Here is a 72,089-nt window from a genome sequence, read left to right as displayed (position 1 = left end):
AGAAGAACTGATAATTGAACTTGCGGATGTTGAAATGAACGGATCCACCTGAAGAGAAACACGCCGGTTGAAAAGGATTGACATGACAATCTCGATTATCAAGAAGGATTATTATTCGCATAGGAGCATCATAACACCGCTTAGGAAAGGTATGGAATCAACACTTGACATTGAAGCAACTCGAATACCACAATCCAGAACAAAACAAAGGATTGGCTTGTAGAATAAGCCGGAACAAATATATGATAGAGATTTCGTCCGAAGTTTTCGTGGTGGGGCCTACACGGGCTCGATCGTACAACACCATCATGTACAAGGCAGTGCACATGACATACGAAGCGTCCCCGAGTCAGCATAGCCAAGGACTCTTTAAGACACAACGAGACCACTGTAAAACCAACCGTGGATAGGCGGACCACTAGACGTCGAACCCCAATTTCATATCATACATATGTCGGAAAGATATCCTAAGAGCTACTTGAATTCCCACTTATAAACTCCCGAAATTCTCCCGGTTATGCAATCAGGTGTTGGGGATACAGGGGAAGCATAATATCTCACCCAAAACTAGCAAATCCTACATCCAGCTGTATCCATCCTTCAACACATAACCAAGAAACCTTCGGAAATCATTTACCTCAACCTTCGAAAAGCATCCGTTATACAAGTTATGGCAATACTCCTGAACTCCCGCCCCAGTACTGGGTGGCGTCGAGGTTATCTCACCAACAACTGCATAAAAGAGATTTTCGATGTCGGTGAAACTCAGGTATTCCAGAATTGCAACGATAAAATTGTGACAACAACACCTCGGAGCTCAACTCCCCGGGACACTGCCACAACCCCTAAATGTCAGGAGGCACCTAGAACAATGTTCTCATCACAAAACCATCGAAATGATTCCCAGATACCCGCGTGATCCTAAATTTTTTTAGTGAAATTTGAGAAGAGAAGAGTCAAAACTCTACGTCGGGATGCCTCACCAGAGCGATGAAGGGATTGAGGAGTAAAAAGAATCCTACTCTCCGATATATATAATTCCTAAATGACTCAAAACATTTTTCTAGACTCAACAACGCCAGCGATTCGATCAAGCAGGGTGCTCCTAAAGTCGGGGAAGGCTCTGGTTGGACCAGATGGAAGATATTGGGCCCTGGTTGCACCCGGGGTGGTCCCAAGGAGGGAACAACCCACCAGGGCACGCCAGGAGGCCCAGGAGCGCCCTGGTGGGTTGTGCCCACCTAGGGTGCCCCCCGGACCGCCTCTTTGCTCTATAAATACCCCAATATTCCCAAAACCCTAGGGGAGTCGACGAAATATTCATCCAGCCGTCGCAGAGTCCAGAACCCCCAGATCCAATCTAGACACCATCACGAAGGGGTTCACCACTTCCATTGGTGCCTCTCCGATGATGCGTGAGTAGTTCTTTGTAGACCTTCGAGTCCGTAGTTAGTAGCTAGATGGCTTCATCTCTCTCTTGATTCTCAATACAATGGTCTCTTGGAGATCCATATGATGTAAGTCTTTTTGCGGTGTGTTTGTTGGGATCGACGAACTTTGAGTTTATGATCACATCTATCTTTTTATATCCATGAAAGTATTTGAGTTTGTTTGATCTCTTCTGTGCATGATCTCTCATAGCCTCGTATTTCTTCCCCGATATTTGGGTTTTGTCTGGCCAACTTGATCTATTTATCTTGCAATGGGAAGAGGTGCCTGATATTGGGTTCAATCTTACGATGCTTGATCCCAGTGACCGAAAGGGAACCGACACGTATGTATCGTTGCTACTAAGGATAAAAAGATGGGATCTATATCTACCGCCATAGATAAACGGATCTCGTCTACATCATGTCATTGTTCTTATTGCATTACTCCGTTTTTCCATAAACTTAATACACTAGATGCATGCTGGATAGCGGTCGATGTGTGGAGTAATAGTAGTAGATGCAGGCAGGAGTCGGTCTACTAATCTTGGACGTGATTCCTATGTAATGATCATTGCCTGGATATCATCATAATTATTTGAGGTTCTATCAGTTGCCCAACAGTAATTTGTTTACCCACCGTTTGCTATTTTTCTAGAGAGAAGCCACTAGTGAAACCTACGGCCCCCGGGTCTTCTTTCTCATATATTTGCCTTTGCGATATATTTTTATTTGCTTTTATTTTCAGATCTATTAAACCAAAAACCCCAAAATACCTTGCTGTAATTTATTTTATTTGGCGTCCGATCCACCAGTATTTACAACTTGCTCCCGTCCACGTTCCATTTCTGGCGCCATTACCCGAAAGGGATTGACAACCCCTTTAACATGTCGGGTTGCGAGTGGTTGTTATTTGTGTGCAGGGGCTGTTTATTTTGTGTTCCTTGGTTCTCCTACTAGTTCGATAACCTTGGTTTCATATCTGAGGGAAATACCTACCGCCACTATGTTTCATCACCGCTTCCTCTTTGGGGAAATACCGACGTAGCTTCAAGCGACATCAAAAGGAATTTTTGGCGCCGTTGCTGGGGAGGATCTTCAACATATACCATGTTCCTAATCACAAAACTCATCTCCTCGCAATTTACATTATTTGCCATTTGCCACTCGTTTTCCTCTCCCCCAGGTCACAAAAATTTGTTGTTTTATTCGCCTCTCTTTTCCATTCGCCGTTTTCTTGCCGGATCTGTTTTTGAGTGCAATCTTGTTGTGTAGTCATCATGACTCAAGAGAACGCCAAGTTATGTGATTTCTCAAATACCAACAACAATGATTTTATTGGCACTCCGATTGCTCCTCCCGCCGCTAGTGCGGAGTCTTGTGATATCAATACTGCTTTGTTGAATCTTGTTATGAAAGTCCAATTTTCCGGTACTCCTAATGAGGATGCCGCGTCTCATCTTAATACCTTCATTGAATTATGCGATATGCAAAAGAAAAAAGATGTGGACAATGATGTGGTCAAGATGAAATTATTTCCGTTTTCCTTGCGTGATTCTGCAAAAATTTGGTTCTCTTCTTTGCCTCGCAATAGTATCGGTTCTTGGAATAAGTGAAAAGATGCCTTTATCACTAAGTATTTTCCTCCCACAAAAATTATTTCCCTTAGAACCCAGATCATGAATTTCAAGCAACTTGAACATGAGCATGTTGCACAATCTTGGGAAAGGATGAAAATGATGCTAAGGAATTGCCCAACTCATGGGTTAAATCTTTGGATGATCATACAAAAAAATTATGCGGGGTTGAGTTTTGTCTCTCGTAATCTTTTAGATTCCACCGCGGGTGGTACTTTTATGGAAATTACTTTGGGTGAAGCCACCAAATTTCTTGCTAATATTATGGCAAATTATTCACAATGGCATACCGAAAGGGCTCCTACTAGTAAAAAGTTAATTCGGTTGAAGAAATTTCTTCTTTGGGTGAAAAAGTTGATGCTCTTGTGAAATTGGTTGCTAGTAGAAGTGCTCATATTGATCTTAATGATATGCCTTTGTCTCCTTTGATTGAGCAAAATAATGATGCCATTGATGTGAATTTTATTTCTCGCAATAATTTCAACAACAATGCTTATAGAGGTAATTTTAATCCTAGGCCTTTTCCTAGTAATTCCTCTAATAATTATGGTAATTCCTATGGAAATCAATCTTATAATAATAATAGGAACACCTCTGATCTTGAGAACAATATTAAAGAATTTATCAACACACAAAAAGTTTTCAACACTTCCATAGAAGAAAAGTTGAGTAAGATTGATGATTTGTCTAGAAGTGTTGATATAATTGCTCATGGTGTGGAAAATCACAAGATGAAATTTTTTGTGCCTAAAGTAGATGAATCAATTAAAGCTATTTATGTTTCTATGGATGAAATAAGAAAAGAACTGCTATGCTTAGAGCTAAAAGAGAATTTTTAGAAAAAAAAATTTCTAGTGATTATTCTTGCAAGGATGATGAAGATCTTAAAATGATTGGCGTTTCTTCTATTGATTCCTTGTTTAGTAAAGTTAAGAATGATGAAAAAAGGACTGGAGAAGATTCAACTTTGGGTAGAAGGTGTCCCAATATTTTGGAGGGTGAATATCTTGTTGAGAAAATTGATGAAAGTGGGTTTGGAGAGGTTAAAACTTTAGCTAGTGATGTGGCCACTCTTTTGGATTACAAAGAATTTAATTATAATAGTTGCTCTTTGATTGATTGTATTTCTTTGTTGCAATCCATGATGAATTCACCCCATTCTTATGAAGAAAATAAAGCTTTTACTAAACATATTGTTGATGCTATGATGAAAGCTCTTGAAGAGAAATTGGAATTGGAAGTTCCAATTCCTAGAAAATTGCATGATGAATGGGAACCTACTATCAAAGTCAAGATTAAAAATTATGAGTGCTTTGCTTTGTGTGACTTGGGTGCTAGTGTTTCTACAATTCCGAAATCTTTATGTGATGTGCTTGGCCTTACCAATCTTGAAGAATGTTCCTTGAATTTACACTTGGCGGATTCTACTATTAAAAGCCTATGGGAAGAATTAATGATGTTCTTATTCTTGCAAATAGGAATTATGTGCCCATAGATTTTACCGTTCTTGGTATTGATTGCAATCCGTCTTGTCCAATTATTCTTGGTAGACTGTTTTTACGCACTATCGGTGCCGTGATTGATATGAAAGAAGGCAATATTAAGTTCCAATTTCCTTTGAGGCACTTTCCTAGAACAAGAATTAGGCCACCTTATGAATCAATCATGAGGGCATCTTATGGATCTCGAACCAAAGATAACAAAACTTAGATCCTTGCTTTATGCCTAGCTAAGGGCGTAAAACTATAGCGCTTGTTGGGAGGCAACCCAATGAATAAATTTTATTTTTGCTTTTTTCTTTCTGTTCTTGAGTGTTAGCACAATTATGCTACTGTTATGATTAGTGTTTTTTCCAAGTAAAGCCTTTAGGATCTTCTTGGGTGATAGTTGTTTGATCTTGCTGAAAAATAGAAACTTTTATGCTCATGAAATTAATTTTCATTTTTTGAGAGATACAATACCCATTCCAATTGCAATATATCAATATACAAATTCCTCAGGTCTTCCTATTTTTTCAGAGTTTTTTGAGTTACATAAGTATTCTAAATAGTCAGACTGTGACAGAGTGTTCTGTTTTGACAGATTATGTTTTCTTTGTGTTGTGTGCTTATTTTGATGGCTCTATGGTTTTCTTTGATGATTTTTTGCCATAGAAAGGTTGGAATACAGTAGATATAATACAAAAACAAAATATGAATTGGTTTGATACAGCACTTGTAGTAGTGATTTATTATTCTTATACTAACGGATCTCACGAAGGTTTTGTTGAGTTTTGTGTGATTGAAATTTTCAAGTTTTGGGTTATCTTACGATAGATGAAGGAAGTATGTAAGAGCCTAAGCTTGGGTATGCCCCGGCATCCCAAGCTATTATCCAAGAATAAGCAACCAAGTAAGCTTGGGGATGCCCCCGGGTGGCATCCTTGCTTTCTTCCAACAACTATCGGTATTTTACTCGAGACTATATTTTTATTCGTCACATGATATGTGTCTTTGCTTGTTTTATTTTGTGTTTTAAGTTATCAATCCTTGATGAACACACCTATTTGAGAGAGCCAAAATTATGTCACGACTTGTTAGAATTTCTCTCTATGCTCCACTTAAATTTTTATGAGCAATGGACTTGCTCTAGTGCTTCACTTATATCTTTTTGAGCATGGTGTGCTTTGTCATTTTTAAAGAAACGATCTCTTGCTTCACTTAGATTTATTTGAGAGTTAGTAAATTTTTGAAGAAATTCTCTCTTGCTTCACTTAAATTATTTTGAGAGAAAGAAAATTTGTTATGCTCATGATCTTCACTTATATTTGTTTGAGCTTATGAAAATCAACACATGAAAATTAGTCCCAAAGTGATAGATATCCAAGAAGGATAAAGAAAAAATAAGGAGAAAAAATGTCATGAAGATCATTGGACAAAATAAACTTGATTCTTAGTAACCATTTTGAGATATGATGATGTGATATGTGAGTCATCTTGATGAGTAATTATGCTTTAGTTAGAATATTGGTGTTAAGGTTTGTGATTCCCTATGCATGCACGAAAGTCAATAGTCAAGCAATGAAATTATATCCTACTTGTGGTGCATTATTCGGTGTTAATTATGCTTAATGCTTGCTTATGAGATTATTCGTTTCTTGGTTGGTCGCTTCCCAATCTTTTTGCTAGCCTTCATTTTGCGCTAAGTATGACCTCTACTTGTGCATCCAAAAACCTAAACCAGTTTTGCCACATGAGTCCACTATATCTACCTATATGCGGTATTCTTTTGCCGTTCTAAGCAAATTTCCATGTGCCATCTCTAATTTTAAAAATAAACTTCTCTTTTGTGTGTTTGTTTCGCTCGCGGAGCGGTGAGGGGTGGCTAATATTTTCCATGCTAGATGTGTTATTCTCAAGATGAGTGTTTATTCACTTTTCATTGCACGAGAGTAAGGCAAAGGTATTAGGGATGCCCAGTCCCGAAATGCAAAAATTAATGAATTTACTTTATGTTGTCAAATAATAAATTCCTTGGAAAGTGTTGGTATGGAGGGCACCCATGGATACGGTTAGCCATGGAAAGTGAAAGTTATGGTGGAAAAAGAATAAACTTTATTTTCTGTTTGGGAACCGCCTATGATATATCTATGCATGGAAAGTATTGGGAACTCTAAGTCGTTTTCGTTGGTGGGATGAATACACCTCCCATAATGTTTTTATCTCAAATTTTTTGATTTGAGCTCTGGCACCTCTACAAATCCCTACTTCCCTCTGCAAAGGGCCTATCTTTTACTTTATGCAATTTTTATTTTGAGTCTCCATCTTCTCTTATAAAAGCACCAGCTAGGAGGCAATATGGTCGTACTTAAGTATTATGTGTAGTTAATATTCGAGTGTGTTTCATGAATGGATCAATGTTTGAGCATGATGGACTAGGGATAACTTATTTTAGCGTTGATATTTTGAAAGACATGGTTGCTTGTTGATATGCTTGAGTATCTAAATTATTATGCCAAAACTAGACTATTGCTTTGAATCACAAAAAAGTACAAATGTCCATGCTACAAAGAAAAGAATATGATATGACATAATGAACAACGGCGTCCACATTTAGGAATTAAGTTTATGGAAAAACGGAGGAATGCAATAAGAACAATGACATGATGTAGACGAGATCCGTTTATCTATGGCGGTAGATATAGATCCCATCTTTTTATCCTTAGTAGCAACAATACATACGTGTCGGTTCCCTTTCTGTCACTGGGATCAAGCACCGTAAGATCGAACCCAATATGGACATTTGTGGCTTTAATGTGGAGGCTCAGGAGGCTGGCGTTGTTGAGTCTAGAAATATGATATGACATAATGAACAACACTCCACATTAGGAGCCAGAGCAAGGAAGGGGACGCCGTTGTTCTCATCTGTGGCAGGGAACGGTGGCCTCCTGGACTCCTGGCTAGGCGACGACGATGGCAAGGCCGAGCAGGGGCCGGTCTCGGGAGGAGCTCGTCCCCCTGGTTGACGAGGAGAGCGAGGAGGGTTGGATCGATGGGCTTGGGTGGAGTCCGGTTGGGTGGCGCTGAAATTGAGGAAGATGGTCGGAGGCAGGATGGAATGGATGGATTGGGGCGCGGCGTGGTTGGTGGATCTGGATCGAGGAATTTTACTAGAGGCAGCGGGATCGAGGGGGGGATCCCGAGGGGAGCGACCAGGCGGCGACGGCGTGCGGAATGGGTGGATGGAGGGGACAAGGCTAGGGTTCCATCTATTTATATAGCAACGAAGATTTTTGGTTAGGGGTATTTGGAGCCTCCGATCAAAATCGGACGGTCGCGAATAAAATAGCTAGGGAGTCCAAATAAGAAAATGGTGACGTTTTGTAGATGTTCGGGGATGATCCGGACAAAACGGTGGCGACAGTCCGGGTCGGGTCCGGGACAATTTCGGACGCGCACGTGAGGGGTTCGATGCACTGTGTAGAGAGGGTTTCAGACCGTGCGGTCGCATCGGACAACTCCGGAAGCGAAGAGGGGAAGGAAGATGGACTAGGTGGGCTATGGGAGACTGCGAGGGGGAGAAGAGAGAGAGAGAGGGCTCGGCATCTGTTTCCGGAGACCGAAAACGTCTGACGTTAGACCGGCTATAATGCCGCTATAGTTATCCATTGGGGCGTCAAACGAACTCCGAATGCGATGAAATTTGACAGGCAGTCTATCTACACTATAATAAGACCGCACGCCAAATTTCAACCCAATCCGAGGCCACTTATAAAATACTATTTGGACGTGCCGCGGGCACGTGCAAGTGTGGTTGGACTAAGAACGGACAACAGAGAGAACGAGGAGACCGGGACGGATGCAAGTTTCGAAAACATGATGATGCAATGCGAATGATGACATGGCAAGATGCAACACGCAAGCGAATACCTGGAAGACACCTGGCGCAACGGTCTCGAGGCGTTACAACACTCCACCACTACGAGAGGATCTCGTCCCGAGATCTAGAATGGCGCCGGAGGGAAAATGGAAGAGAAAGAGAAGAGGTAAAACTAAGTTGCTCCTTTGACAAACGAGTGAAACCAAAGAACCTTGTAAAGGTTAAGCCATTTCGAGAGAAAAAAATACAACGGAGATAAATGAAGTTGAAAGCACTCCGTTAGCAGAGAGGAAACAAGGAAGAACTGTTGGGTTTCGTAGTAATTTCAAAAAAATTCCTACGCACACGCAAGATCATGGTGATGCATAGCAACGAGAGGGGAGAGTGTGATCTACGTACCCTTGTAGATCGACAACGGGAGCGTTTGGTTGATGTAGTCGTATGTCTCCATGGCCCGACCGATCAAGCACCGAAACTACGGCACCTCCGAGTTCTAGCACACGTTCAGCTCGATGACGATCCCCGGACTCCGATCCAGCAAAGTGTCAGGGAAGAGTTCCGTCAGCACGACGGCGTGGTGACGATCTTGATGCACTACCATCGCAGGGCTTCGCCTAAGCACCGCTACAATATTGTCGAGGACTATGGTGGAAGGGGGCACCGCACACGGCTAAGAATATGATCACGTGGATCAACTTGTGTCTAGGGGTGCCCCCTGCCCCCGTATATAAAGGAGCAAGGGGAGGAGGCCGGCCGGCCCCTATAGGCGCGCCAGGAGGAGTCCTCCTCCTAGTAGGAGTAGGACTCCTACTAGGAGGGGGGAAGAAGTGGGGAGGGAGAAGGAAAGGGGGGCGCCGCCCCCCCTCTCCTAGTCCAATTCGGACCAAGGGGAGGAGGCGCGTAGCCCACCCTAGCGCCCTTCTCTCTCTCCACTAAGGCCCATATGGCCCATTACTACTCCCGGTAGGGTTCCGGCAACCCTCAGGCTCTCCGGTTTTCTCCGAAATCACCCGGAACACTTCCGGTGTCCGAATATAGCCGTCCAATATATCAATCTTTATGTCTCGACCATTTCGAGACTCCTCGTCATGTCCGTGATCACATCCGGGACTCCGAACTAGCTTCGGTACATCAAAACTCATAAACTCATAATATAACTGTCATCGAAACCTTAAGCGTGCGGACCCTAGGGGTTCGAGAACAATGTAGACATGACCGAGACACGTCTCCGGTCAATAACCAATAGCGGAACCTGGATGCTCATATTGGCTCCTACATATTCTACGAAGATCTTTATCGGTCAGACCGCATAACAACATACGTTGTTCCCTTTGTCATCGGTATGTTACTTGCCGAGATTCGATCGTCGGTATCTCAATACCTAGTTCAATCTCATTATCGGCATGTCTCTTTACTCGTTCCGTAATCTCATTAGTTGCAATGCTTTCAAGGCTTATGTGATGTGCATTACCGAGAGGGCCCAGAGATACCTCTCCGACAATCGGAGTGACAGATCCTAATCTCAAAATACGCCAACCCAACATGTACCTTTGGAGACACCTGTAGAGCTCCTTTATAATCACCCAGTTACGTTGTGACGTTTGGTAGCACACAAAGTGTTCCTCCGGCAAACAGGAGTTGCATAATCTCATAGTCATAGGAACATGTATAAGTCATGAAGAAAGCAATAGCAACATACTAAACGATCGGGTGCTAAGCTAATGGAATGGGTCATGTCAATCAGATCATTCATCTAATGATGTGATCCAGTTAATCAAATGACAACTCTTTGTCCATGGTTAGGAAACATAACCATCTTTGATTAACAAGCTAGTCTAGTAGAGGCATACTAGTGACACTCTCTTTGGCTATGTATTCACACATGTATTATGTTTCCGGTTAATACAATTCTAGCATGAATTATCATGATATATAAGGAAATAAATAATAACTTTATTATTGCCTTAGGGCATATTTCCTTCAATCTCCCACTTGCACTAGAGTCAATAATCTAGATTACACAGTGATGATTCTAACACCCATGGAGCCTTGGTGCTGATCATGTTTTGCTCATGGAAGAGGCTTAGTCAACGGGTCTGCTACATTCAGATCCGTATGTATCTTGCAAATCTCTATGTCTCCCACCTGGACTAGATCCTGGATGGAATTTAAGCGTCTCTTGATGTGCTTGGTTCTCTTGTGAAATCTGGATTCCTTTGCCAAGGCAATTGCACCAATATTGTCACAAAAGATTTTCATTGGACCCGATGCACTAGGTATGACACCTAGATCGGATATGAACTCCTTCATCCAGACTCCTTCATTCGCTGCTTCCGAAGCAGCTATGTATTCCGCTTCACATGTAGATCCCGCCACGACGCTCTGTTTAGAACTGCACCAACTGACAGTTCCACCGTTTAATGTAAACACGTATCCGGTTTGCGATTTAGAATCGTCCGGATCAGTGTCAAAGCTTGCATCAACGTAACTGTTTACGATGAGCTCTTTGTCACCTCCATATACGAGAAACATATCCTTAGTCCTTTTCAGGTACTTCAGGATGTTCTTGACCGCTGTCCAGTGATCCACTCTTGGATTACTTTGGTACCTCCCTACTAGACTTATAGCAAGGCACACATCAGGTCTGGTACACAGCATTGCATACATGATAGAGCCTATGGCTGACGCATAGGGAACATCTTTCATTTTCTCTCTATCTTCTGTAGTGGTCGGGCATTGAGTCTGACTCAACTTCACACCTTGTAACACAGGCAAGAACCCTTTCTTTGCTTGATCCATTTTGAACTTCTTCAAAATCTTGTCAAGGTATGTGTTTTGTGAAAGTCCAATTAAGCGTCTTGATCTATCTCTATAGATCTTTATGCCTAATATGTAAGCAGCTTCACCGAGGTCTTTCATTGAAAAACTCTTATTCAAGTATCCCTTTATGCTATCTAGAAATTTTATATCATTTCCAATCAGTAATATGTCATCCACATATAATATCAGAAATGCTACAGAGCTCCCACTCACTTTCTTGTAAATACAGGCTTCTCCAAAGGTCTGTATAAAACCAAATGCTTTGATCACACTATCAAAGCGTTTATTCCAACTCCGAGAGGCTTGCACCAGTCCATAAATGGATCGCTGGAGCTTGCACACTTTCTTATCTCCCTTTGGATCGACAAAACCTTCCGGTTGCATCATATACAACTCTTCTTCCAGAAATCCATTCAGGAATGCAGTTTTGACATCCATCTGCCAAATTTCATAATCATAAAATGTGGCAATTGCTAACATGATTCGGACAGACTTAAGCATTGCTACGGGTGAGAAGGTCTCATCGTAGTCAACCCCTCCCTTGAACTTGTCGAAAACCTTTTGCGACAAGTCGAGCTTTGTAGACAGTAATATTACCGTCAGCGTCAGTCTTCTTCTTGAAGACCCATTTATTCTCAATTGCTTGCCGATCATCGGGCAAGTCAAGCAAAGTCCATACTTTGTTCTCATACTGATCCCATCTCAAATTTCATGGCTTCAAGCCATTTTTCGGAATCTGGGCTCACCATCGCTTCTTCATACTTCGTAGGTTCATCATGATCTAGTAGCATGACTTCCAGAACAGGATTACCGTACCACTCTGGCGCGGATCTTACTCTGGTTGATCTACAAGGTTCAGTAGTATCTTGTTCTGAAGTTTCATGATCATTATCATTAGCTTCCTCACTAATTGGTGTAGGTGTCGCAGAAACAGGTTTCTATGATGTACTACTTTCCAATAAGGGAGCAGGTACAGTTACCTCGTCAAGTTCTACTTTCCTCCCACTCACTTCTTTCGAGAGAAACTCCTTCTCTAGAAAGGATCCATTCTTAGCAACGAATGTCTTGCCTTCGGATCTGTGATAGAAGGTGTACCCAACAGTCTCCTTTGGGTATCCTATGAAGACACATTTCTCCGATTTGGGTTCGAGCTTATCAGGTTGAAGCTTTTTCACATAAGCATCGCAGCCCCAAACTTTAAGAAACGGCAACTTTGGTTTCTTGCCAAACCATAGTTCATAAGGTGTCGTCTCAACAGATTTTGATGGTGCCCTATTTAACGTGAATGCGGCCGTCTCTAAAGCATAACCCCAAAATGATAGCGGTAAATTTGTAAGGGACATCATAGATCGCACCATATCAAGTAAAGTATGATTACGACGTTCGGACACGCCATTACGCTGAGGTGTTCCGGGTGGCGTGAGTTGCTAAACTATTCCGCATTGTTTCAGATGTAGACCAAACTCGTAACTCAAATATTCTCCTCCACGATCAGATCGCAGAAACTTTATTTTCTTGTTACGATGATTTTCAACTTCACTCTGAAATTCTTTGAACTTTTCAAATGTTTCAGACTTATGCTTCATTAAGTAGATATACCCATATCTGCTTAAATCATCTGTGAAGGTGAGAAAATAACGATATCCGCCACGAGCCTCAACATTCATCGGACCACATACATCTGTATGTATGATTTCCAACAAATCTGTTGCTCTCTCCATAGTACCGGAGAACGGCGTTTTAGTCATCTTGCCCATGAGGCACGGTTCGCAAGTACCAAGTGATTCATAATCAAGTGGTTCCAAAAGTCCATCAGTATGGAGTTTCTTCATGCGCTTTACACCGATATGACCTAAACGGCAGTGCCACAAATAAGTTGCACTATCATTATCAACTTTGCATCTTTTGGTTTCAACACTATGAATATGTGTTTCACTACTATCGAGATTTAATAAGAATAGACCACTCTTTAAGGGTGCATGATCATAAAAGATATTACTCATATAAATAGAACAACCATTATTCTCTGATTTAAATGAATAACCGTCTCGCATCAAACAAGATCCAGATATAATGTTCATGCTTAACGCTGGCACCAAATACAATTATTTAGGTCTAATATTAATCCCGAAGGTAGATGTAGAGGTAGCGTGCCGACCGCGATCACATCGACTTTAGAACCATTTCCCACGCGCATCGTCACCTCGTCCTTTGCCAGTGTTCGCTTAATCCGTAGTCCCTGTTTCGAGTTGCAAATATTAGCAACAGAACCAGTATCAAATACCCAGGTGCTACTGCGAGCTCTAGTAAGGTACACATCAATAACATGTATATCACCATACCTTTGTTCACCTTGCCATCTTCTATCCGGCCAAATACTTGGCAGGCTTCCGCTCCACGTCAGTCTGCTTGCAGTAGAAGGCACTTCAGTTTTCAGGCTTAGGTCCAGACTTGGTTTCTTCTCCTGATCAGCAACTTGGCTTGCTTCTCTCTTGAAGGTTCCCTTCTTCTTCCTTTGCCCCTTTTCTGAAACTAGGTGGTCTTGTTGACCCCATCAACACACTTGATGCTCCTTCTTGATTTCTACCTTCCGCAGCTTTCCGCCATTGCGAAAGAGCTCGGAATAGTCTTATTCATCTCCCTTGCATATTATAGTTCATCACCAAAGCTCCTTGTAGCTGTGGCAGTGATTGGAGAATTCTTGCAATGACGCAATCATCTGGAAGATTAACTCCCAATTGAATCAAGTGATTATTATACCCAGACATTTTGAGTATATGCTCACTGACAGAACTGTTCTCCTCCATCTTGCAGCTATAGAACTTATTGGAGACTTCATATCTCTCAATCCGGGCATTTGCTTGAAATATTAACTTCAACTCCTGGAACATCTTCATATGCTCCATGACGTTCAAAACGTCGTTGAAGTCCCGATTCTAAGCCGATAAAGCATGGCACACTGAACTATCGAGTAGTCATCAGCTTTGCTCTGCCAGACGTTCATAACATCTGGTGTGCTCCAGCAGCAGGCCTGGCACCCAGCGGTGCTTCCAGGACGTAATTCTTCTGTGCAGCAATGAGGATAATCCTTCAAGTTACGGACCCAGTCCGTGTAATTGCTACCATCATCTTTCAACTTTGCTTTCTCAAGGAACGCATTAAAATTCAACGGAACAACAACACGGGCCATCTATCTACAATCAACATAAACAAGCAAGATACTATCAGGTACTAAGTTCATGATAAATTTAAGTTCAATTAATCATATTACTTAAGAACTCCCACTTAGATAGACATCCCTCTAATCATCTAAGTGATCACGTGATCCAAATCAACTAAACCACAACCGATCATCACGTGAAATGGAGTAGTTTTCAATGGTGAACATCGCTATGTTGATCATATCTACTATATGATTCACGCTCGATCTTTCGATCTCAGTGTTCCGAGGCCATATCTGCATATGCTAGGCTCGTCAAGTTTAACCTGAGTATTCTGCGTGTGCAAAACTGGCTTGCACCCATTGTAGATGGACGTAGAGCTTATCACACCCGATCATCATGTGGTGTCTGGGCATGACGAACTTTGGCAACGGTGCATACTCAGGGAGAACACTTCTTGATAATTACTGAGGATCATCTTATAATGCTACCGTTCAATCAAAGCAGATAGATGCATAAATAAAACCACATGCAATCAATATAAGTTGATAATATGCCATCCATCATCTTGCTTTGTGATCTCATCTTCGAAGCACTGTCGTGATCACCATCGTCACCCGGCGCGACACCTTGATCTCCATCGTAGCATCGTTGTCGTCTCGCCAATCTTATGCTTCCACGGACTATCGCTAACCCGCTTAAGTGATAAAGTAAAGCATTACAGCGAGATTGCATTGCATACAATAAAGCGACAACCATATGGCTCCTGCCAGTTGCAACATGATCATCTCATACAATAAAATTTAGCATCATGTCTTGACCACATCACATCACAACATGCCCTGCAAAAACAAGTTAGACGTCCTCTACTTTGTTGTTGCAAATTTTACGTGGCTGCTATGGGCTGAGCAAGAACCATTCTTACCTACGCATCAAAAACCACAGCGCGGTATAGTGATTGCCTTTTGATCTTCAGAAAGAACCCTGTTCATCGAATCCGATTCAACTAAAATTGGAGAAACTGGCACCCACCAGCCACATGTGTGCGAAGCACATCGGTAGAACCAGTCTCGCATAAGTGTACGCGTAATGTCTGTCTGGGCCGCTTCATCCAACAATACCTCTGAATCAAGAATCAACTAGTGACTTCAAGAAAAATGTATATACCCACGCCCACAAATCCTTTGTGTACGCATAAACCTGGCTCTAATGCCACTATTGGGGAACGCAGTAATTTTAAAAAAATTCCTACGCACACGGAAGATCTATCATGGTAATGCATAGCAACGAGAGGGGAAGAGTGTTGTCCAGGTACCCTCGTAGACCGTAAGAGGAAGCGTTATGACAACGCGGTTGATGTAGTCATACGTCTTCATGATCCGACAGATCCTAGTACCGAAAGTACGACACCTCCGTGATCTGGACACGTTCAGCTCGGTGACATCCCACGAACTCTCGATCTAGCTGAGTGTCGAGGGAGAGCTTCGTTAGCACGACGGCGTGATGACGGTGATGATGAAGCTACCGGCGCAGGGCTTCGCCTAAGCACTACGACGATATGACCGAGGTGGATTATGGTGAAGGGGGGCACCGCACACGGCTAAGAGATTAATGATCAAATTGTGTGTCCATGGCGTACCCCCTCCCCCGTATATAAAGGAGTGGAGGAGGGGGAGAGGGCCGGCCTCCTAGCCGCGCCCAAGGGGGGAGTCCTACTCCCGGTGGGAGTAGGATTCCCCCTTCCCTAGTTGGAGTAGGAGGGGGAAGGAAGGGGAGAAAGAGAGAAGGAAAGGGGGTCGGCCCCCTCCCAATTCGGATTGGGCTTGGGGGGCGCGCCCCCACCTTGGTCGCCTGCTCCTCCTTTCCACTATGGCCCATTAAGGCCCATTGACTCCCCGGGGGGTTCCAGTAACCCCCAGGTACTCCGGTATATGCCCGAACTCTCTCGAAACCTTTCCGATGTCCAAACATAGTCATCCAATATATCGATCTTTATATCTCGACCATTTCGAGACTCCTCGTCATGTCTGTGATCACATCCGGGACTCTGAACTACCTTTAGTGCATCAAAACACATAAACTCATAATATCGATCGTTACCGAACATTAAGCGTGTGAACCCTACGGGTTCGAGAACTATGTAGACATAACCGAGACACGTCTCCGGTCAATAACCAATAGCGGAACCTGGATGTTCATATTGGCTCCCACATATTCTACGAAGATCTTTATCGGTCAAACTGCATAACGATATACGTTGTTCCCTTTGTTATCGGTATGTTACTTCCCCGAGATTCGATCATCGGTATCTCAATACCTAGTTCAATCTCGTTACCGGCAAGTCTCTTTACTCGTTTCGTAATGCATCATCCCGCAACTAACTCATTAGTCACATTGCTTGCAAGGCTTATTTTGATGTGCATTACCGAGAGGGCCCAGAGATACCTCTCCGACAATCGGAGTGACAAATCCTAATCTCGATCTATGCCAACTCAACAAACACCATCAGAGACACCTGTAGAGCACCTTTATAATCACCCAGTTACCTTGTGACGTTTGGTAGCACACAAAGTGTTCCTCCGGTATTCGGGAGTTGCATGATCTCATAGTCATAGGAACATGTATAAGTTATGGAGAAAGCAATAGCAGCAAACTAAACGATCATCGTGCTAAGCTAACGGATGGGTCAAGTCAATCACATCATTATCTAATGATGTGATCCCGTTAACCAAATGACAACTCATGTCTATGGTTAGGAAGCATAACCATCATTGATTCAACGAGCTAGTCAAGTAGAGGCATACTAGTGACATTCTGTTTGTCCATGTATTCACACATGTACTAAGTTTCCGGTTAATACAATTCTAGCATGAATAATAAACATTTATCATGATATAAGGAAATATAAATAACAACTTTATTATTGCCTCTAGGGCATGTTTCCTTTAGAGGAAATGACTAGGGTTCCCCTTGCCCCCACTTCAAGATCGGTTTTGATCGGGCGAAAAGCAAGGGCGACTGTCAGATTAGAACCGACGGCCATAGAGAAACCCTAGCTGAAACAGAGATAGAGGCCGCTAGCCGCGGGCGGCGTCGCACATGCTGGGCCAAGGCCAACAGCTGCAGGCGCTGCTGCGCGAGTTGGGCCGAGGCCGGCTGTGCTATAGCATTTTCTTTTATTAATTTATTATCTATCATTTTTTATACAGTTTTATTCTAAAGTGCAGAAAAATAAAAGGTCAAAGAAATGTTTCTAAAAAGTTCATGAATTTTTATTCATGTTTTTCCGCTGCGTAAATAATTAATAGTGATGTTTTACAAAGTAAATAAAAGTTTAAAAAGAATTAAGGTTTTAAGAGCATGTTAAAGTGATTATTAAAATGAATATGATTATGTTATTTTTATGACCAACATTGTTAATAACATGATCATGTTTTATTATTGAATTTAAAGGTCCATTTATTTCTAATATTTTTCCCAACGGTAATATAGATTTATTTGCATAGACAATTGTATGTTTAATTTGACCAACGTTAGATCAATGCATATGATTATTATACTGATCTCACTTAAATTGTGATTTCAGGAGGCTTTCACTTGATGAGTTGCCTAAAAGATGTTCCGACACTCAGAGTTGACAATTACACTGAGTGGAGGAAGAAAGTAGAACTGGCATTTGTCTATGGTGAGCTAGACTGGGTTATGGACACTCACAGCCGGTCAGACCTACAGAGCCAGTAAGAGCGGCCACTGATGATGATGCTGCGTGGGATAGAAAGAGGGGGATTATGCTCTTTTGGAGATGTCCTACTCCATAGAAAACCAAAAGTGGGTCAATGCAAACAAAAAGTGCATGGCATTTATAAATAATACAATTGAGAGCACCATTGTAGCCTCCATTGCAGAGTGCACTTCCGCAGGGGAGTTGCTTACAAAGATAAAGAGCCAGTTCACTAGCTCTTCAAAGATATATGCCATCTAGGTGTTAAAGCAACTGGTGACAAAACACTACACAGGTGGTAGTCATGGAATAAGAGAGCACATCCTCAGGATGAGCAATATGGCAGCAAAGCTAAAGCCCATGGATGAGGATCTAGAGATCAAACCAAAGCTCCTGGTCCACCTGATCGTGGCTTCACTGCCAAAGGAGTTTGAAACCTTTGTTGTGAACTACAATATGTCACCTGGAACATGGGACATTGAAAAGACAATAGCAATGTGTGTCCAAGAAGAGGACATACTCAAAGCCTCACATGGTGGTTCACTCGACTATGTGAAGGATCACAAGAAAACGAATTACAATCAAAACAACAAAAGTCCCCCCTCAAAGCCACATGGTAAAGCTCCCTATCAGCACAGTAGAAGCCTTTCCCAGTGGACAAATACACATGTCTCCACTATAAGAAGACCGGGCATTACAAGATAGACTGCCCTGATTGGCTAAAGTCACAGGAGCAAAAAGAGGTAACAATATAGTTTCATTTGTAAATGAATCCCCGTATACACAATTTTCAAAATCCACTTGGTGGATTGACTCAGGAGCAACTGTTCATGTTGCAAATTCTTTATAGGGATTCCATTCGATGCGGACTACACAAAGAAGCGAAAGAGGCATTGAAGTGGCAAACGGAGTCGAAGCAGAAGTTGAAGCTGTCGGTGACATCTCCTTGGAGTTAGCTGATGGATTCAATCTTCTACTTAGAGATGTTTTATTTGTTCCATCATGTCATAGAAACTTAATTAGTGTTTCTTGTTTGGACAAAGATAATTATGAACATTATTTTGGACAGGGCAAGTGTGCCATATGGTTAAATCATGCTTATGTGGGTTATGCTTTACTACATGATGAGCTTTATTTGTTATCAGTTCATGAAAAATTTTATTCTATATGCAATGTGAAAGAACATGTTTCCGCGTCGAATAAAGAACAAAAGAAAACAAAGAGAACATTCGACTCATCGAAAATATGGCACTGTCGCTTGGGCCATATTTTCAAGGGGAGAATACAAAGATTAGTCAAAAGTGAAATTCTTCCTCCATTAGAATTCTTAGACTTAGAACAATGCATAGATTGCATTAAAGGAAAGTATATAAAACAAATCAAAAAAGGTGCAATCCATAGAACAGGCACACTGGAAATCATCCACACTGACATTTGTGGACCATTTCCGGTGAAAAGTGTGGATGGATATGACTCGTTCATAACATTCACAGATGATTACTCTCGCTATGGTTATATTTATCCAATCAAAGAAAGATCAGAAGCGTTGGATAAATTTAAAATATTCAAAGCTGAAGTTGAAAATCAACATGATAAAAGAATAAAGTTCGTAAGGTCCGACCGTGGGGGAGAGTACTATGGTCGGCACACTCCATATGGCCAAGTCCCTGGACCTTTTGCGAAGTTCTTGCAGGAGACTGGCATAGTAGCCTAGTATTCAATGCCGGGCGAGCCTCACCAAAATGGAGTAGCTGAAAGGCGCAACCGTACACTTATGGATATGGTGCACAACATGATGAGTTATTCCAACTTTCCATTGGGATTATGGATGGAGGCGCTTAAAACCGCCATTCACAATCTCAATTGAGTACCAAGCAAGGCGGTGCCCAAAACACCGTACGAGCTATGGACAGGAAGGGTGCCCTCCCTACAACACTTCAGGGTGTGGGGCTACCCTGCTGAGGCCAAAATGTTTAATCCAAACATTGGAAAGTTAGATACCAAAATAGTGAGTTGCCACTTCATTGGCTATCTAGACAGATCAAAGGGTTTTCGTTTCTACTACCTAGATAGATAAACAAAGTTTGTAGAAACAAGATGTGCAGTCTTCTTAGAGGACGAAATGATGAGGGGGAGCTTGGTAGCTCGGAAAATTGATCTTGAGGAGAAGAGGGTGCATGCACCTAATCCGATGATTCAGGAGCCATTTTTCTCACTACCAGTTGCAACTCCACCCATGAAAACTATGGGGGTAGACCCGGAACCTGTCCGTCAGGAGCCGACTGAACCCGTTGTTGAGCATGAAAGGGAGGTGCAACAACAAATTTTAGAAGAAGTGCCAGAAGTTGAGGCACATAATGTGCCAGAAACGAAGGCCCTTAGAAGGTCTACGAGACACAAAAAGTCAGCTATTTCTACTGATTATAAAGTTTATAACACGAAAATAGTTCATACAGAAAAAGATCCCACCTCATATGAAGACGCCATGAGAAGCCCTCATTCATCGAAGTGGATGAAGGCAATGGAAGACGAGATGAAATCGATGAGTTCCAAAGATGTTTGGGACTAAGAGGAAATTCCTAAAGGAGCCAAAACATTAGGCTGCAAATGGGTCTACAAAAATAAGTACGACTCTAAAGGGAATGTAGAAAAGTATAAAGCACAACTCGTGGCAAAAGGATTTACACAAAGAGAAGGGATAGATTACAATGAGACATTTTCTCCAGTCTCATGTAAGGATTCTTTCTGAATCATAATGGCATTAGTTGCTCATTTTGATTTAGAGTAACATCAAACGGACGTAAAGACGACATTGCTCAATGGAGATTTAAAAGAAAACGTCTACATGAAACAACCTAAGGGTTTTATCACGGAAGGCAAGGAAAATATGGGATGCCGCCTGAGGAAATTCATTTATGGATTAAAGCAAGCCTCTAGACAGTGATATCTAAAGTTTAATCAAACGATTAAAAGTTTTGGATTTCAAGAAAATATTGAGGATAACTGCATTTATGCAAAGTTTAAAAATGGGAAATATATTTTCCTAATCTTGTATGTGGATGATATTCTTCTTGCTAGCAGTGATGTTAGTCTACTATAAGAAACAAAGAAATTCTTATCCTCAAATTTTGACATAACAGATCTTGGTGAAGCATCATATGTTTTGGGCATAGAAATTCACCGAGATAGGAACAATGGAGTCTTAGGACTATCGCAGAAAGCATATTTAGAAAAGGTTCTTAAAAAGTATAATATGCATGCGAGTAAAGCCACACCCGCTCCTATAGTCAAGGGCAATAGTTTTGGGAAATTCCAATCTCCCAAGAACCAGTACGAGATCAATCAAATGAAAGCAATACCATATGCTTCGATTGTTGGCAGCTTACATTACGCACAAGTGTGCACTCGCCCTGACTTAGCTTTTATCACCGGGGTACTCGGTACATATCAAGGGAATCCAGGCATGGAGCACTGGAAGATGCTAAAGAAAGCATTGCGTTATGCGGAAGGCACGAAGGGCTACATGCTAATATACAGGAGAAGTGATTCCCTAGAGATAAAAGGGTATTCAGACGCAGATTTTGCGGGGGACAAAGATGATAGAAAATCCACGTCAGGATGCGTATTCACCCTCGCTGAGGGAGCTATTTCATGGAGAAGCTCCAAACAGTTGGTAGTTGCATCACCCATGATGTATGCAGAATTTATAGCATGCTTCGAGGCCACGGGGCAGGCGATATGGCTAAAGAAATTTATACCCGACTTGAAAGTGGTAGATTGTATTCACAAACCACTAAAGATGTACTGTGACAACCAACCCATAGTATTTTACATCACAACAACAAGTCGAGTAATGTGCCAAAACAATAGAGATAAGGTATTATGTTGTGAAAGATAAAATCCAGGATCAAACTATAAGTCTCGAGCATGTAAGGACAAAGGATATGCTTGCGGATCCGCTAACGAAAGGCTTACCACCCAATGTGTTCAAGGAACACTTAGCTAGCATGGGTTTAAGGGAAAGCCTTATAATTCCTGGATAGGCCCAAAAGTAACAGAATTTGTGTCTAAACAAAACGTATGTTGTAGTTGTATGATTCTATCAGCAAGTAAGCTATGACGATGAAACATGCTCTATGTACCAATATGTGATGAAAAAAATAAACTAGAAAGTATAAGGTTAAAAGTAAAGTTGAGATCAAGGGGGAGAATGTTAGGTTGATCTCCTTCGTGTGGGCCCAACGGCCCACCGGGCCCTTAGATCTGTGCCCTGATCGGGGGCGCCCAACCCTCATATGGTTGGTGGGCCCCTATGACCCGCACATATATGAACAAAGGTGGGGGCCGGGGCACGACTGACGATGTTCATTACTACCACAATCCCCACCAACACTCCCTACCGATCTAGGGTTAGCGCGGTGCTCACGGGAAGCACACCACCGCTGCCATCTTCCTCTCGCCACAGTCGTGACCATCTCACCATGATGGCCTCTGGCTCGAGCTCATCAGCCAAAGGAGAAGGTAGCTTTACCAGGAGTCTCTAGCATACCCGATCCAGAGGATCTAACATGGGTGTGCTGGCACATGTGCATGTGTTGTTCGTGTAAAGTCTGTGCGATGTCACATGTGCGTTCTACTGTAACCTTTCTGTTCAACTGTAGTCATTATCTCCTAATCGCTATGCATGTGTGCAACCAAACACTAGGTGGAAATTGCTTTCACGGTGCAAATACCCCATATACAGGCAACCAAACAACATGCAAACACCATATTTTGTCATGTATTTTCTTAACCTGGCTCCACTCGGCCTGGTCTGTTTTTTCCATGCAACCTCTGAAAATTGGTGCAGCCAACCAAACACGCCCTATATGTCCAATCCTACATAGCCATCCAGAAACACCCACTCATCTAGTCATCCAGGACACATACTATGTGTTAGAGTTATAAATATATATATAGTGTTACTATTCATCACCCAGTGTAACGCCCTCAATGCGGCTATATCTCCTACGTGTCGAGCATGACTTAGAGGCATAACCGCATTGAAAGCAATGTCGCAAGTGAGGTAATCTTCGCAAACAACCCATGTAATATAAATAAAGGGGAAAAGATACATAGTTGGCTTACACTCGCCACGTCACACAAATACATAAATAAGTCATTACATTCATCCAATACACTCATGGTCCGACTACGGTACCAAAATAAAGATCAACCCCCAAATGCGACACGGACTCCGATCGCCCCAACTGGGCACCTCTACTGATCATCTGGGAAAGACACGTAGTAACAGCGAGAGTCATCGTCGAACTCCCACTTGAGCTCGGTCATATCATCTGGAACGGTATCATCGGTCCCTCCATCTGGTTTGGAAGTAATCTGTGAGTCACGGGGACTCAACAATCTCGCACTCTTGCGATCAATACTATTTAAGCTTACAGGTAAGGTAAAGGTAAGATGTGGAGCTGCAGCAAGCGACTAGCATATATGGTGGCTAACATATTCGCAAAAGAGAGCGAGAAGAGAAGGCAAAAGCACGGTCGAACAACTATGATCAAGAAGTGATCCTAGAACAGCCTATGTCAAGCATTACTCCAACACCGTGTTCACTTCCCGGACTCCGCCGAGAAGAGACCATCACGGTAACACACGCGGTTGATGCATTTTAATTAAGTTAAGTTTCAGGTCATCTACAACCGGAGATTAACAAATTCCCATCTGCCCATAACCGCGGGCACGGCTTTCAAAAGTTCAAATCCCCGCAGGGGAGTCCCAACTTAGCCCATCACAAGCTCTCACGGTCAATGAAGGATATTCCTTCTCCCAAGACAATCTGATCAGGCTCGGCATCCCAGTTACAAGACATCCTCGACAATGGTAAAACAAGTCCAGCAACACCGCCCGAATGTGCCGACAAATCCCGATAGGAGCTGCACATATCTCGTTCTCAGGGCACACTCAGATGAGACTAGCTATGAGTAAAACCAACCCTCAAGTTTCCCCGAGGTGGCCCCGCAGGTAGCTCAGTCGAACCAACACTCACAGGAGCACTGGCCCAGGGGGGGTTTAAATAAAGATAACCCTTGGGCTCCAGAAACCCAAGGGAAAAAGAGGCTAGGTGGCGAATGGTAAAACCAAGGTTGGGCATTGCTGGAGGAGTTTTATTCAAGGTGAACTGTCAAGGGGTTCCCATTATAACCCAACCGTGTAAGGAACGCAAAATCCGGGAACATAACATCGATATGACGGAAACTAGGGCGGCAAGAGTGGAACAAAACACTAGGCATAAGGCCGAGCCTTACACCCTTTACCAAGTATATAGGTGCATTAAGATAAACAAGATAATATTGTGATATCCCAACAATAAACAATGTTCCAATCAAGGAACGATCTCCAATCTTCACCTGCAACTAGCAACGCTATAAGAGGGGCTGAGCAAAGCGGTAACATAGCCAAACAACGGTTTGCTAGGACAAGGTGGGTTAGAGGTTTGACATGGCAACATGGGAGGCATGATAAGCAAGTGGTAGGTATCGTAGCATAGGCATAGCAAAAGAGCGAGCATCTAGCAAGCAAAGATAGAAGTGATTTCGAGGGTATGGTCATCTTGCCTGCAAAGTTCTCAGAGTTGCCTTGATCCTCGTAAGCGAACTCAATGGGCTCCTCGTTCACGAACTCGTCTCTCGGCTCTACCCAAACAAGAACAACAAGCAAAAGGAGCACAATCAACCACATGCAATGCTCAAGCAACATGATGCAAATATGGTATGATATGTGGGATGCAGTATTTGATGCATATGCAAGAGTTGCAAAGGAATTATTGAACCTGGCCTCAACTTGGAAATACAAGAGAGCCACTGGAAAGGGGAGTTGATTTTGGTTAAAATCGATATAAAGATCACCGGAATTGGATGCACGGTTTGGAAATGGCAAGGAAAACAAATATGGCGCCGGTCTGCGATAATCAGCAAGTAGCCATCTAAATGCATCAAGATAAATATGCTACAGCACTCAAACATGGCAACAAAATACATGCCAGGGATCCACTCATGATGCTTGACAAAAGATGAACACTGAGCTACGGCTAATTCATCCATTAACAGGTTCAAACAATCATGGCAAAAGTGCAAAAGATTACTGGTTTCAGACTTAGTGAAATTAACACAAGTCTGGAATTTATCATCAGTAAGCACACTTTAGAGCATGAAAACTACATGCTACAGGAACATATCATGGCAAGGCAAGGCATGCATGCATGCATGAAACTACTCAAAGCACATAACAAAAGTCCCTTAGTGACCTTGAGCCAAAAGGGATCAGAAAATACAATTGCAAGCATGTGAACATAGCAAAAACACAAACATATTTAGACTTAGTTAAAAACTGGAGCATGCAAACAGATTAACAAGTAGGCATGTTTACGAGCTCGATGCACTCACTACAGAGCATTGCATGACAAACTAAGCATACATCCATCAAAAATACATGGCATAGGAGCTGGACAAGGCAAGAACAATAACGTAGCATGCACGGATCAATAACAACATCCTCGGCAAAATCGCTAAACATGTCAACAATCTGCCAGGAACATTTTATAGCAAAAGTAGAGCTCGATTGACTCAAGCTTGGGTGCTCCATAAATGCAAACAAATACAAGGATGGATAGAGCACCACAATGTTAACAAAACATCCTTACTGATCATCCTCAAAGGAGGCACGGATCACTAGGAAACAACGTGAACATATGGCATAAAAACAAAAACAGAACAAGGATTTAGTGAAATTCTAAGTCCCTAAAATCAGCATCACTGAGTAAGCTACTTTGCATGCTTGTGCTAGTCACCACATAGATCACAAAAATACATGGCAATAACCTATGTAAAGATAACATGGCATACATCAAAACACATGTAGAGCTCAGGATCATAGCATGCACACAATAATCATGGCAAAAATGACAAAAGGCCATTTGCTAAAACAGATCTGAAATATTCCTCACATAGCCCTCTTCCAACAACATTTCGGGCATCGAGATGAGCTCAAATGAAAATGATGCAATGAGATGAAATGATGTACTCGTCGGGGTGAACATTTTGATATGCTACACGCATGAATCGGAGCTACGGATGCAGAGTTATGGCATGCGGAAAAATGCTAAAATATTAGGGTTTCGAGAGGAAAGTCAACCCTCGAATCTCAGATCTGGAGGTAGGTAGGAGGAGCTAGGAGGCTCCAAATGGAGTGCGGTTTTTGGCCACGCGATCGTGATCGAATGCTCTAGACGATGGAGGGGTTTTTGGTGGGTTTTGGGCCAAATTGAAAGGGTGTTGGGCTGCAACACGCACGAGGCCTTTTCGGTCCCTCGGTTAACCGTTGGAGTATCAAACGAAGTCCAAATGGCACGAAACTTGACAGGTGGTCTACCAGTAGTAAACCAAGGCCGCATGACAAGTCTCGGTCCAATCCGAGAATGTTTAACACCCGCACACGAAAAGAGGTGGAAAGGACCACCGGAGGACATAGGAGCGCCAGAATGCAAAACGGACAACGGGGAAAATGCTCGGATGCATGAGACGAACACGTATGCAAATGCAATGCACATGATGACATGATATGAGATGCATGACAAAGACAACAACACACGGAGACAAAAACCCGACAACGATGAAATAAAATAACTTAGTGCCAGAAACGGCAAGAGTTGGAGTACATATAAGGTAAATTCCATCCGGAGTGTTACAACACTCCACCACTACGAAAGGATCTCGTACCGAGATCTAGGACTGGAAAAACTCCGGGTACTCAGAACGGAGGTGATCCTCGCGTTCCCATGTGGCCTCACGGTCGGAATTATGTGACCACTTGACTTTGAGGAATTTGATTGACTTGTTGCGAGTCTTGCGCTCAGTTTCTTCAAGGATAGCAACATGGTGCTCACGATAAGACAAGTCTTCTTGGAGATCAATGTCTTCGAAGTTGACGGTGCAGTCAGGAGCCTTGAAGCACTTGCGGAGTTGAGACACGTGAAACACGTCGTGCACGTTTGCAAAGTTGGAGGGAAGCTCAAGTTGATAGGCGAGATCGCCTCTCTTGCTGACGATCTTTAAAGGACCCACGTATCTAGGGGCAAGCTTCCCTTTGATACCGAAGCGACGAGTACCTTTCATTGGAGAGACGCGGAGGTAGACGTGGTCTCTGATCTCAAAAGCCAAATCACGATGCTTACTATCATAGTAGCTCTTCTGGCGCGGTTGTGCTGCTTTGAGATTATCACGAATGACTTTGCACATCTCTTCTGCCTCTGTAATAAAGTCATTTCCAGGAAGTTGACGTTCACCAGTCTCTTACCAGTTAAGAGGAGTACGGCACTTCCTGCCATAGAGAATTTCAAATGGGTCCTTGCCCGAACTCGCTTGGAAGCTGTTGTTGTAGGAGAACTCGGCATATGGAAGACAATCTTCCCACTTCATGCCGAAAGAGATAACGCAATCCCTGAGCATATCTTCAAGAATCTGATTGACACGCTCGACTTGGCCGCTAGTTTGAGGATGAAAAGTTGTGCTAAAACGGATGTTGGTACCCATGGCCTTCTGAAAAGAATCCCAAAACTTGGAGGTGAAGATGCTGCCACGATCTGAAAAAATCAACTGCGGAATGTCGTGCAAAGAGACAATCCGAGAGGTATAAAGCTCTGCCAATTGAGCTGCTGTGATGGATTCTTTGATAGGAAGGAAATGAGCCACTTTAGTGAGTTTGTCGATGACAACGAAGATAGCATCATTGCCACGCTTGGACTTTGGAAAACCCATCACGAAGTCCATCTCAATGTGGTCAAACTTCCATTCTAGAATGGCAAGAGGTTGGAGGAGACCAGCTGGTCGTTGGTGTTCTGCTTTCACTCTTCTGCAGACATCACATTCATTCACGAACTGAGCAATCTCACGCTTCATTCGAGTCCACCAATACAACTGCTTGAGGTCCTGGTACATCTTTGTACTTCCAGGGTGGATGGAGAGGAGAGAATTGTGAGCCTCGTTCATAATGACTTTACGAAGGTCACCTTTAGGCACAACAATGCGATCCTCGAAGAATAGAGTATCCTTGTCATCAAGGCGATAGCACTTGTACTTGGATTGACTCTTGGCAATCCCAATCTTCACCTTCTTCACCATAGCATCAAGAAGTCGAGCCTCACGAATCTGATCTTCCAAAGTAGGAGAGACTTGGAGGTTGGCCAGAAATACTTGAGGAACAACTTGTAGATTGAGTTAGCGAAAGCTTCACAAAGCTCGGGTTGGTAAGGCTTGAGAATCAAACTGTTCCAGTAAGCCTTCCGGCTCAATGTGTCAGCAATTACATTGGCCTTGCCTGGAGTGTATTCGATACTCGGATTATACTCTTGAATCATTTTGACCCAACGAGTCTGTCTGAGGTTGAGATTAGGCTGAGTGAAGATGTACTTGAGACTCTTGTGGTCAGTGAAGATGTCCACTTTTCTTCCCAATAAGAGATGTCTCCAATTCAAAATAGCATGAACAACTGCCGCCAACTTGAGGTCATGAGTGGGGTAGTTTTTTTCATTGGGCTTCAACTGGCAAGAGGAATAAGCCACAACTTTCTTCTCTTGCATCAACACTGCACCAAGACCTTGAAGAGAGGCATCACAGAAGACCTCGAACGGTTTGGATTCATCAGAAGGAGTCAGAACTGGAGTAGTGACTAACTTCTCTTTCAGGGTGTTGAAAGCGATGTCACATTCAGGAGACCAAACGTACTTCACGTGCTTCTGGAGAAGGTTGGAAAGAGGCTTCGCGATCTTTGAAAAGTTCTCAACAAACCTTCGACAATAGCTTGCGAGCCCAAGGAAGCTGCGGAGTTGCTTCACGTTCTGAGGTGGTTCCCAATTCACAATTGCAGACACCTTCTCAGGATTCACCACTATTCCCTTGGCAGAGATGATATGCCCAAGGTAGAGAACCTCATCGAGCCAAAACTCGCACTTTGAAAATTTGGCATAGAACTGATGTTCTCTGAGCTTATCCAGCACCAAACGCAAGTTCTTGGCATGATCTTCCTTGTTCTTGGAAAAGACCAAAATGTCATCGAGGTAGACCAAGACGAAGTCATTTGTGTAGGGGTTGAAGATGAAGTTCATCATGCGAGAGAATGTTGGCGAGGCTAAAAGACATGGCAGTGTATTCATATGAACCATAGCTTGTTCTGAACGTTGTCTTGGGGATATCCTCTTCACGAATGCGAATTTGATGATAGCCCATACGGAGATCAAGCTTGGAGAATACTTGAGCACCTTTGAGTTGTTCAAACAGCTCATTGATGTTGGGAAGTGGGTACTTGTTCTTTATGGTCTTCTTGTTCAATGGACGGTAGTCGACACAAAGTCGGTCCGTTCCATCCTTCTTCTTCACAAAAAGAACTCCACAACCCCACGGAGGAGAACTAGGTCGGATGAGACCCATACGCTCTTGTTCATCGAGTTGCTTCTTCAGCTCCTTCAACTCTTTAGGTCCAAGCTTGTAAGGACGTTTGCAAACAGGTTCTGTGCTAGGCTCAAGATCAATGACAAATTCAACTGGCCGGTGCGGAGGCATTCCTGGAAGCTCTTCTGGAAAGACATCTTGATATTCGCAAATGACCGGAATTTGAGAGATGCCATCCAGCTCATCCTTCTCATTGAGAGAAAACAGACGGATGGTATTATCCCTTGCAGCAAAGACAATTACATCCTAAGACGAATGAGTCAATTGAATCTGCTTGGAGGCACAATCAAGCTGAGCCTTGTGCTTAGAAAGCCAGTCCATTCCAAGAATAAGATCGATATCCGAGTTACCAAGGACCATTGGAGAAGCCAGAAACTTGAAATCACCCATCATGATAGAAATATCCGGAACCATCATGCTAGAACTCAGACGCTTAGCTGGAGAAACAACTTGCAATGCTTTAGGTAATGCCTTAGTGCCAAAATTGTTCTCCGATGCAAATGGGAATGACATGAAAGAATGCGATGCACCAGAGTCAAAAAGTACTTTTGCAGGAACATCATTAACAGGAAGGTTACCCATGATGACATCTGACGAGTCCTCTGCCTGAGCTGCATTCAGCAAGTTGACCTTGGAGTGCTTGGGGTTATGCTTGACCACAGCTGTACATGCAGATCTCACAAGAGGAGGAGGAGGAAGACGACTTGATTGAAGCATTTGTTGGCATAGTGACCCTTCTGTTGGCACTTGTTGCACGTGACCTCTGAAAGTGGACGGTGATACGGAGCACGTGATCTTGGAGCTTGAGACGAAGTCTTGTTCTGAAAGCCAGGGTTGGGTGGGGGGGAAGATCCGTTGCCACCTTTGCTCTTATGCTGATAAGGCTGACGGAATGGAGGAGGAGGCAGCCAATACTTTGTTGCTTAGCCACTTGAGTTGAGGAAGAAGAAGTCACATCTCTGAATCACTTCTTGGAAGCATCGCACTTCAGTTGGGAAGCCTCTTGCTTCATCGCCATGTTGTAAAACTCATCGTATTTCTTGGGCTCAAAGAGGACGAGAGCTAGCTGGAGTTCTTCTCTGAGACCACCTCTGAACTGGTATATCATGCTCTTCTCGTCAGGGACATCCTGCTTGGAGAAACGAGCGAGCCTTTGACACATGATGTTGTACTGGTAAACAGACACAGTGCCTTGATTCAGGTTGCGGAATTCCTCACACTTGCTCTCAACCACACTTTGAGGAATATGATGAGCTTTGAAGTCTTGACGAAATTCATCCCAGGTAATCGCATGGCCTCCTCTGGAATCTTTGTATTGCTAAAACCATTCTGCAGCTTGGTCTTTGAGTTGGAAGGAGGTGAACTTGACAAAGTCCTCAGGCCTGACGTTACTGCACTTGAAATGCTTGTGTATGTCCACGAGCCAATCATCAGCGTCTGAGGCCTCGACACAGTTGTTGAAGGTGTTTGGCTGGTTAGCAAGGAACTGGTTGAGTGTAGCGAACTGATTCTGATTGTTGCCATGGCCTTGGTTGCGCTCTTGCAGAATTTGCATGATCAGCTGTGTGTTTGCATTGGTAGCAGCCATCACAGCTTGCCATGCCTCCGGAGGTGGAGGTGGTGGTGGCAGATCCTGATTCTGATTTTGATTGCTGCCCTTAGCAGGAGCCATCCTGAATAGGGTGACATCCGTTAGCATATTGACAGAAAAATATTGAAGCTGAATCAAATGGGTTGAAATTGCAACATAAAGTCTTCAAATCCGAACAAAATGAACGAATGCATTCCAATTGAAATGGTCACATTTCCATAAATTGAGAAGCCACTTAGAATTTAGGTAGAAGAAAAACAACAAGGTACAGACAAGAGCAAATACTTGGTGAGGATTACCCAATCCCAAACCAAATATCCGCGGAAGAAGAACTAGAGCTACAAGAATTCCCACCTATGAAACTCACGAACCTTTCCGGTTATGCAATCAGGTATTGGGGATACAGGGGAAGCATAATATCTCACCGAAATCTAGCAAATCCTACATCCAGCTGTATCCAACCTTCAACACATAACCAAGAAAACTTCGGAAATCATTTACCTCAACCTTCGAAAAGCATCCGTTATACAAGTTATGGCAATACTCCCGAACTCCCGCCCCAGTACTGGGTGGCGTCAAGGTTATCTCACCAACAACTGCATAAAAGAGATTTTCGATGTCGGCGAAACTCAGGTATTCCAGAATCTCAACGATAAAATTGTGACGACAACACCTCGGAGCTCAACTCCCCGGGACACTGCCACAACCCCTAAATGACAGGAGGCACCAAGAACAATGTTCTCGTCGCAAAACCATCAAAACGATTCCAAGATACCTGCGTGATCCTAAAAAAAATTTAGTGAAATTTGAGAAGAGAAGAGTCAAAACTCTACATCAGGATGCCTCACCAGAGCGATGAAGGGACTGGGGAGTAAAAAGAATTCCTAACTCACCGATATACAATTCCTAAATGACTCAAAACATTTTTCTAGACTCAACAATGCCAACGATTCGATCAAGCAGGGGGCTCCTAAGGTCGGGGAAGGCTCTGATTACCAACTTGTAACGCCCTCGATGCGGCTATATCTCCTACGTGTCGAAGCACGACTTAGAGGCATAACCGCATTGAAAGCAATGTCGCAAGTGAGGTAATCTTCGCAAACAACCCATGTAATATAAATAAAGGGGAAAAGATACATAGTTGGCTTACACTCTCCATGTCACACAAATACATAAATAAGTCATTACATTCATCCAATACACTCATGGTCCGACTACGGTACCAAAATGAAGATCAACCCCCAAATGCGACACGGACCCCGATCGCCCCAACTGGGCACCTCTACTGATCATCTAGGAAAGACACATAGTAATGGCGAGAGTCTTCGTCGAACTCCCACTTGAGCTCGGTCATATCATCTGGAACGGTATCATCGGTCCCTCCATCTGGTTTGGAAGTAATCTGTGACTCACGGGGACTCAGCAATCTCGCACCCTCGCGATCAAGACTATTTAAGCTTATAGGTAAGATAAAGGTAAGATGTGGAGCTGCAGCAAGCGACTAGCATATATGGTGGCTAACATATTCGCAAAAGAGAGGGAGAAGAGAAGGCAAAAGCACGGTCGAACAACTATGATCAAGAAGTGATCCTAGAACAGACTACGTCAAGCATTACTATAACACCGTGTTCACTTCCCGGACTCCGCCGAGAAGAGACCATCATGGTAACACACGCGGTTGATGCATTTTAATTAAGTTAAGTTTCAGGTTATCTACAACCGGACTTTGCACATCTCTTCTGCCTCTGTGATCAAGTCATTTCCAAGAAGTTGATGTTCACCAGTCTCTGACCAGTTAAGAGGAGTACGGCACTTCCTGCCATAGAGAATTTCAAATGGGGCCTTGCCCGAACTCGCTTGGAAGCTGTTGTTGTAGGAGAACTTGGCATATGGAAGACAATCTTCCCACTTCATGCTGAAAGAGATAACGCAAGCCCTGAGCATATCTTTAAGAATCTGATTGACACGCTCGACTTGGCCGCTAGTTTGAGGATGAAAAGTTGTGTTGAAACGGATGTTGGTACCCATGGCCTTCTGAAAAGAATCCCAAAACTTGGAGGTGAAGATGCTGCCACGATCTGAAAAAATCAACTGCGGAATGCCGTGCAAAGAGACAATCCGAGAGGTATAAAGTTCTGCCAATTGAGCTGTTGTGATGGATTCTTTGATAGGAAGGAAATGAGCCACTTTAGTGAGTTTGTCGATGACAACGAAGATAGCATCATTGCCACGCTTGGACTTTGGAAAACCCGTCATGAAGTCCATCTCAATGTGGTCAAACTTCCATTCTGGAATGGCAAGAGGTTGGAGGAGACCAGCTGGTCGTTGGTGTTCTGCTTTCACTCTTCTGCAGACATCACATTCATTCACGAACTGAGCAATCTCACGCTTCATTCGAGTCCACCAATACAACTGCTTGAGGTCCTGGTACATCTTTGTACTTCCAGGGTGGATGGAGAGGAGAGAATTGTGAGCCTCGTTCATAATGACTTTATGAAGGTCACCTTTAGGCACAACAATGCGATCCTCGAAGAATAGAGTATCCTTGTCATCAAGGCGATAGCACTTGTACTTGGATTGACTCTTGGCAATCCCAATCTTCACCTTCTTCACCATAGCATCAAGAAGTCGAGCCTCACGAATCTGATCTTCCAAAGTAGGAGAGACTTGGAGGTTGGCCAGAAATCCTTGAGGAACAACTTGTAGATTGAGTTAGCGGAAAGCTTCACAAAGCTCGGGTTGGTAAGGCTTGAGAATCAAACTGTTCCAGTAAGCCTTCCTGCTCAATGCGTCAGCAATTACATTGGCCTTGCCTGGAGTGTATTCGATACTCGGATTATACTCTTGAATCATTTCGACCCAACGAGTCTGTCTGAGGTTGAGATTAGGCTGAGTGAAGATGTACTTGAGACTCTTGTGGTCAGTGAAGATGTCCACTTTTCTTCCCAATAAGAGATGTCTCCAAGTCAAAAGAGCATGAACAACTGCCGCCAACTCGAGGTCATGAGTGGGGTAGTTTTTTTCATTGGGCTTCAACTGACGAGAGGTATAAGCCACAACTTTCTTCTCTTGCATCAACATTGCACCAAGACCTTGAAGAGAGGCATCACAGAAGACCTCGAACGGTTTGGATTCATCAGAAGGAGTCAGAACTGGAGCAGTGACTAACTTCTCTTTCAGGGTGTTGAAAGCGATGTCACATTCAGCAGACCAAACGTACTTCACATGCTTCTGGAGAAGGTTGGAAAGAGGCTTCGCGATCTTTGAAAAGTTCTCAACAAACCTTCGACAATAGCTTGTGAGCCCAAGGAAGTTGCGGAGTTGCTTCACGTTCTGAGGTGGTTCCCAATTCACAATTGCAGACACCTTCTCAGGATTCACCACTATGCCCTTGGCAGAGATGATATGCCCAAGGTAGAGAACCTCATCGAGCCAAAACTCGCACTTTGAAAATTTGGCATAGAACTGATGTTCTCTGAGCTTATCCAACACCAAACGCAAGTTCTTGGCATGATCTTCCTTGTTCTTGGAAAAGACCAAAATGTCATCAAGGTAGACCAAGACGAAGTCATTTTTGTAGGGGTTGAAGATGAAGTTCATCATGCAAGAGAATGTTGGCGGAGCATTGACGAGGCCGAAAGACATGGAAGTGTATTCATATGAACCATAGCTTGTTCTGAACGTTGTCTTGGGGATATCCTCTTCACGAATGCGAATCTGATGATAGCCCATACAGAGATCAAGCTTGGAGAATACCTGAGCACCTTTGAGTTGTTCAAACAGCTCATTGATGTTGGGAAGTGGGTACTTGTTCTTTATGGTCTTCTTGTTCAATGGACGGTAGTTGACACAAAGTCGGTCCGTTCCATCCTTCTTCTTCACAAAAAGAACTCCACAACCCCACGGAGAAGAACTAGGTCGGATGAGACCCATACGCTCTTGTTCATCGAGTTGCTTCTTCAGCTCCTTCAACTCTTTAGGTCCAAGCTTGTAAGGACGTTTGCAAACAGGTTCTGTGCTAGGCTCAAGATCAATGACAAATTCAACTGGCCGGTGCGGAGGCATTCCTGGAAGCTCTTCTAGAAAGACGTCTTGATATTCGCAAACGACCGGAATTTGAGAGATGGCATCTAGCTCATCCTTCTCATTGAGAGAAAACAGATGGATGGTATTATCCCTTGCAGCAAAGACAATTACATCCTTACACGAATGAGTCAATTGAATCTGCCTGCCGACACAATCAAGCTGAGCCTTGTGCTTAGAAAGCCAGTCCATTAGAATAAGATCGATATCCGACTTACCAAGGACCATTGGAGAAGCCAGAAACTTGAAATCACCCATCATGATAGAAATATCCGGAACCATCATGCTAGAACTCAGACGCTTAGCTAGAGAAACAACTTGTAATGCTTTAGGTAATGCCTTAGTGCCAAAATTGTTCTCCGATGCAAATGGGAATGACATGAAAGAATGTGATGCACCAGAGTCAAAAAGTACTTTTGCAGGAACATCATTAACAGGAAGGTTACCCATGATGACATCTGACGAGTCCTCTGCCTGAGCTGCATTCAGCAAGTTGACCTTGGCGTGCTTGGGGTTATTGTAACGCCCTCGATGCGGCTATATCTCCCACGTGTCGAAGCACGACTTGGAGGCATAACCGCATTGAAAGCAATGTTGCAAGAGAGGTAATCTTCACACAACCCATGTAATACATAAGGGAAAGAGATACATAGTTGGCTTACAATCGCCACTTCACACAATTACATCAATAAAGCATTACATCATCCAGATACAATCAAGGTCCGACTACGGAACCAAAATAAAAGAAGAACCCCAAATGCGACAAAGGTCCCCGATCGACCCCAACTGGGCTCCACTACTGATCAACTAGAACGAAACAACATAAAGGACAAGATCTTCATAGAGCTCCTCCTTGAGCTTGGTTGCGTCATCTGCATGGACTCATCGGCACCTGCAAGCTGGTTTTGGAAGTATCTGTGAGTCACGGGGACTCAGCAATCTCGCACCCTCGCGATCAAGACTATTTAAGCTTATGGGTAAGGTAAAGGTATGAGGTGGAGCTGCAGCAAGCGACTAGCATATATGGTGGCTAGCATACGTAAATGAGAGCGAGAAGAGAAGGCAAAGCACGTTCGAGAAAGTATGATCAAGAAGTGATCCTAAACAACCTACGTCAAGCATAACTCCAACACCGTGTTCACTTCCCGGACTCCGCCGGAAAGAGACCATCACGGTAACACACGCTGTTGATTCATTTTAATTAAGGTCAAGTTCAGGTTTTCTACAACCGAACATTAACAAATTCCCATCTGCCCATAACCGCGGGCACGGCTTTCAAAAGTTCAATTCCCTGCAGGGGTGTCCCAACTTAGCTCATGACAAGCTCTCACGGTCAACAAAGGAATAGACCTTCTCCCGAGACATTCCGATCAGACTCGGTATCCCGGTTCTACAAGACACTTCGACAAGTTAAAACAAATCCAGCAACACCACCCAGATGTGCCGACAAATCCCGATAGGAGCTGCACATATCTCGTTCTCAGGGCACACCGGATGAGCAAGACATCGGGTAGGCCAGCCCAGAGTTGCCCCTGGTAGCTCCGGACATCGCTCGGTTGGACTAACACTCAGAGGAGCACTGGCCCGGGGGGTAAAATAATGATGACCCTTGGGCGCGCGACCCCCAAGGGAATAGAAAAGGCTAGGTGGCGAATGGTAAGACCAATGTTGGGCATTACTAGAAAAGCTTTAATCAAGGCGAACTATCAAGGGGTTCCCATTATCACCCAACCGCGTAAGGAACGCAAAATCCGGGAACATAACACCGTTATGACGGAAACTAGGGCGGCAAGAGTGGAACAAAACACCAGGCATAAGGCCGAGCCTTCCACCCTTTACTGAGTATATAGATGCATTAATTAAATAAGATATATTGTGATATCCCAACAAGTAAACATGTTCCAACAAGGAACAACAACTCCATGTTCCAACAAGGAACATACTTCAATCTTCACCTGCAACTAACAACGCTATAAGAGGGGCTGAGCAACGCGGTAACATAGCCAATCAACGGTTTGCTTGGATAAGGTGGGTTAGGGGCTTGGTTTAACAATATAGGAGGCATGGTAAGCAAGTGGTAGGTATCGTAGCATAGGCAAAGCAAAAGAGCGAGCAACTAGCAAGCAAAGATAGAAGTGATTTCGAGGGTATGATCATCTTGCCTGAGATCCCGCAAGGAAGAAGAACGAGTCCATGAAGAAGACAAACGGAACATAAACGAACGGGTCCTCACATCGCAACATTAACGGAACCAACCCGAAGAAGCAAACACCGGAAAAGAAGCACACAACATAGTAAACAGCCAACACATGAACATGATATGATATGCGGGATGCGGTATGCGATGCATATGCATGATTGGACAAGGAATGCTTGAACCTGGCCTCAACTTGGAAAACAAAGAGTGCCACTGGAAATATGAGATGAAATCGCTTGAAAACGATATAAAGATCACCGGAATCGGAGTTACGGTTTGGAAATGGCAAGCAATTCAAATATGACACCGGTCTGCGATTTACAGCAAGTAGCCATCTAGATTCAACAAGATGAACATGCTACAGCACTCAAACATGGCAACAAAATACATGTCAGGGATGCATTCAAGATGCTTAACAAAAGATGAACACTGAGCTACGGTCAATTCATCCCTTAACAGGTTCAAACAAGCATGGCAAAAATGCAAACGGTAAACAGATCTCAGACTTAGTGAAATTAACACTTGTCTGGAATTTCAGATCAGGTAGCACACTTTGGAGCATGAAAACTAGATGCTATAGGAACTGAACATGGCAAAGTAAAGCATGGCATGGAGCTACTCGAAGAGCTTAACAAAAGTCCCTTAGTGACCTTGAGCCAAAAGGGATCAGAAAATACAATTGCAAGCATGTGAATATGGCAAAAACACAATCAGTTCTCAGACTTAGTGAAAACTGGAGCATGCTGAAACAGATATCAAGTAGGCATGTTTACGAGCTCGATGCACTCACTACGGAGCAAGTCATGACTAGCTAAGCATACACCCATCAAGAATACACAAAATGCAAGCTAGACATGGCAATAACAATAACATAGCATGCACGGATCAACCACAACATCCTCGGCAAAATTGCTAACAAGTAGACAATCTGCCCAGATTCACGAAGTAGCAAAAGTAGAGCTCGATTGACTCAAGCTAGGGTGCTCCATAATTGCAAAAAAAACAAGAATGGATATGCACTACAATATTAACAAAACATCCTTACTGATCATCCTCAAAAGAGGCACGGATCACTAGGAAACAACATGAACATATGGCAATATGAGATAAACAGGTCAAGGACTTGGTGGAAATGCTAAGTCCTAGAAATCAGCATTACCAAGTGCCTCACTTTGCAAGCTCGTGCTAGTCACCACACACATCAAAAAAAACATGGGTTGCACCTCTGGATAGATGGAAAAACCCTTAACAAAACATATGTAGAGCTCAGGGGCATATCATGCACACAATAATCATGGCAAAAATGACAAATATCTAAATGGAGCAGCAGATCTGACAATTATCTCAAGTAGCACTCTTCTAACAGCATTTCGGGCATCAAGATGAACTCAAATGAAAATGATGCAATGGAATGAAATGATGTACTCTCTGAGACGAACATTTTGATATGCTATATGCATGAATCGGAGCTACGGATGCAAAGTTACGACACGATGAACATGGGCATATGAAACATGGAAATCTCGGGAACTTAGTAGAAATTGGACCTCTCCGAGAAAGTCAACGGGACGGAGCGGTGCGGGATGGCTCGGTGCAGATCTGAGGCAGGGTGTTTGGATGAGATCCCGGTTGATCTCGTCCCGATCCACCGGATCTCGCTGGAGCACGGAGATCGAGGATGGACGGGAATGGCGCCACAGTGGTCGGAGCAGCGAGGATGGCCGGAGCGGCGCGACGGCTCGCCGGAGAGGAAGCGGGGCGCCAGATCCGGGGTCTTCGGGACACGGGGCGACGCGGGCGGCTGTGCGCGGCACGCGGCAGAGGCGCGGCCAGGTCGTCACCGGCGGGAGAGGTCGGGCGCCGGCGCGCGGGGTGACGGCCGCGGCGACGCCGGAGAGGCAGCGGCAGAGCCGCGTAGTACGGCGGGCGGGCGGCGCAAGGGCTCGGGAGCCAGGCGGCAGCGGCGCGGGCGTTCGGGCCGGGCGGGCCCGCGGTGGGCTGCGTGGGCCGCGGCAGAGAGGAGAGAGAGGCGTGGCTGAGGTGGCGTAGTGCGATTGGCTGTGGCGGTGGGGAAGGCGACATGGTGAGCTCTGGTTGGCCGGAGTGAGCTGGAGGCTGGACGCGTCCGGCGGGCACGGACATGTCCGGCGGCGGAGTGGGAAGAAGCTAGGGTTCATCCGCGAATTTCGGGAGGGGAGCACATATTTATAGGTAGAGGGAGCTAGGAGAGTCCAAATGAGGTGTGGTTTTCGGCCACGCGATCGTGATCAAATGACCGGGATGATGGAGAGGGTTTTGGTGGGTTTTGGGCCACTTTGGAAGGGTGTTGGGCTGCAACACACACGAGGCCTTTTCGGTCCCTCGGTTAACTGTTGGAGCATCAAACGAAGTCCAAATGGTACGAAACTTGACAGGCGGTCTACCGGTAGTAAACCAAGGCCGCTTGGCAAGTCTCGGTGCAATCCGGAAATGTTTAATCCCCACACATGAAAGAAAGGTAGAAATGACCACCGGAGGAGAACGGAGCGCCGGATTGCAAAACGGACAACGGGAAAAATGCTCGGATGCATAAGATGAACATGTATGCAAATGAAATGCACATGATGACATGATATGCAATGCATGACACGCAAGCAATAACAAGGCAACAGCAGCGAATAACTGGAGGACACCTGGCACATCGGTCTCGGGGCGTTACAACACTCCACCACTACGAGAGGATCTCGTCCCGAGATCTAGAATGGCACCGGAAGGAAAACGGAAGAGAAGAGAGGAGAGGTAAAACTAAGTTGCTTCTATGACCAATGAGTGAAACCAAAGAACCTTCCGAGGTTGAACAAATTGACAGAAAGAAAAAAACGAAGATGAACAAAGTTGAAAACACTCCGGTTAAAAGAGACGAAAGACTTGATAAAATGAAAGAACTTGAGCAGCGGGCACACACTCCGGTTAAAGGATAAGCATGAAAAGAACATGATCCTGACAAAACAAGATGGGTTGAGGAGAGCAACATCACAATGCCTCCGGAACAAAAGTAATAATGGAATGGAATGAACGAAGGGAAACACGATCTTGAGAGAGCATGCTTACAACAAATGCTAGAACAGAGTTGTTGGAAAACCAACAACGAAAAGAATACGCTTGATATGGTCTTATGGAGTACATCTCAAATTATGAGGTGACAACCTGCCACTCACGGGAAGAAGAATTGGATTGATAAGAACAAGGAGACGAGAAGGCTATATCGCACCGGAAAGGATAAATGAAGAACTTGGGTCATTTATAGCACCATAACTAGCAACAATCCTTAGGGAAGGCTATAGGTGAAACATGACACAAGATAACTCCAACGAAGAGATTGGTGGGTTTAAAATACCTCATTCTTAACAACATGTGAATCATGAAAACATGAACTCAAATTATCAAGAACGATGTAAAACCACCTCCAATGATACGGTAGAAAGAATTGCACTCCGGATAGCAAGATGAAGAATGCTTGAGTTCCTCTGAAAAGAATCTCAATGAACGCTAGGAGAAGGAATTTTTTTCTTTGATGAACCATCATATATAGCCTCCATGAAGAAACTCCGGTAAACAAAAGATAACAAAAAGAGAGAGAAGTTGACAACACAGGGTGAAACCTTGTGATGATTTAGATGGATCTCCGTGATAATTAGGGCTTGGAACTCCCGGAAAGAAAGATGAGCACTAGAAACCAAGAATAAGTATAATGAGCCACTCCGGAAAACAGGAATTGAATAAACTCGATGAAGCAAGAATAAGAATTACATTATGCTTATCCTTCACCAATTAAATTGATGACAATCAACGGATTCAACATATTACTTATTCTCGTAAAAAAGATTAAGAGAGATATAGCTTCAAACTTGGGAAGGTCTTGAATGAACCACCGGTAGAATTGAAACAACCAATAAATTGATATGATACACGAAGGAAGAAGAATCTTGAATGAACCACCATAGGAATTGCAAATGAACGAATAAAAGATAACGAATCACCGGAAAGGAATTAGAGAACGAATGAAAATACTTGATGGAAATTAGATCCACGAGAACAAAAGATAGTTGATTAGAGAATATTGAATGATGCACCGGTGAGATTTGGGGAACAAGAGCTGAAAGCTGAGAATGAACAAGTCTTCCGAAATGATGGACTCCGGATAATCAAACTGAAAATACCCTTGAAATGCTCCGGATGGGTGAAAAGAATTCTCATGATCAAAACAATTACGAGAGAATGGCAACAAGCTAGAATCATGAATCTTGAAGAGAATTGAGCAAGATTGAGAGAAAATCTTCTTCGGTCTCCAAAATCTGAGAATTACGACGAGAAACACCACCATGAATTGTTGAGGCACCGGAATAAAGAAGAATAGAAAAGTTGAATCAATGATGAAATGAATTTGAAAGATCTTGGAGAAGCACATTTGACTGATTATAATTCATTCTTACGTCAAACTTTGACGAGAAATTTGAGGATATCTCCGGGAAATAAGAAGAGTCAGGTAAGATCCTGGGAAAAGACCTGTGGGTTAGGGCCCACTCAAAAGAAACACCGTTGAATGATTACTTGAAAAAGGAGAATGCACCGGTTGAATTAAATGGCTTGAATGAGATAACATCCTTGAAAGAGCTTGAACGAAAGCAGAGTGGAAAACATGAATCTTTGAGATATCTTGAGCAGTCCGGAACAATAGAATAGCGAGAGGTGAATGATTAAGAATTGCATCGGCATGAGAAAACATTGAAATTCGGAAAAGAATATGATCAACACCGAAAGCTTGAATTGGTTCCACCGGAGAAGAAAAAGAATGGATAATGGTGAACTAGAAACTTCGTTAAAATCTTCATGAGCATCACCGGGTACGAACATGAAGGAAGAAGAATGGAGAGACTTCCATAATAAAATGGATACTTGATAAAGAAATCCGAGTCCTAAGAGAAAAAATAAAGGGAGGGAGGGTGGGAAAAACAAAGACAATTTGGAATGGGTGAAACAAACACCGTTGAGAAGAACTGATACTTGATCTTGCTGATGTTGAAAGGATCAGATCCACTTGAAGAGAAAACACACCGGTTGAAAAAGAATTAACATGACAATCTCGATTGTCAAGAAGGATTTGCATTCACATAGAAATGTGTGAACACCACTTAGGAAAAGTATGGAATCAACATTTGACATTGAAGCAACTCGAATACCACAACTGAAAACAAAACCAAGGATTGGCTTGCAAAATAAGCCGGAACAAACATATGATAGAGATTTCGTCCGAAGTTTTCATGGTGGAGCCTACACGGGCTCGATCGTATAGCACCATCATGTACAAGGCAGTGCACATGACATACGAAGCGTCCCCAAGTCGGCATAGCCAAGGACTCTTTAAGACACAACGAGACCACTGTAAAACCGACCGTGAATAGGCGGACCACTAGACGTCGAACCCCAATTTCATATCATATATCCATTGGAAAGATATCCTAAGAGCTACTTGAATTCCCACTTAAAAACTCCCGAAATTTTTCGGTTATGCAATCAGGTGTTGGGGATACAGGGGAAGCATAATATCTCACCCAAAACTAGCAAATCCTACATCCAGCTGTATCCATCCTTCAACACATAACCAAGAAACCTTCGGAAATCGTCTACCTCAACCTTCGAAAAACATCCGTTATATGAGTTATGGCGATACTCCCGAACTCCCGCCCCAGTACTGGGTGGCGTCGAGGTTATCTCACCAACGAACTGCATAAAAGAGATTTTCGATGTCGGCGTACTAAACTCAGGTATTCCAGAACTGCAACGATAAAATTATGACGACAACACCTCAGAGCTCAACTCCCCGGGACACTTCCACAAAACCCCTGACAGGAGGCACCAAGACAATGTTCTCGTCATAAAACCATCGGAACGATTCCAAGATAGCTGTGTGATCCTAAAAAATTTTTTAGTGAAATTTGAGAAGAGAAGAGTCAAAACTCTACGTCAGGATGCCTTACCAGAGTGATGAGGAGACTGGGAAGTAAAAAGAATTCCTAAACTCTCCGATATATAATTCCTAAATTTTCGGGGATATACCCCGTGGCGTGAACCTGCCGGAAGTATAAACCGGCCGGACTGGATGACTCACTGGTAACCCGCCCGAAGCTTGGCGATTCACGAGCTACCCGTCCGGTCTTGGCGGTTCATTAGTAACCCGGCGGGCCGGTCAGATGGATGACAAGGCCCATGGCCTAGAAGGCCGGTTCACGTTTAATGGTGGGCCGGTTTATGAGGAAAGCACAAAGAATATTCCCTTACAAAGGAAGCAAGACTAGGACTCCACTTGTAATAGAGTAAACCTAATCCTAATAGGACTAGTCATGTAAACCGCCCCTTCAAGATATATAAGGAGGGGCAGGGCACCCCAAGAGGGACAAGCTACAAGCAAGAGATACAATCTTAGGGCTAGATACAAAGAGGAGAGACGGTTTACGGCGACTCCCTCGTGATGATAATGAGACCTAGCCTCAAACAGCATGTAGGGTTGTTACCGGATGATGTTTCCCGGGGCCCGAAGCTGTCTAAATCCCTGTCTTGTGTTGCGTCTCTCGATTCCTCTCAACCCCTCTCAAGCTACCACATAGATGCGTTGGCCTCACGACTAAGTCCTGACACTAAGGACATCTGCCGTGACAATTCCACGATAGTTGGCACCCACCGTGGGGTTGGTGCACGGTGGTGTTGAGTTCTTGGAGGGATCTCTCCTGAAGATCGAGGAGTTCACAATTTTTCGAATAAAGAGCTGGTTTGAAAGGATTTGCATCGGTTTATTTTGTCGGTGGTTCAAGATGTTTTCGCGAGAGTCAAACACGATCCGGAGGAATCAATGCTGCCTGTCACGACTTCGCCTCGTTTCCCCCTCGCGACAGCCCCACTTCTGCCACGGCCCTCCTCCGGCCTCTGCTAATGCTGTCTGTCCGTCACCTGCCGGGTCAATGGATTTTTATTTTCCTTATCAGTGACGTGATGCATAGGTTGACTTGAATATGAGTTGGACTTGGTCTGTACGGGTACCAGCCAATTGATTGGTCAGTCAAATACTAGTACTCTGGGTCAACGTCAAAACCGATTAGAAAGGTGTCTCCCTGGAATACTAGTACATGCATGATCACAGAGATTTGATGGATAGATGGATTGAAATGCTGTGAGCTACTACCGAGTCATCCTGATTGAAAAATTCCAGCTCTCAATATCCGATTCATTAGCCGAGACCGCGCCCTTGTGCTGCCTCCGTCTTGTCTCCGGTTCAAGTCACCACCGGGACTCGTATCGATTCCGGTTCAAGTGGCCGGATAAGCTAAGAGTCATGAATGACTCGCCATCCGCTTTGGGATTTTTCCCGAGTACACCTGCCCTTGCTGAGTCATTTTGCGCCTATGCTCTTTTTCAGAATCTGATATTTTTAAAATGAAAGGATGTACATACCATCAGTCTAAAGATGCCAGGAAGTCTCTAGTGCTCAAGTTAAATTATTGCTGAGTTTCGGTGGATACAGAGAACATACTTGCTATGGGTTTTTCCTGATGAGGAGATGTATTTATCCACTATCAGCATCTGGATCATGCAAGGCGCTGCCTCCCCCATCACGTCAAGCTGTTGTGGTGCAAACCGACCACCCGTGACTCAGCTCTGAGTCTCCCAGCCTCACGTTCAAAGTGTTCGGCTGATTGCTATTGTGGGGATATCAAGATTTTTAAATGGAACTAGTGTTCAAAAAGGAGCTACGGCAAACTTCTGCAATCGCTGATCATTAGAGTATTATGTATACACCCGATGGGCTATACTACTGTTAGCTTATTGACAGATATTACATCTGGATCTTCCGACCTCCGGATAAATCAGGTGATATCTATCTAAATTTAGTTTCTTGGTATATATTGTTTTTATCAAGGGAACAATTACTTTGGACCGTATATTTTGATATGCAGGAAAATTACTCATTATAAGAGTGGCTACCGTGCCACAAATACGGAGAGCACATTGCTGGCGTCTGTCTACACCGACGATCAATCACGCCGGTTTACAATGCCCACGGCCAACTCTCCGTTCGCGCCGGTTTACAAATGCCCGCGGCCAACTCTCCGTCCGCGCCGGTTTACAATGCCCGCGGCCGGTTCATGCGTCCGCACCGGTTTAGAACACCAGTGCCGACTCTCCTCGTCTGCACCAGCTTACAACGCTGCGGCCGACTCATCTGTCTGTGCCGCCTGTGATGTTGCGGTCGTCTTTGTCGTCCGCCCCCGCGGCCTGGTCTACATCAACATACCGGGCCGCACTTGTCTGGATGAACTGTTTATTGACTATGAGCAAGTCACTACTTGGGAATCCCGGTTTCTTTCCAACAAATTGGAGGTAAATTATCATATATTATCAGCCGCCGTCTGCACTGGATGGTTCAACGGCTGGGCGCACAAGTCGCCGCCACTACAGTTTGGTTAACTTCAAGTCGCCAGTTGGAAGGAACCATTGGCCGAGTTGCTGACACAGCTCATATGGGATCATTTACAACCCGCCGCAGTCACCTCAACCTTCTATGGATTCACATCATGCTATCAACGCCAATGATATACAAGTTATGCCGATTTATATCACAATCAAATATGGAGAATCTCAAGCCAACTCCTCGAGTCACCTTGAGACTTGGGGGCTACAATGATATGACTTAGCAAACGTTGCCGGTTTTTAGTGAAGTCAAGAACCCCAATACGTTGGAGGGAGAGATAACCCGGTCCCGGATTCACATCGTGCTATCAGAAGGTTTCCAGATTAGAAAGTATATGACAGTTACAAAATCCCGGCTCAATGAAGAAGTTTTGGGTCATCAGAAAAGGATTCCGGTTTACAATCCGGTACAAGGGAAATTTGTTCTCCAATAAAGCTCTGAAGCTCTCAAATCCGGTTTAAGAATTTCTGGTTCAAAAAGGAATTAACTTCTCGCAAGTTCGAGTTTAAAGGCCGTCAGAAAATTTCCGGCTAAAAATGAAGATTCTGGTTTAAAATCCGGTTCAAGGGAAAGATGTCCCCACAAAGCTTTGAAGGTCTCCATATCTGGTTCAAGATCCCGGTTCAAAGAAGAATTTATCTCTTGCAAAAAGTTAAAAATTGCCGAAGAGGACCTACTGCCACGATGTGCGGTTCAAACATGGATATCCCGCCTTACTGGCCTGACATATTATTGATCACATGGGGGCTTCTGCTTCATAAAGCGGGGTCTCTGTTCTTTTACATCATGCGTGGTTACACGGAGCTGTTCTGTCTTAAAGCGGCCTCCGGTTTACCCCTTGAAATTTTATAAACATCACTTGGGGGCTTGGTCGTGTCCGAACCAATGCAATACCTTTTGATAGGCGAAAGCCACCAGATCACTTGGGGACTTGGTCACGTCTCAACCAGTCATGCCTCTTGATCGGCCTAAGGCCACAAAAATCACTTGGGGGATTGGTCGAACCCGAACCATTGCCACGCCTCTTGATCGGCGAGAGCCACCAGATCACTTGGGGACTTGGTCACGTCTCAACCAGTCATGCCTCTTGATCGGCCTAAGGCCACAGAATCACTTGGGGGCTTGGTCGTGTCCGAACCATGCCACGCCTCTTGATCGGCGAGAGCCACCAGATCACTTGGGGACTTGGTCACGTCTGAACTAGTCATGCCTCTTGATCGGCCTAAGGCCACAGAATCACTTGGGGGCTTGGTCGAACCCGAACCATCGCCATGCCACTTGATCGGCATAAATGCCACGGTTTCATTTGGGGACCTGGCTGACTTGAACCATAGCTACACCTATCAGGAGCTTGGTCGTGTCCGACCATGGTAACACCATCTGATCAGCTCAAATAAGCTTCTTTTTGGCAAACGGTTTTATCATTGCCTTTGCTTCACAATTTTCTTTGATAGATATTTCTTTCTTTTTGTTGCGTTTTTAAACCAACATTTATTAAACCGGTTTGACTGTCAATTACAAATGGACGGGACACGGTCAAATCTTAATCCGGAGACTATCTGTCCGGTTTGATTTTCTGTTACCATCCTATTATGGAGTAAACCGGTGTTTATCAACCCGGCTCGGCTTTCAAACTACAAGTTCTCAGTACACGATCAAGTTATAATCCGGAGACTATCAGCCCGGTCTGGTTTGACTACAAGTCGCCAGTATTATATAAGGTTAATCCGGTGTATTTCACAACCCGGCACAGTTTTATCATAAACAGACACAATATGGAAGGAGTTATCAGTACTCAAGATTGGGATTGTCACCCTTACTACAAAAAGTTGGTAAAACCAACAATGTGATTCAATGCCACAGGTATGATCTATTTCATATTTGATTATTCTTAAGTGCAGCCTTGGTTATAAACCCGGGTTATATGTTGGGCATTATGACCCGTCCGGCGGTAAACCGCCAGGACACTTTACACTTGTTGTATGCAGAAACAGGTTTGTTAAACCGGCCTGGCTTTGGACTATAAGTCGCCAGTATATATTTGGATTGCGCCATTGGAATTATGCGCTTATAAATCATTGGGTATATTATTCAAATAGCCAACATGGCTGGATTTTTATTATGGTTATCAATAACCAGTATTATGATTAAGGTTTTCAAAGTCGCTTTAGCGCAATGGCTATCATATTATCAATAGATATGATTTATTCTACAATTGAAGGAATAGTCCCGAGTTGCTGCAGGCTTACGACCCGGCACTTGGGGGCTACATTATTTCAATTGAAATTACATCAAATACACAAGTCTCATGGCGCTGCAAGCATGCACCATGACACTTGGGGGCTAATGCAAAGTCATTTTTTTTACTAGTCTTATTGAAGACCCGACTCATCATATTATAATGAGCCGGCCCTTGGGGGCTACCAATTGCTCCTGTCAACAATTCAAGGTACACAAGTTTTCGTCCATAATATTGGGGGATCCATTGCTCAGTTGGTAAAGCACAAAGCTCTTAACCTTGTGGACGTGGGTTCAAGCCCTGTGATTGAAGCTACATTATAATATGTTATTTTCATTGAAGTATATATCAAGTCCCGGTTCAGTATTATCTTACTAAGCCGACCCTTGGGGGCTACACGTTGCTATTCAAAGTTTACAAGATTATATTTACAAAGTCCCTGCTCATTATGGCATAATGACCCAACCCTTGGGGGCTACACTGATTGAAGTTTTTATGAGCATCAAGCAATTACAAGTCCCAGGTTGCTGCAAGCATGACAACCCGGCACTTGGGGGCTACATATGTGGAATACTCAATTCTGACTAGTGACTGGGATGAACAACATGGATTTCTTCAAAATTAGTAACATTTATATTGAAGCACGTCTTAAGCCATCACTTTGTTCTGCTCAAGATTTGGGGGCTACAGCAATCATAACCCGGCGTCTATCAACGGTCATAATCCGGGATCATCAGTTTTTATAACCCGGCCATTTTGGTAATGTTAAACCGGCAAGTTTTACATCTTCAAACCGGCTGAATATCAGATAAGTATTTCAAGACCCATATTTTTTAAACCGGCACTTTGGGAGCTGAGTCAAAAGAGTTATTTTTCACAATATTTCTCGGTGACAAACCAATGTCGGAAAAATTGATTATGAAGCTGGTCTGTTGACCCGGATTTCCCAGAAGGAGGAAACAACAAGGACTTAAGGATGATCAGGTACCGGTTTACAAAAATTCTTAACCCGGAGCATAACCTATCAAATTTGCTCTTGAGTTTATGTTGCAGATAAGTTTAACATGGATAAATCCAAATTAAACTGGGGGCTAATGTCGGGGATATACCCCGTGGCGTAAACCGGCCGGAAGTATAAACCGGTCGGACTGGATGACTCACTGGTAACCCGCCCGGAGCTTGGCGATTCACGGGCTACCCGTCCGGTCTTGGCGGTTCATTAGTAACCCGGTGGGCGGGTCAGATGGATGACAAGGCCCATGGCCCAGAAGGCCGGTTCACGTTTAATGGTGGGCCGGTTTATGAGGAAAGCACAAAGAATATTCCCTTACAAAGGAAGCAAGACTAGGACTCCACTTGTAATAGAGTAAACCTAATCCTAATAGGACTAGTCATGTAAACCGCCCCTTCAAGATATATAAGGAGGGGCAGGGCACCCCAAGAGGGACAAGCTACAAGCAAGAGAAACAATCTTAGGGCTAGATACAAAGAGGAGAGCCGGTTTACGGCGACTCCCTCGTGATGATAATGAGACCTAGCCTCAAACAGCATGTAGGGTTGTTACCGGATGATGTTTCTCGGGGCCCGAAGCTGGCTAAATCCCTGTCTTGTGTTGCGTCTCTCAATTCCGCTCAACCCCTCTCAAGCTACCACATAGATGTGTTGGCCTCACGACTAAGTCCTGACACTAAGGACATCTGCCGTGACAATTGCACGACATAAATGACTCAAAACATTTTTCTAGACACAACTCGGTTGCTAAAAACGATCAAGCAATGGGGCTCCTAAGGTCGGGGAAGGCTCTGATTACCAACTTATAACGCCCACGATGCGGCTATATCTCCCACGTGTCGAAGCACGACTTGGAGGCATAACCGCATTGAAAGCAATGTCGCAAGAGAGGTAATCTTCACACAACCCATGTAATACATAAGGGAAAGAGATACATAGTTGGCTTACAATCGCCACTTCACAAAATTACATCAATAAAGCATTACATCATCCAGATACAATCAAGGTCCGACTACGGAACCAAAATAAAAGAAGAACCCCAAATGCGACAAAGGTCCCCGATCGACCCCAACTGGGCTCCACTACTGATCAACTAGAACGAAACAACATAAAGGACAAGATCTTCATAGAGCCCCTCCTTGAGCTTGGTTGCGTCATCTGCACGGACTCATCGGCACCTGCAAGCTGGTTTTGGAAGTATCTGTGAGTCACGGGGACTCAGCAATCTCGCACCCTCGCGATCAAGACTATTTAAGCTTATGGGTAAGGTAAAGGTATGAGGTGGAGCTGCAGCAAGTGACTAGCATATATGGTGGCTAGCATACGCAAATGAGAGCGAGAAGAGAAGGCAAAGCACATTCGAGAAAGTATGATCACGAAGTGATCCTAAACAACCTACGTCAAGCATAACTCCAACACCGTGTTCACTTCCCGGACTCCGCCGGAAAGAGACCATCACGGTAACACACGCTGTTGATTCATTTTAATTAAGGTCAAGTTCAGGTTTTCTACAACCGGACATTAATAAATTCCCATCTGCCCATAACCGCGGGCATGGCTTTTGAAAGTACAATTCCCTGCAGGGGTGTCCCAACTTAGCCCATGACAAGCTCTCACGGTCAACGAAGGAATAGACCTTCTCCCGAGACATTCCGATCAGACTCGGTATCCCGGTTCTACAAGACACTTCGACAAGTTAAAACAAATCCAGCAACACCACCCAGATGTGCCGACAAATCCCGATAGGAGCTGCACATATCTCGTTCTCAGGGCACATCGGATGAGCAAGACATCGGGTAGGCCAACCCAGAGTTGCCCCGGGTAGCCCCGGACATCGCTCGGTTGGACCAACACTCAGAGGAGCACTGGCCCGGGGGGGTAAAATAATGATGACCCTTGGGCGCGCGACCCCCAAGGGAAAAGAAAAGGCTAGGTGGCGAATGGTAAGACCAATGTTGGGCATTGCTGGAAAAGCTTTAATCAAGGCGAACTATCAAGGGGTTCCCATTATTACCCAACCGCGTAAGGAACGCAAAATCTGGGAACATAACACCGATATGACGGAAACTAGGGCGGCAAGAGTGGAACAAAACACCAGGCATAAGGCCGAGCCTTCCACCCTTTACCAAGTATATAGATGCATTAATTAAATAAGATATATTGTGATATCCCAACAAGTAAATGTTGGAAATATGCCCTAGAGGCAATAATAAATTAGTTATTATTATATTTCCTTGTTCATGATAATCGTTTATTATCCATGCTAGAATTGTATTGATAGGAAACTCAGATACATGTGTGGATACATAGACAACACCATGTCCCTAGTAAGCCTCTAGTTAACTAGCTCGTTGATCAATAGATGGTTACGGTTTCCTGACCATGGACATTGGATGTCATTGATAACGGGATCACATCATTAGAAGAATGATGTGATGGACAAGACCCAATCCTAAGAATAGCACAAGATCGTGTAGTTCGCATGCTAAATCTTTTCTAATGTCAAGTATCATTTCCTTAGACCATGAGATTGTGCAACTCCCGGATACCATAGGAATACTTTGGGTGTGCCAAACGTCACAACATAACTGGGTGGCTATAAAGGTGCACTACGGGTATCTCCGAAAGTGTCTGTTGGGTTGGCACGAATCGAGACTAGGATTTGTCACTCCGTGTGACGGAGAGGTATCTCTGGGCCCACTCGGTAGGACATCATCATAATGTGCACAATGTGATCAAGGAGTTGATCACGGGATGATGTGTTACGGAACGAGTAAAGAGACTTGCCGGTAACGAGATTGAACAAGGTATCGGGATACCGACGATCGAATCTCGAGCAAGTATCGTACCGCTAGACAAAGGGAATTGTATACGGGATTGATTAAGTCCTTGACATCGTGGTTCATCCGATGAGATCATCATGGAGCATGTGGGAGCCAACATGGGTATCCAGATCCCGCTGTTGGTTATTGACCGGAGAGTTGTCTCGGTCATGTCTGCATGACTCCCGAACCCGTAGGGTCTACACACTTAAGGTTCGATGACGCTAGGGTTATAGGGAATAGATATATGTGGTTACCGAATGTTGTTCGGAGTCCCGAATGAGATCTCGGACGTCACGAGGAGTTCCGGAATGGTCCGGAGGTAAAGATTTATATATGGGAAGTCCTGTTTTGCTCACCGGAAAAGTTTCGGGTTTTATCGGTAACGTACCGGGACCACCGGGAGGGTCCCGGGGGTCCACCAAGTGGGGACACCAGCCCCGGAGGGCTGCATGGGCCAAGTGTGGGAGGGGACCAGCCCCAGGTGGGCTGGTGCGCCCCCCCACCAAGGCCCAAGGTGCAAGGGAGAGTGGAAGGGGGCAAACCCTAGGCTCAGATGGGCCTAAGGCCCACCTAGTGGTGCGCCCCCCTCGCTCCCCCCTTGGCCGCCCCCCTAGATGGGATCTAGGGCTGGCCGCCACCCCTAGGGGTGGAAACCTAGGTGGGGGCGCAGCCCCTCCCCTCCCCCTATATATACTTGAGGTTTTGGGCTGCCAGAGAGACGATTCAATCTCCTTCTTGGCGCAGCCCTACCCCTCTCCCTCCTCGTCTCTCGTAGTGCTTGGCGAAGCCCTGCTGGATCACCATGCTGCTCCACCACCACCACGCCATTGTGCTGCTGCTGGATGGAGTCTTCCTCAACCTCTCCCTCTCTCCTTGCTGGATCAAGGCATGTGAGACGTCACCGGGCTGTACGTGTGTTGAACGCGGAGGTGCCGTCCGTTCGGCACTAGGATCTCCGGTGATTTGGATCACGACGAGTACGACTCCTTCAACCCCGTTCTCTTGAACGCTTCCGCTTAGTGATCTACAAGGGTATGTAGATGCACTCTCCTTACCCTCGTTGCTGGTCTCTCCATAGATAGATCTTGGTGACACGTAGGAAATTTTGAATTTCTGCTACGTTCCCCAACAGTGGTATCAGAGCCAGGTCTATTGCGTAGATTCTATGCACGAGTAGAGCACAAAGCAGTTGTGGGCGTTGATTTTGTCAATTTACTTGCTGTTACTAGTCTTATCTTGATTCGGCGGCATCGTGGGATGAAGCAGACCGGACCAACCTTACACGTACTCTTACGTGAGACTGGTTCCACCGACTGACATGCACTAGTTGCATAAGGTGGCTAGCGGGTGTCTGTCTCTCCCACTTTAGTCGGATCGGATTCGATGAAAAGGGTCCTTATGAAGGATAAATAGCAATTGGCATATCACGTTGTGGTTTTTGCGTAGGTAAGAAACGTTCTTGCTAGATACCCATAGCAGCCACGTAAAACATGCAAACAACAATTAGAGGACGTCTAACCTGTTTTTGTAGGGTATGCTATGTGATGTGATATGGCCAATAAGAATGTGATGAATGATATGTGATGTATGAGATTGATCATGTTCTTGTAATAGGAATCACAACTTGCATGTCGATGAGTATGACAACCGGCAGGAGCCATAGGAGTTGTCTTTATTTATTGTATGACTTGCGTGTCATTGAACAACGCCATGTAATTACTTTACTTTATTGCTAACCGGTAGCCATAGTAGTAGAAGTAATAAGTTGGCGAGACAACTTCATGGAGACACAATGATGGATATCATGATGATGGAGATCATGGTGTCATGCCGGTGACGATGATGATCATGGAGCCCCGAAGATGGAGATCAAAAGGAGCAATATGATATTGGCCATATCATGTCACTATTTGATTGCATGTGATGTTTATCATGTTTATACATCTTATTTGCTTAGAACGACGGTAGTAAATAAGATGATCCCTCATTAAAATTTCAAGAAAGTGTTCCCCCTAACTGTGCACCGTTGCAAAAGTTCGTTGTTTCGAAGCACCATGTGATGATCGGGTGTGATAGATTCTTACATTCGAATACAACGGGTGTTGACGAGCCTAGCATGTACAGACATGGCCTCGAAACACATGTGAAACACTTAGGTTAACTTGACGAGCCTAGCATGTACAGACATGGCCTCGGAACACGGAGGACCGAAAGGTCGAACATGAGTCGTATAGAAGATGCGATCAACATGAGATGTTCACCGATGATGACTAGTTCGTCTCATGTGATGACCGGACACGGCCTAGTTGATTCGGATCATGTATCACTTAGATGACTAGAGGGATGCCTATCTGAGTGGGAGTTCATAAGATGAACTTAATTACCCTGAACATAGTAAAAGGTCTTCGCAAATTATGTCGTAGCTCGCGCTTCAGTTCTACTGTTTAGATATGTTCCTAGAGAAAAATTAGTTGAAAGTTGACAGTAGCATTTATGCAGACAGTAGAAGGCTTATGTCCTTAATGCACCGCTCAGTGTGCTGAACCTCGAACGTCGTCTGTGGATGTTGCGAACATCTGACATACACGTTTTGATGACTACATGATAGTTCAGTGCGTAATGCTAAATGGTTTAGAATTGAGGCACCAAAGACGTTTTTGAAACATCGCAGAACATATGAGATGTTCCAAGGACTGAAATTGGGATTTCAGGCTCGTGCCCACGTCAAGAGGTATATGACCTCCGATGATTTTCTTAGCCTGCATAATAAGGGAGAAAAGCTCAATCTTGAGCTTGTGCTCAGATTGTCTAAGTACAACAATTGCTTGAATCGAGTGGGAGTTGATCTTCCAGATGAAATAGTGATGGTTCTCCAAAGTCACTGCCACCAAGCTACTAGAGTTTCGTGATCCTTGAGCTATTCGCGACACCGCGAAAAGTAGAAATCAAAAGGGAGCATCAATCGTTGATGGTTAGTAAAAGCACTAGTTTCAAGAAGGGCAAGGGCAAGAAAGGGATACTTCATGGAACAACAAATCAGTTTCTGTTCTAGTGAAGAAACCCAAAGTTGAACCCAAGCCCGAGACTAAGTGCTTATGTAATAAGGGGAACAGTCACTAAAGCAGAACCACCCTAGATACTTGGTAGATGAGAAGGCTGGCAAGGTCGACAGAAGTATATTGGATATGCATTATAATGTGTACTTTACTAGTACTCCTAGTAGCACCAGGGTATTAGATACCGGTTCGGTTGCTAAGTGTTAGTAACTCGAAATAAAAGGCTACGGAATAAACGGAGACTAGCTAAAAGGTGAGATGACGATATGTGTTGGAAGTATTTCCAAGGTTGATCAAATATCGTACGCTCCCTCTACCATCGAGATTGGTATTAAAACCTAAATAATTGTTATTTGGTGTGTGCGTTGAGCATAGACATGATTGGATTATGTCTATCGCGATACGGTTATTCATTTAAGGAGAATAATGGTTACTCTGTTTATTTGAATAATACCATCCCGATCGTAGTGATACACATTTTCATGCCAAAGGTATAGGATAGTAATGATAGTACCACACAAACGTGGCACTGCAATTTGAGTCATATTGGTATAAAACGCATGAAGAAGCTCCATGTTGATGGATCTTTGGACTCACTCATTTTTGAAAGGATTGAGACAAGCGAACCATGTTTGTTGGTAGATATGCATGAAGAAACTCTATACAGATGGATCATTTGGACTCACTTGATTTTGAATCACTTGAGACATGCAAATCATACCACATGGGCAAGATGACTGAAAAGCCTCGTTTTCAGTAAGATGGAACAAGAAAGCAACTCGTTGGAAGTAATACATTTTGATGTGTGCAGTCCAATGAGTGCTGAGGCATGTAGTGGATATCGTTATGTTCTTACTTCACAGATGATTTGAGTAGATGCTAAAGTATATTTACTTGATGAATCATGAGTCTGAAATTATTGAAAGGTTCAAGTAATTTCAAAGTGAAGTTGAAGATCGTCGTGACAAGAGGATAAAATGTCTATGATATGATCATAGAGATTCATATCTGAATTACGAGTTTGGCACAGAATTAAGACATTGTGGAAATTGTTTCACAACTAATACCGCCTGGAACACCATAGTGTGATGATGTGTCCGAACATCATAGTTGCACCCTATTGGATATGGTGCGTACCATGATGTCTCTTATCGAATTACCACTATCGTTCATGGGTTAGGCATTAGAGACAACCGCACTCACTTTAATAGGGCACCACGTAATTCCGATGAGACGACACCGTATGAACTATGGTTTAGAGAAACCTAAGCTGTTGTTTCTTAAATGTTTGGGGCTGCGACGCTTATGTGAAAAGTTTCAGGCTGATAAGCTCAAACCCAAAGCAGATAAATGCATCTTCATAGGACACCCAAAACAGTTGGGTATACCTCCTAATTCAGATCTGAAAGCTATAGGGATTGTTTCTAGAATCGGGTCCTTTCTCGAGGAAAAGTTTCTCTCGAAATAATTGAGTGGGAGGATGGTGGAGACTTGATGTGGTTATTGAACCGTCACTTCAACTAGTGTATAGCAGGGCACAAAGAGTTGTTCCTGTGGCACCTACACCAATTGAAGTGGAAGCTTATGATATTGATCATGAGACTTCGGATCAAGTCACTCCCAAACCTCGTAGGATGACAAGGATGCGTACTACTTCAGAGTGGTACGTAAACCTGTCTTGGAAGTCATGTTGCTAGATAACAATGAGCCTACGAGCTAAGGAGAAGCGATGGTGGGCCTGGATTCCAAAATGGCTCGAGGCCATATAATCCGAGAGAGGATCCATATATGAAAACAAAGTGTAGACTTTGGAAGAACTACTCGATGGTCATAAGGCTGTTATGTACATATGGATCTTTAAAAGGAAGACGGACAATGATGGTACGTATCACCATTAAGAAAGCTCGACTTGTCGTTAATGTAAGTGCATCTAGTGCCACCCCTAGTTGGTTTTGGAGTATTGACGACAAACCTAGTTGAGGGACTAATGTGTTTGTGAGAATTGTAGGATAACACAGGTAGAAGTCCCTCATTGATTCGGTTTTCCTACCAGAGATGACCCCTAAAAATGTATGAAGACATTGAAGTCAAAGGTGGTATATGAAGATATTCACATTGAAGTCTATGACAAGAGAAGACACCACATGAAGCCTATGGAGCTCGAAGACTTAGATCTTTCGTAGTTCTTTTTGTTTTGTGTTGAGTCATAGGAACCACCATACTGTTAAGTGGGGTCCAAGAGAACCAGTCAGAATGACTGAAGTGATGCCTAACCAAAAACCTATGTCTTCGAGTGAAGACTATGAGAGTGAATCTTGTCCAGAGTCGGACAAGTCAGCTTTGCTTGTAGCCCAAGTAAAGTGGTCGTGTGAGTTTGAAATCTGACCGTTGGAACACGTGTCAGTTCCTTAGTGACCCAGGGTCATTTCGGACAAATCAGGTCGGGTTGCCAAGTGGCTATAAATAGCCCACCCCCTACAACCATAAATGGTTGGCTGCTCAGATTTCAGTGCACGGCTTTTGTCGTTTGAGAGCAACCCACCTCGAAGCCTTTGAGAGAAAATTCCTAGCGAGGAGAAAATCCCTAACCACCCAGAGCCAGAGAACATTGGGCATCACTTAAGTCTTCTTGTCTATGTGATCTGAAGACTTATTACACTTGAGGACTGTGAATCCTCCAGACGGTTAGGCGTCGCGTTCGGAGCATCCAAGAGACATTGTGGATTGCCAGTGAACGAAGTCTATGAAGGTTTGGGAGTCTACCTTGAAGACTTACCAGAGTGATTGGGCGAGGACTAAGTGACCTTAGCTCAAGGAGAATACGGTGAGGACTTGGTGTCCTGAACTGTGTGTTCAGGACTGGGTGTCCGGGACTGTGTGTTCTAAGGTTTAAATACCTAGCCGCTCCAACCAGACGTACAGTTGTCACAGCAACTGGAACTGGTCCAACATATCATTGTCTTCAACGAGTCACTGGTTTCATCTTCACTTCCTTTTCTTACTGTTACTCATTGTGAAGCCATTGCATGCTTGCTTTATCTTTTGTCTTCACAACGTGAATGTATGATCTGTTTGGCTTCATAACTTCTTCCTACCTGATCCTTATTACACTGCAGCTGTTTGTTATTGTGCTTTCACTCTATTGAATACATGACCATGGCTGGCCTAGTGTAATATAACTTCCGCTGCATAGTAATAGGCATAATCTTCGCTGTTTGTCTTCATAACTCTCACGTTTTGAAGACTTTCATAAAAATCGCCTATTCACCCCCCTCTAGTCGATATAACGCACTTTCAATTGGTATCAGAGCAAGGTGCTCCCTTGTTCTGTGTGATTCGGTTTAACCACCTGGAGTTTTAGCTATGTCGACTGCAGGGATAATCAAAGTCCCCGCTGCGTGCCCCGTCTTCGATGGAACTGAATATCCCTACTGGAAGAATAAGATGCGCATGCATCTTGAAGCCATTGACGTCGACCTATGGTATGTCGTCGAGAACGGCGTTCCCAAGGCTGGAGAAGGTGTCACTGCTGTTGATGTCAAGAATTTTACTCAACTGGACTCTACTGCCAAAAATATCATCTGTGGCCATCTGACAAAAGGACAATATGGCCGTGTGAGTGCCTTGAAGACATCCAAGCTGGTCTGGGACTGGCTCTCCAAGGTCAATGAAGGCGTATCAACCCAGAGAGATCAAAGAATCAGTGTTCTTCGCAACCTCTTCAACCGCTTCAAGCGAAATGACAATGAGAATGTCCAGCACACATTTGATAGGCTCACTGACATCACAAATGAGCTTCAAGCCCTCGGCGCCACTGAGATCACCAAACATGAAATCGCCAATACGCTGCTGAGATCACTTGATAGTTCATTTGACATCCTAGCCCTGATGATTCAAGAATGTCCTGATTTCAAGACACTCAATTCGTCTGACATACTTGAGAGGCTCAACACACATGAGTTTCAGCTTTCTGAGAAAGGAGATATCTACGGTCCAAACTATGGGCGAATTCGTGCCTTGAAGGCAAAAGCTGTTTCCTCATCTGAAGAAGAATCTGACAGCTGTTCTGATGATCCTGAAGACATTGGAAGAGAACTTGCAATGCTAGTGAAGAAGTTCCAAAAATTCACCAAGAAGAAAGGCTTCAGAAAATCTTCACGATCAAGCTCAAGGAATGATGAAGCTTCTACTCATGACTACAAGAAGAAAACATGTCACAAGTGCAAGAAAACTGGACACTTCATCTCTGAGTGTCCACAATGGGACAATGAGAACAGAAGGAAGAAGAAGAGCAAGGAATATGACTCTGACGACAAGAAGAAGAAGAAATACTCAAAGTCTTCTTCCAAGTCTTCCTCAAAGTCTTCATCACACAAGAAGAGCTCATCTGGCAAGGCACGTGCGTTTGTTGGCAAGGAAATGGATTCAGAGGAGGAGTCCGCTTCTGAGGAGGTGGAGGTGGAGTCTGAGGAGGAGTCTGATTTTGGCATTGCGAGTCTGGCTACAACATACGTCGCCAAGTCCATCTTCAACACTGAAGACAATGACTGCATCACCGACACCGATGCAAATGACAAGAACGACTCCACTCCTACCTACTGCTTCATGGCACGCGGTGCCAAGGTAAACACACGCACTACTCGCTATCAAACATCTAGTGACGATGACTCTGACTGTGATTCAAAACCCAGCTACAAAACACTTGCTAAAATTGCAACTGAACAACAGAAAGCTATGGAACATATTCAAAAACTGTTAGACAGAAGCGATGATCTATTGGGTGCTGAAATGACTCGATCTGAATCCTTAATTGAAGACATAAAAAATCTTCACGTTAAGTATCAGGAACTTGAGGATCGTCTTGATACTCTCTCAACAACTCATGAAAAGCTTTCCTATGATTATCTTCAAAGGAAGCAAGAACTTGAGAAATTGAGAGCGGCTCATGAAGATCTTCAAAAGGAAAACGAGTCACTTCGCGCCGAACAGATCAGTCCCGCTCAGGAAGGATTTGAACCACCATGTCTTAAATGCATTGAGCGTGATAATACTACTTCTGTTGCTGAATGTTCCACTGCTACTGCTGTTGCAATATCTTCAACTGTTGATGTGGTAACTAACCCCTCTGCTGAGGATACCACTGCTATTGCTGATGAGAATGCTAGGTTGAAGACATTGCTTGAAACAGGGATGTACAAAAGTCTTAAAGGACATCAGACATTATGTGATGTCCTCAAGAAGCAGATTCTGAACCGAAACCCTAGGAAAGAGGGTGTTGGGTTCGTAAGGAAAAAAAATGCAGATGGCTCTTACTGGAAACCTGAGCAGTACCCCAAAACCACATGGGTGGCTGTAAAGGAACTTTCAGCAGATCCATCCAATTTATCTGGCTTCACTTGTGCTAACCCCATTATCATTGATGAATCCTTTGATGCAAACTATAAACTGTTTAAGAATCAGAATGGTGAAGTGTTTGCCAGGTACATTGGTACTAACTGCAGGAATGGACCGCCTATGAAGAAGATCTGGGTTCCGAAAAAGTGTCTGGAAAATCTTTCTGTGAATGTCTTCATGACACCTCACTTGAAGAAGACAAACCTCAGACCAAAGGCTTCATACGGTCCAAAGGCTTCATACAAACAGAGGACTCACCTGAGTCACACTAACGCAAACGTTTTGCAGGGAAACCATACTCAGGCATATGAATATGAGAGCGGTTCTTCGAACCGTCATGTTCATATGACCAAAAATTATTCTGCTTATTCCTATGAGTATTATTGTTCACCTGCTAGACTGTTTGCTAAGGCTTCAAAGCCAAAATTCTCAGATGCTGCACTTAGACTTATTGCTTCTAAGCCACCCTTGAAGATGTGGGTGGTTAATAAAGCTTAACTCTCTTTTGCAGGGAAAGGTCTCCAGCAGAAAAACAAAATCTTCTGACGCTATTGTTGGGGACCTTAAAAATCTTGTAGGGCGCAAGATAAAATGCCCGAATGGCATCATTATGTACTCCGTTCCTGAATCGCATGCTACTCTCCCTATTAGTCCTAACCTGGATCTAAGTTTTCGTAACCCACTGGTTCGTCAATTTTTTTGCTTCACAATTCTCTTCGTGAAGCCTATCCCCCTAACTACACTGTAGGGTACGACACCAGCGTCTTCAAAGTCTTCAGAATGGATTATTGACAGTGGGTGTACAAATCACATGACTGGCAAAAGAAGCCTTCTTATGGACTCAACCTTACGTCCATCCGACAAGAGCCACATCACATTTGCTGACACTGGTAAAAGTAAGGTATTGGGTCTAGGTAGAGTTGCAATCTCAAAGGATCAACACATGGATAAAGTCATGCTTGTTGAATCCCTTGGCTTCAACTTAATGTCTGTCTCAATGCTTTGCGATTTGAACATGATCGTAATGTTTGGAAAATATCGTTGCCTAGTACTAATGGAATCTGACAAGTCTCTAGTGTTTGAAGGGTATCGGAAAGATGATTTATATGTGGTAGATTTCTCAGCAGGGCCACAACTTGCGGTATGTCTTCTTGCAAAAGCTTTAGAATGCTAGCTTTGGCATCGGAGGCTTGGGCATGCTGGCATGAGGAACCTCCACACCCTTGCGAAGAAGAAGCATGTCATAGGCATCGAGGGTGTCAAGTTCAAGAAAGATCACTTATGCGGTGCCTGTGAAGCAGGGAAGATGACAAGGGCAAAACATCCTTCGAAGACAATCATGACTACTACTCAACCCTTCGAACTGCTCCACATGGATCTTTTCGGCCCCACTCACTACTCAACTTTTGCTACTACTGCTTGCCTCTATGGCTTCGTCATTGTTGATGATTACTCTAGATATACTTGGGTGCACATAATCCTTTACAAGATTGAAGTGCAGGATGTCTTCAGACGCTTCGCCAATCGTGCTATGAACAATTTTGGCGCCAAGATAAAGCACATCAGAAGTGACAATGGCACTAAATTCAAGAACACTGGCCTTGATACATATCTTGATACCTTGGGAATCACACATGAATTCTCAGCTCCGTACACGCCACAGCAGAATGGCGTCGTCGAACGCAAGAGCAGAACACTCATTAAGATGGCCAGAACAATGCTAGATGAATACAAGACTCCAAGAAAATTCTGGACTGAAGCCATTGACACTGCATGCCATACAATCAATCGTGTTTATCTTCACAAGCTTCTGAACAAGACATCTTATGAACTCCTAACTGGCAAGAAGCCAAATGTCAGTTACTTCAGAGTATTTGGCGCAAGGTGCTGGATCAAGGACCCACACCACACCTCAAAGTTTGCACCAAAAGCACATGAGGGCTTTATTCTTGGATATGGAAAGGATTCACACTCCTACAGAGTCTTCAATCTCTTTCATTACAAAGTGGTTGAAACAGTGGATGTGCGGTTCGATGAGACAAATGGTTCACAAAGAGAGCAACTGCCAAATGTGCTAGATGAGATTCCAGCTAGTGAATCAATCAAGCTAATGGGAACTGGAGAGATTATACCTTCTGAAGCTCATCCTGAAGAAGAACTTATCATCTCAGCACCTGATCAACATGAAGACAATGCTCAGCCTGAAGACATTCCTCCCAACAACCACACAGATCAGCAAGAGCAAAGTCTTCGCCCTGTACATCCTCGTGTTGCCAATGAAGTGCAGATTAACAGAATAATTGACAGCATCAATGCACCTGGTCCACTCACTCGTTCAAGGGCAACTCAACTGACAAATTTCTGTGGACACTTCGCATTCGTATCAATATCAGAACCCAAGAAAGTTGAAGAAGCCTTCATGGAACCTGAATGGATTCAAGCTATGCAAGAAGAGCTTCAACAGTTTGAACTGAATAATGTATGGGAACTGGTCAAGCGTCCTGATCCACGGAAGCACAACATAATAGGCACCAAATGGATATACCGCAACAAGCAAGATGAGCATGGTCAAGTTGTCAGAAACAAAGCTCGTCTCGTTGCTCAAGGATATACTCAAGTGGAGGGCATTGACTTCGATGAAACATTTGCTCCTGTGGCTAGGCTTGAAGCCATACGCATACTGCTGGCCTATGCAAATCATCATAACATACTTCTATATCAAATGGATGTGAAAAGTGCCTTTCTCAATGGCAAGATTGAAGAAGAAGTTTATGTTGCACAACCGCCCGGCTTTGAAAGTCCAAAACATCCTGACATGGTATACAAGCTCAACAAGGCACTGTATGGCCTCAAACAAGCCCCTAGGGCCTGGTATGACACACTCAAATACTTCCTGAAGAGCAAAGGCTTCATACCTGGTCCCCTGGATCCCACTCTTTTCACGAAGACATATGATGGTGAACTGTTTGTGTGCCAAATATATGTGGATGACATTATCTTCGTCTGCACCAATCAGAAGTACAATGAAGAGTTTAGATATATGATGCAAGAGCAATATCAGATGTCCATGATGGGGGAGCTGAAGTTCTTCCTTGGTCTTCAAATTCGACAACAACGCAATGGCATCTTCATATCTCAAGAGAAGTATCTCAAAGATTGCCTAAAGAAGTTCGGTATGCAAGACTGCAAAGGCTTCACAACTCCAATGCCAGCCAAACATCATCTAGGTCCTGAAGACAATGGTAAAGAGTTTGATCAAAAGGTATACCGCTCCATGATTGGTTCTTTGCTTTATTTATGTGCATCTAGGCCAGATATTATGCTTAGTGTTTGCATGTGTGCTCGATTTCAAGCGGCACCAAAGGAGTCGCATCACTTAGCTGTGAAGCGAATTCTTCGATATTTGGCTCACACCCCAACTCTAGGATTATGGTATCCAAAGGGCTCAGAGTTTGATTTGGTTGGATTTTCGGATGCTGATTATGCTGGTGACAAAGTTGATCGCAAGTCTACATCAGGCACATGTCACTTTCTGGGACGATCACTTGTATGTTGGTCTTCAAAGAAGCAGAACTGTGTATCTCTCTCCACTGCTGAATCTGAATACATTGCTGCTGGATCTTGCTGCGCTCAGCTTCTGTGGATGAAGCAAACACTCAAGGACTATGGCATTCATCTGAAGCAAGTACCACTTTACTGCGACAACGAAAGCGCCATCAAGATTGCCAACAACCCAGTTCAGCACTCGAAGACAAAGCACATTGAAATTCGTCATCACTTTCTCAGAGATCATGTTGTGAAGGAAGACATTGATATCATACACGTCAACACTGAAGAGCAATTGGCAGATATCTTCACCAAGCCCTTGGAAGAGAAGAGGTTTTGCAAGTTACGGTGTGAGCTAAATATCCTGGAATCCTCAAATGTCCTGTGATCAGGCACACATCCTAACACTTATGCATATGATGACTTAGATGTGCAACACACAAAGTAAAGTATATCTTCAATCAATGAAGACATACATTCTAAGTGTGAATACATTAATGTGGAATTTGACTTCGGAGCGCCACGATAATTCTGCGCCGTGTCTGGGTCTAATACTTCCTATACGGTGGGTAACGCCACCACCAAACGTTCCATTTCGAAGTGTTTCACTCATGGCGTTACCTTGCAATATCTTCACATTTGGTTTGGCTTCGAACTCAACATGTCTTCATGATTATCTTCACTACGTTGATTATATAGATATATACATACTAGTGTTCTGTCCTCTACAGCATTCACTTATAGCTATGTCTTCTTGGTTGAATCTTTTGAACTAAGTGAATGTGATCGGACCCTAATCTCTCTATGCTTTCTATCTCAAACTCTATCTCTCCAAGTCATATGCATTCTATTGAAACTGTCGAATGTCTTCACTGCGTCCTTGTCAGCTGAAGATATAGAGACAACCATAAAGTCCGCTTTAAATGCCCATTCCTCCACATAAAATCCGGAGAAGCAGGAACGACCGCCCGACAATCCAGGCGTGCGTGGGACGTGGAACAGACCCAAAACTTCCGCAAACTGGCCACGCGTTCCTCAGATGCGAATCGCCAGGGGCACCTGTGTAATAGCACAGTGCCGCCCCTGAGCCTATAAATTCACACTTACCGCGGTCATTATCTCCTTCTTCCACCCTCGCAAGAACCCTAGCACCACCGCTAGCACTCGACGACGCCGGCGACGAAGCGCTTCGCTGCCGCAACCTCTCCGACGCCGTCCTCACGCCGACCGCGGACATCGTTCTCTTCGCCGTCGCCGTAGGTGTCTTCCGTCGCGAAGTTAGGGCACGGAGGACTGAACTGCTCGGCATCATCTCTCACTTCCGTCTAGCAGTTCCAAGTGTGGTAAATAAAACTTCTTTTTACAGCCCCTTTGATCTCATGGTTCTGTCACTTTCTACCATAAGAAGTTTATCTTCACATGAGTTAGATCTTTCAATCTGCATCTCATAACATGCCTAGTATATTCACTTGTGCTTCATGAAGTAGTTAGATTCCTCACTTGTACTGATCTATGGGTTCGTACAAATCTGGAACCAACTTCTTATCTATGAGTGAATGTCTTCGCACGATGAGGTCAATGTCTTCTAAACTGATTAATCTTCAAAACCTTCTGAGAATGCATATGACCTCTTCCCCTTCCCTCGCACCTTAATGCTGTCACAGGTACATGTCCGTGGGAGAATCCTTCGGTTCTCATAGTCTGCATTCATTTGCAGAATTCCTACAGCATCACATAAACTCTCCTGAAGCCAGTTCCTGTTGGTCCAGCAAAAGAAAGCCTTTGAAGCCTTTGAAAGTCTTGAAGCCTTTCAAGTTAAAGTTTATGGCTTCAGAAGCAGCAGCAAGGAAGGGGGGCAGACAGAGACGTGAAGGGACTTCCAAAGATCTGCCTGAAGACCTGGCAGAAATGTATAAAACAGATCCTGAAGAGAGTTATGGGCAGCGCAAGACCCGAATCCAATGGATTCGACGCTATTGGCCAGAACAATGGTTCAAATACCGCTTCGTCACCCAGGAGTATGCTGAGAAATGTGCCATCAAGAAACCATGGGGGGACATCCTTTACAAGAATCTCGTACCCAGGACCAGAGATGAAGCCATTGCTCAAGGCTTCTACCCATGCATGGTCCGAGGACCACAGCCTGATGATGCGCATCTGTCGTCACTCCTCTGGTGTCGTGACGACAATCTCTTCAAGCGCAACTTTTAGTTTGCTCAACAATCAGCGAAGCTGAATAAGAAGAAATTTGGGTTAGACTTCAACCCTGGTCCCTCGGCACCAAGGGCAGATGGCACACGCTACGCAGAACCCAATATCATCGGTCCGTTTGCCAACCTTGAGGGCCTCATCACCCACATCTTAGTCCAAGGGACTGCTGTGAATGACCCTCCAGCTGACTCTAAGTCTGATGAAGCTCCTGCTGTACCGAAGCCAAAGCAGTCCAAAAAGCCAAAAGCTTCAAAGCCGGCCCCTTCGTCAAAAATCTCAAGGGCGAAGCCATTGAAAACTGCACCTCCTGAAGTCAGTGTGCAGTCTGAAGACGTATCCCGCGTATCCAAGCCCCAGAAGGAAAAGGTGCCCCAGCAACACACCGGCAAAGAGCTCACTGCTGCTGCCATTCTGCGCAGCGAAGCCATTGATCTATCAAGCGATGAAGATCTTGGAGATGACGCTCTAGAGCAGCTTATCAAAAGCAAAGAAGAAGCTGAAATCTTCAACAATTTGCCTCTCTTTGATGTCGCCATCATCCACAACTTCATCGACGAATGGTTTGCCTCACCAGACATCAGCTTCGAAGATCTGCAGCTGCCTGTCGGCCTCAGCGTTGCCTTCCAAGGCGCAATTGCTTCAGAACTTGCCATTGCTCAGCGCATTGTTGAGCTGAAGCAGAAAATTGATCATGAAAAGGCTCAGTTCAAGAAGCACATGGCCAGGCTCAGCCTGCAGGAAGTGAAGAGCTTCAAAACCATGTTGCATGAGCTCAAGGAAAATTTTCTGAAGAAGCGTGCTGAAGCTCAGGGCTCGCGTGAGCGGATGAAGTCTCTGGCTGAAAGATGTGTGCAGGCCTACAATGAGGCCGAGAAGTGCAAGGCACTTGGGCGTCCTGGCATCGACCCCAAGATGGCCACAAAGAAAAAGAAGAAGGCTGTTCCAGCTGAACCAGAGGCACCAAGGCAAGAAGATGTTCCGATTGTCTTCCCAACCGCCACGACTGGCTCGAAGCCAAAGAGCCGGTCAACCGCTTCAGAGCTCAAAAAGACACGGAATGCAGAGGCTGAAGCTAGGAAGAGGAAACACTCTGAAGCCTCTCCTTCTGACCCCAGCAAGAAGAAGCGCAAGGTCAAGAAAGCTCGGGCTGCTCCCACAGAGCCCTTGATGGTTGAACCCCTCTCTATGGTTCACCCCAATGCAGAAAGACAACTGACAGTTCATGAGCCTGCTCCCATAGAGGCTCCTGAAGCTGAAGATATTCCAGCAGCCGACCCCATAGCTGCTGAAGACATTGGTCACCAGGACAATGTGCAAGATGATGCAGCCCTTCCTCAGCTTGAAACAAGCGAACTCATCAGCATTGGTCATCCTCTGACGCCAATTGCACAAGATGCGTCATGGGCAGATCGCCCTCAAGAGGAAGAAGACATTGAGGCCCAGCCCACTCCAACCCCACAGGCGTCGTCTGCATTCCGCAGGCTTCGCAAAGGTCCAAGGCCTCAAGTCTATACTGAAGAAATTCCGGCTGCATCAGCCGAAGACAATGAAGAAGCACCACCAGAACCCACTCCCCCGCTCCATCAAGACGCAGTTCTCCAGGAGAACGTGCCTGAGTTTGTCCCTCCAACTACACAAGTGGAGGCTGAAAATGTTGAGGCTGCCACAACACACACTGAAGCAAATGTGGAGCCCTCCCCACCAAAAGCTTCAGCAGACAGCGAAGCTACTGATCCAGACACTTCTGTTCCTGAGTCTGCTGCTGGTCCTCAATTTGATTATCATGTTGAGCACAGGCCTCATGTCCAGAAGCCAGTCCCAAGGCTTCCAAGGTTCCCAGGTCCTGCATCAGCACCTGGCTCCTTTGATATCAATAGCTTCAAGGCAGATAGCACATTCTTCAACAGCTCCAAGAACCCCTATTCAAGGGAAAGGATTGTATCAGATAGGTTCTGGAGCTATCCTCAGCGCAGCTACTACTCAAGCATCCTATACAACCAAGGTCGCATCTTCCCGCACAAGCGCCTTGAGGTTGAAGCCATTGCTGGTCTGCCATGTCTAGAGGAAGCTTTGGATTGCTTTAAGCAAGTGGGTCTGCTGCAGTTTGTCATTGATGAAGAGCGCTGGAATGAAGAGCTTCTGCTTCAGTTCTATGCCACCCTCCATATTAAAGGATACAACAGAGATCCGAAGACTTGGGTCCTGGAGTGGATGACCGGCAATGTCCATCATGAAGCCAATGCATTTGATATCATTGAGCTCACCGGCCTGCCCACTCCTGGTGAATTCTTCGAGGAAGGCTGTCAACTACATGCTGAAGCTATTGAGAGCATATTCCAGAGGCCTGAACCAAATACGAGTCAGATGCTCTCAATGATGAAGCCATTGCCTCATGATGCACCCTATCCAACTGAGTTCTTCGTTGAAGACCTTGAGTACCTGCCCAGGACCATATATCACATCATCCGGTGGACTCTCTGGCCCATTAAGGGACACTCTCCACATGCCAAGATTGAGGGTGCAATGAAGACTCTCATATTCTATATCCTTCATGGCAAATGCTTCAACGCACAGGATTTCTTCATACGCCAACTTGCAGCGTCAGGCTCAGATTTATTTGGTTTGAAGTTCTATGCTCCTTGGGTGATGAAGCTGATCAAACTGCACTCTGTGATCTCGTATCAGCTCTCAGCCCGAAACCATCGGATCTTCTTGCCAGATGTGGATACCTCTGCTGAAGCTATATATCCTGAGCCTGCCAAGCAACCAATAAGTCTTCAGAATGCAGAACACCAGAGCTTCACTCAGAATGATGAAGGTGTTGAAGCCATATCTAGGGTGTATCCGTTGGCTAGCACTACACGTGCACCACGCCCAGCATCTACTGAAGCCACAGACAGCACAAATGCTTCAAGACCCAAGAAGCGCACTCGTGTTCTCACTGACCGAGAGCTTCTTGTGGCCCTTCATCAAAAACAAGATAGGCATCACGTCTGGCTAAAGCGTCAGATGAAAAGCCTCTTGGTGGATGTCAATCGTCTTCGAAACCTTGCCACCAAGAATGCTTTTGTTACACATGAAACCTGCCGTCGTACATGGAAAGGGCTCTCAATGATATGTACTAAAGCTGAACTTGAAGAGGATGGCTTCACTGAGCGCTTCAAGTTTGACACCACACCTCCTAGAAGGGCTGTGATGCGCAACACACCATCACTTGAAGACTCTGAGTTTTCTTCATCTGCTGCCACAGTCACTGCCAGAATTATTGATGAAGAAGACGATGCTACATCACCGCCACCTGCTTCAGCACCTCCAAGCTCTTCTGCACCGCCAAACACCTCCAACGACCCTTCCGCTCCTGGAAACGAGTAGACACTCTATGTCTTCAAACCTTTTTAGTCCTTGCTGACAAAAGGGGGAGAAGCATATGGGTTGATAGTCTTCAAGCGGGTCTATATGGGCGGGTGCTTTATGTTTGCTATATTTTGCTTCGTGCTTACAACTCTCGTTTTTGCTTCATTTGGTTCTTTGAGTTGTAACACTAAGACTCGATGGTCATCTGCTACTCGTTTGCCACCCTGTATGCAAAGATAAATTCCGCATGTGCGACGATAAATTCCGCACTTATCTCATTCTGCAGACGTCCATTTTCCATTATGCATGTCATTATCTTCATATACTTTCACATGCATAGTGGATTGTCATCATAAGCTGAAGTGGATCTCCACAAGTACAACCTGCCATGTGCATTCGCATTCCAAAAGCAAATTAACTTATATGCACATCTTCAGGGGGAGCCCTTGCAACTTATGAAGACAATTTCTATCCTTTACAATTTCACAGACTATATTTCCCGTTGAAAACTTCAACTAGTTTGTCATCAATCACCAAAAAGGGGGAGATTGTAAGTGCATCTAGTGCCACCCCTAGTTGGTTTTGGAGTATTGACGACAAACCTAGTTGAGGGACTAATGTGTTCGTGAGAATTGCAGGATAACACAGGTAGAAGTCCCTCATTGATTCGGTTTTACTACCAGAGATGACCCCTAAAAATGTATGAAGACATTGAAGACAAAGGTGGTATATGAAGATATTCACATTGAAGACTATGACAAAACAAGACACGTTATGAAGCCTATGGAGCTCGAAGACTTAGATCTTTAGTTCTTTTTCTTTTGTGTTGAGTCATAGGAACCACCGTACTGTTAAGTGGGGTCCAAGAGAACCAGTCAGAATGACTGAAGTGATGCCTAAATCAAAAACCTATGTCTTCGAGTGAAGACAATGAGAGCGAATCTTGTCCAGAGCCGGACAAGTCAGCTTTGCTTGTAGCCCAAGTAAAGTTGCCATGAGAGTTTGAAATCTGACCGTTGAGACACGTGTCAGTTCCTTAGTGACCCAGGGTCATTTCGGACAAATCAGGTCGGGTTGCCAAGTGGCTATAAATAGCCCACCCCCTACAACCATAAATGGTTGGCTGCTCAGATTTCAGTGCACGGCTTTTGTCGTTTGAGAGCAACCCACCTCGAAGCCTTTGAGAGAAAATTCCTAGCGAGGAGAAAAGCCCTAACCACCCAGAGCCAGAGAACATTGGGCATCACTTAAGTCTTCTTGTCTATGTGATCTGAAGACTTATTACACTTGAGGATTGTGAATCCTCCAGACGGTTAGGCGTCGCGTTCGGAGCATCCAAGAGACATTGTGGATTGCCAGTGAACGAAGTCTGTGAAGGTTTGGGAGTCTACCTTGAAGACTTACCAGAGTGATTGGGCGAGGACTAAGTGACCTTAGCTCAAGGAGAATACGGTGAGGACTTGGTGTCCTGAACTGTGTGTTCAGGACTGGGTGTCCGGGACTGTGTGTTCTAAGGTTTAAATACCTAGCCGCTCCAACCATACGTACAGTTGTCACAGCAACTGGAACTGGTCCAACATATCATTGTCTTCAACGAGTCACTGGTTTCATCTTCACTTCCTTTTCTTACTGTTACTCATTGTGAAGCCATTGCATGCTTGCTTTATCTTTTGTCTTCACAACGTGAATGTATGATCTGTTTGGCTTCATAACTTCTTCCTACCTGATCCTTATTACACTGCAGCTGTTTGTTATTGTGCTTTCACTCTATTGAATACATGACCATGGCTGGCCTAGTGTAATCTAACTTCCGCTGCATAGTAGTAGGCATAATCTTCGCTGTTTGTCTTCATAACTCTCATGTTTTGAAGACTTTCATAAAAATCGCCTATTCACCCCCCCTCTAGTCGATATAACGCACTTTCAGTACCTCATCTTGTTGATGGAGGTGTGTCCATCCTTCAGTACGCCGATGATACAATCATCTTTATGGAGCATGACTTGGCCAAAGCGAGAAATATGAAGCTGGTGTTATGCCTATTTGAACAATTGTCCGGGTTAAAGATTAACTTTAAAAGCGAGTTGTTCTGCTTTGGTAGAGCCAATGACGAACAAGAGGCATATAGGCAATTGTTTGGGTGCGATTTGGGGGCTTTACCTTTCACCTACCTAGGTATACCAATCCACCATCGTAGGCTAACAAACAGTGAATGGAAGTGCATCAAGGACCGATTCGAAAAGAAACTGAGTTGCTGGAAGGGCAAGCTCATGTCATACGGAGGCCGATTAATACTAATTAGTTCGGTTCTCACAAGTATGCCTATGTTTCTTTTGTCGTTCTTTGAAGTCCCAGTTGGAGTCAGGAAAAGACTGGACTTTTATCGATCACTTTCTTTTGGCAGGGTGATGAACTAAAAAGAAAATACCGTCTAGCTAAATGGGATATCATATGTAGAC

This window comes from Triticum urartu, chromosome 3 (genome assembly GCF_003073215.2).
Source record: "Triticum urartu cultivar G1812 chromosome 3, Tu2.1, whole genome shotgun sequence".
In the NCBI taxonomy this organism is placed as follows: domain Eukaryota; kingdom Viridiplantae; phylum Streptophyta; class Magnoliopsida; order Poales; family Poaceae; genus Triticum; species Triticum urartu.
The sequence above is the reverse complement of the archived record's forward strand: the minus strand, read 5'-3'. Positions refer to the sequence as shown.